General features: G+C 35.3%; 2 protein-coding genes across 2 annotated transcripts; one reads left to right on the forward strand and one right to left on the reverse strand.

The window, feature by feature from the left end:
• The first annotated feature begins 27,900 nt into the window (after positions 1 to 27,900).
• LOC127849149 (uncharacterized) lies at positions 27,901 to 53,914 on the forward strand. The gene is made up of 6 exons (XM_052381869.1): positions 27,901 to 28,004; positions 35,965 to 36,276; positions 37,966 to 38,292; positions 39,077 to 39,403; positions 53,146 to 53,472; positions 53,901 to 53,914. The coding sequence occupies exons 1-6, from the start codon at positions 27,926 to 27,928 to the stop codon at positions 53,912 to 53,914; spliced, it is 1,386 nt and encodes a 461-aa protein (XP_052237829.1). The 5' UTR covers positions 27,901 to 27,925.
• Positions 53,915 to 63,735: 9,821 nt separating this feature from the next.
• LOC127848172 (perlucin-like protein) lies at positions 63,736 to 66,761 on the reverse strand. Its single transcript, XM_052380475.1, has 5 exons — positions 66,617 to 66,761; positions 66,088 to 66,182; positions 65,077 to 65,167; positions 64,208 to 64,418; positions 63,736 to 63,786 (listed from the first exon to the last, which is right to left on the reverse strand). The coding sequence occupies exons 1-5, from the start codon at positions 66,657 to 66,659 to the stop codon at positions 63,759 to 63,761; spliced, it is 468 nt and encodes a 155-aa protein (XP_052236435.1). The 5' UTR covers positions 66,660 to 66,761; the 3' UTR covers positions 63,736 to 63,758.
• Positions 66,762 to 72,089: the final 5,328 nt, after the last annotated feature.

Consider the following 72,089-nt stretch of genomic DNA (forward strand, 5'->3'; position numbering starts at 1 on the left):
TGTTTTCAGCTGTTGGTCGCTTTAGAGTTCCTCTATGCAACAGCATGTCTAACAATCTAATGTTCTTTGCCTTTAAGGCTTTTCAAGACTTAAACAAACTGAATTATGGATTGCAGTAACAATAAAGATGTGGACCATATTGTCAGTAATATTACATGTTTTATGCAAAGATCCCAGTGCATCAACATCATCAGGAGCACTGTGGGCGTTGCAGGTTGCCTGGAGAACACGTTCACTAGATCTTCCTGTTTGTGTGACTGTCAAGGATACGATTTTTGAAAACCGGCAAAGAGTCAACAAAACTGCTTACACAATCACATAACATTTCAAAACAGTGTGTGTTCAGCAATTCACTAACCAAAACCGGAAAATCAAACCTGCGACCATTATGAGCAACAAAAATTGCTCTGGGAAACTTTGCAAGCCACATCATACAATCATGTAGAGAAGTTTTAATTGATACACTATCAACACTTCCACCATTGACACGCATTATACCATGATCATCAACAGAGATGCCAATCACTTTCTGAGCTTCGGAAGAAGTTGGCACTGTTGTCTTCACATAATATGTCGAGAACTTAAAACCCGTCTTCAAATGTACAGCAGCAATCTGAGTAATATCAGACATTACTGTACCTCGAACTAAAATACAAAATTAAATTCACACAATGCTTATTTCATGAATTTTATAATTCCCCTTGAAGTTTCATTCTGACGCCTTATATGATCGTTGGTTGTGAAAAAAAAATCAATTTTCAGCACAACAAGCACATTACATATTAATTGACAAGTCGTTGAACTCAAATTATCGCTTGTGAAAAGAATTTACCATTTATATGAATAGCTCAGAATTTTAATATACCTATGCTCCTTCATAAGAATTATTAATAAAAGTAATGAATTTATTTTAAAAAATTGTAATATTTGGAATAGCTTTTAATATTTATAATAACAATCACAAATATTTTTAATAATGTGCCTGCCCTGGGGTTCTAACCAAAAATCTTAAAAAAAATGTAATTTTACCAAACCATACCCGTAGCCAGGAGGGGTGCGTTGGGTGCGTTGGGTGCGTTTGCATCCAATCTTTTCGGACGAGTAACAAATTGTACTCTAAGTTGCATCCAACTTTATTGGACGCAAAAACGGAGATTTATTTTTTCCAGGAACCCAGTGAGTCTTCGTATTTGAGCGTTAAATAATTTTGTATTCAATATGCAACCGACAGGATTCCATATAATTAATTTTTCGATTAAGTCATTTCCAAGAAAGTGCGTGATTTTTATTTACAAGTGTTAACCGTAGAATTGTTGAACTCATTAGAAGTAGTGAAAGCAAAATTTTAGAAGATCTAAGAAGCCCGGGTCCCCGCAAAATGGAATTGGAATCTTTGTTACAAATAGATATTTGTTTTCTGTATAATGCAAAATTATTAACCTGGCACTCTAATCCGTATACAATCGATACTTATTTATAGATATTTGATACTAAATGATTGTTTTGTAACTTTTGTAATCGTTTTTAATGTCTGTTAAAGCTATAACAGCAAGAGATATCATAACAAAATGTTGAAGCCTACTTATTGTGGGTTGAAATCCCAGTCCAATAACCTTTTTCGAAAATTATCTAAATGGCTGGAAAAACAATTTGATTAATTTGAATAAATAAATAATCTTATAAACAAGAAAATATATTTTAGGTGATTTTTTTTTGAATGACAAGAAAACAAATCATTGTTACAAAGCAATGTAGCTTTTATTCTATTTACCAACACTTAATGGCATCTGTTCTGCTCCACATACAGAACTTTCCACAATGTTTTAGTTATGTCTTACTTCATACTATGAATGTCCTACTCTTAAACAGTTGTTATAATGAATTCAAAACGTTATATGATCAGCTGGACGATAGCGTTTAATTTTCATCAACTGTGACGGATCTTGAGCATATAATGGGCAAATAAGTACATCTTTTTGATTCAACGTCCTGGTATACATTGTTTAGGACTTTGAGACCATAGGGCCAGTAGTTTGTGGTTATAGGGTCTTAATGAAGCCTAAAGTGTTCGTATGTTTCCGAAATTCGTTTTGAAAAAGATAACTTAATTGTTAAAAATAGTTAAAAAAACAAACAAGTAACCATTTATACCATTTTTATTTCTTTTTAGAATTGATGCACATTAGAGAAGACCCAGTTTTGTTAATCAGTGTTTGCTGTACTATACACTATTAGCACGTTTTAGCAATGCTAGGCCTCTGGTACTATCCATAGTAGCAGACAAATAATTGTTATGTAAAAAAGTCAGATATTTCCATTTAATTTGCTCGATTTATGAATGGTAGAATGTTAGAATGGTAAAACTTACCAATTTTATCAAGATTCCAAGATTCCAATAAATAATGATATTTTATACCGTTCTTATTGTTGATTTCACATTCTATAAATTTTGGTTGCATAGGTAAACAAACTGTGTGCGCGCATGCTAGTGTCGGGTAAAACACCGTATAAAATGATGTATTCCCGTGACTGATCGAAAAAGGTGGTTATTGAAAAACGTGGTGGGGAATACATGTATGTTGTATCATATTCATGTAGATCAGTCACTGAGTATGGTCAAAGAAAGTGAATTTTCGTAAAAAATGCTCTTTAACTTCAGTCTCTGAATACATTAAAAAAAGACCAGAATGCAGGAGTTTACGTTTCAACATCCCCTCCCGCACATACTCCCTTCTCCACTTCGTTGCTCAATAACAATCGTCTATGACAAAACTTCGCACCCCCCTTTTCAAAACCCTGGCTACGGGCCTGCAAACTATGAACACAGTGACTTTAATAAAACTATCATTATTAATATGTTTCATGTTCATCTGGAATAGGAAATTAAGAAGACAGTTGATGAGAAAAAATACTAAAATTTGGCACCAGAATAGTCAATAACATAGACGATAATTGTTGGAATCGGTGGATTATCGATTTTAATTCACGAGTGATCATAGAAAATAATATTTTCACGAGTGGCGCAGCCACGAGTGAAAATATATTTTTTCTATGATCACGAGGGAATTGAAATCGATATTCCACTGAATCCAATACATTATCTTTTTATTTTATGCTTTTTTTCACAGTTTATATACATTATTAAAGAGTTTAACTAAAGAATTTCGCTGGGACAATGACGTCATTTCGTTAAAAAAAGGTCGTCATTTCACAGTAAACAGTGAAAATTATCGATAATTTTCACTGATAATTTTCAGTGTTTGAAACAGTGAATTATAAGTTTTAATTCACTGATATTTCTCTATAAACCAGCGGAAAGCATAAAATAAATTGTATTAACAGTTAGTTTTTACACTTACTCCATTTCTTTCTCATAAGCATCAATGGCAGCCTTGTTAGACGACGCAGTTGAGATTTTCTTGATGGCCTCCCCAGCACGAGCCTCCATCTTCTTAAGATTTCTATTTGCAATAAGCGTTATGTTTAAAGTGGTTAGGAAGTTATTTACCTTCACCGGCCTGCCCAAACTGACTTTCATTGCTGAAAAGAGAATTGAAAATGATAAGAACATGAAAACGGAATAAGGCCGTAGTTACTTAATAGGCAGTGGCTAGTCGTACGGCCCCGTACGGGTAGACAAGAGGCTAGCTGTACGGCCCCGTACGGGAAGACAAGAGGCTAGCCGTACGGCTCTGTTTGTATAGCCTTTCCTATGGAGATTGTCTAGCCGTACGGCTTATAAAGTATAGAATTGTCATGCAGTGCTTTTAATCAGTAATGAGTTTGTTTAAGCTCATAAAAGTTAAAAAATTCTTCATCTGTTACGGCTTCCTTTCATGTAATACGGTTGCTTATTTGATTTTTTAATTAGCCGACGTTCCTAAGTAAGGTGTGACCAGCTGGTTTAAAGAGTCGCGGCATCGATATTATGAAATTCAATGACGGCATCCGTCAAAGGTAGTTCTCAGAAATTGAGTTACACAAATAATTTAATTCGGTTTATAATTTGATTCTTTAATTAGCCGACGTTCCTATGTTAGGCGTGAAAACTGTTTTTAATTAGTTGCGGCAGCGATATTATGAAATTCAATGACGGCAGCCATCAAAGGTAGTTATCAGAAATTAAGTTACACAAATAATTTAATTATCGTTTAGACAATTGATAAATAGATGGTTTCATACAAGCAATATATCACTTACCTGAAAATGGCTGTGTCTTTAACTGTTGGGGAAAAATTCTCCACTTATGGTGCATTAATAGGCAAATTTGAACTGTACCAGCGTTCAAATTGTGTACAGTTTAACAAACGTATGATTCTGTAAAATAATGTATAATCTAGAAAAGAGCCCTTAAGAGGTATAGGTTTTCTTAAATGATCAAGATAATAAAAGTTTGAATATGTTAGTACGACTTAAAATGAACACGGTGCTTATTTTCGATGTAGATCGAGAAAGTTGTACATGGATTCAAGCTTTTATATACCACAAACTCTGCGTTTGTTAAAATTTTAGACAATTAGCATTGTTTCCTTCGGTTTGAGCGAAATATTACTGTGGATTTAGTAAAGTTTGTATATGGTGTGATTTCTAGTGCATCGCGCAAGGCAATTCTTTAAAGTGACATGATTTAAGATATGAGCAACTTCATTTGTCATACATGCGAACAACAAAGACACGGATAAGCCTGTGTATTAACACTGTCTAATTAGCGTCTTTTTTGCCGCTACATCATTACTAAAGAAATTAGTACAAATTACACATTAAAAAGCAATCATTGTCGTTCCGATGATTTATTTGTTTGCATAGTCGACATTACTTGTCGTGAAATGCTGCCTCATATTGTGAAATATGGGATATAACTTCGTGTTGTATATGCTTTTGTCAAGTGCTAATATCTTAAAGTTTCCTTTTATTTGTTTTGTTATAAACTTTTCTCATTGTGATATCGCAATTTTCATTGACTTAGTTAAGATTATTTACTATATATTTATTGTATACATTTGATATTTGCATGTACTATGCGTATTAATATACTCCATAACTCTATTGATTGTTGTAATTGTTGTTTTGCGAAATAAATTTACATTTTCATATCTGACTTGTTTACACCCTTTATATACTATGCACGAATCGGATTTCCAACCACGACGAAACATAAAGCAGACTGCAAATTCCGTGACGACGACTACACGAGCAAGTATAAAGGCTAGAAATTTCGGAATCTGCACGTAGATCAATAATTAATCCATATATATTAAGGTGTCATAACAGCCGTACGGCTAGACAATCTCCATAGGAAAGGCTATACGAACAGAGCAGTACGGCTAGCCTCTTGTCTACCCGTACGACTAGCCACTGTCTACTTAATAATGACGTCACAATGTATTTTCATAGAATCCAGTCGTTTTATCATTACATGATTAAATAACATGAATGAGCAATCAATTGGATTTAACAACACAAATGCGAAACTAAATTTGAAAACTGAATATGATTGACACCGGAATGTTTCCTTATATATTACACGATAAACAAATATTCACTGGGAATGACACTTGGATTTTTAAGGGGTGTGAAAATGTGTAAGAAGTCCCAGATCAATGGCAATTGTACAATGATTAAACATTGATAGAAATGGCAGGTTGAAAAATGAAGACATGCATACCTGTTCCAAGCTTGGTATTAACGTCAAAGCAAGGAATTACCCTGATCTTGAGATGGTACTGCTTTCCATAAGCAACACGGTTGACTTTTGTACAGTCAGGGTTTTCACAAAAAACGTACAAATAACCACTGAGGCCATTATGTAGTTCGCCAACAATGTTATATATTGTCAAAGGAATGGGACACAGATTACAAAACTGAACATACTGTAATTTGTTTAGCAAAACCTCCAGCTCAACGAGTCAATCAATCTTCTTCCATCTCCCACCCACTTCTGCTTACTCTTTTCAGGCCATTTAGCAAATGCGAATAGCTTTTACGTGAGTCAGTTTCACACAAATCGCCATCGCAGAGCTCGGTAAATGAATAATTGTTATCGAACACAACGTTGTCGATCGGTGTTTGCTTCTTTTTTGATTTTGAAAATCGCTCGCTTTTATTTCGCACTTTCATTTTGCTAAGAAAATGTCAACAAGCGTGACGTCATGAACACAAATATTTTATAAAATGAATTAATTTAACTTATATTTGTATTGTATAGTTATTAAATCTTAAAGAGATAAGAAAATTTAACTCTTAAATAAAAAAATACAAATTTATTTTGTGTATTTAGTATAATTTCCGGACTTTACCGTACATATCGCTTATAGCCGAAACGCTCTCCGAATACGGCGATAACGATCGACTATTCCCGATCTCACTAGGCACCTACTATTTTAGTAAGTGACTGTAGTGTAACGGTTATCAACAAAGCAATAAACTGTGTAATCGCTGTCGTCTTGTAAAATTGAAGAAAATACGCGTTAACCAAAACTCGAACAGCAAAAGTCTGCGCTATTGTTAGAAAAACAACAAAATAAATATATTTTGATTATGTCTTGTTTTTATACAAAACCAGAAAGTTTCGCGTATTTGCCAAGTCCCTGTGATCTTTCCCCTGTGATTAGTTATTATTTAAAACAATTAGCTTTGCATTATTGGCAATAAATATTGTAATAAATGTAAAAGGCACAAATGCAGTACTTATTTACACTAATTTACACAAAAAATCACCACTATGCAAGATATTCTTAAAACAAAAATATATACATTTATCCGTAAAATAACTTCTCCTCCCATAAGCGAAAAAAATGCATTACATACTTGTCGCCGCACTCCAGTGCGACACCAATTAAGAGTTTCTACCCATGTGCTATGGCTTCCAACTTTAACCATTATAAAATTGGTGATCAAAGTCATAGATTACTGAACCGTATCAGTTTCAGACCGTGTATCAATTTCACGATTATATAACTCTATAGGTATTTATATCTTAATTTTTATAAGATTTAAGACTTGATACTTTGGCAAAATGCAATATTGCTTTAGGCCTTACAATTGAAGCAAAAACAGTGCCAACCAGTGTGGCGTGTGGAACTCCTCAAGATGTATTTACATGGTTCATAGTTGTAGGCGGAAGCACTATGGTTTTAGAGCGAATAGCTGCATGTTCAAATTTTCTGACAGTATAGACAAAAGACTATGGTAAAAACCTCGGGTTTTCATAATAAAAAGATCTTAAAAAGAATCCTGATACACACTTTATTCTAACTGAACGTACCTATAACAACATCCACGGACCTTCTGCAAGCCAGCTTTCATGGCTTCCTTACATGAGAGTCTATGTCCCCCGGAAATTAAATCCAATTTCATTCATTATTCTAAAAAGTTCTTAATGAAAAAATTATCTTGATTCTTTTACTATATTTCGGCAAAAGGTCATTATTACGAATGCATTGTCATATAATAAATACACACGAAGGTCTTAATAGTATGGAGTGCAATAAGGTCGGTAAGTCTGTTTGAGTGATTAAATACATGTACACAGCATCAGTACATTATTGTGCAAAATGCACTCATGACAATATTAAGATTTGTTTCCCAAATAATAATATATAATATTTTACTTACTTTCCCATAACTTTCTTTACGATGTCCATTACGTTTCCCCCGCCAACTTTTAACAGCACATCAACCAGAAACATGTTGAATCAGCCAATTAACTTAAATAATTACATTTAATATTTTACCACAATAAATGTTCTCATTTTAACCCCTTCCTGTGGTTAGGGGGGTGGGTGGTGCAATGAATTGACTGGTGCATATGAATAAGAGACATAGCAATCCGCATCAACAGCCTGTCGATGGGCAATGTTTCATGCTCATTCAAAATCAAGATTAATAAACATCCATCCATTGCTTTTATCATTTCTAATTTTTTATGATCTCTTTTCACATCGTGGCAAATTGATTTTGTTTTTGCCAGAAAATAACAAATAACCAAATTTAATATGGCTACATTAAAGATTTCTACTTCCTGTAAGTGGAACGTGCTTTTAGTGTATACGATCTTTTTAAGTATTTAGCAAACTGTATATAATAGTACGACAAAGGCCGAGCGCTGTTAATTAAGGTGGGTGGGGAACAACAACAATGTTTGGGAATCGATCGACGTGCGGTTAAAGTTTAAACATTTCAAGCTTTTCATGCTAGCACAACTCAATATCTAATTTACGGCTTACCTGTTCTTTATTTGAAATAGTAGAACTTTGCTATAGAATGTTGTATTTGCTTAAATTGTGAAGAGCTGTAATTGAAAATGTCTGGAAACATTGTCGCCGCCTGTTTGAAATCCCGCACGTCTGCGCTTACGCGAGCAAACATATTCTTAAAATAGATTCTAAGAGCTGTAACTTTGTGCACGTGCGATGATAATCAGTAGATGAGTTACCTTCCATAACTTTGAAATAGCACCAATGATATAAGTAATTGTTCGTTTTATACCAGTTGTATTTATAATTGATTATGAATATACAGTATCTGCAAAGACCGACTGAAAAACCGACGTCATTCTGACGACTTTTTCCGACGTCTATCTTACGTCAGGGTAGAACGTGGGATAGACGTCGGGTTTTTCTGTCGCAGACGTCGCGACGAGATCCGACGGTAAACTGACGTCTACTCGACGTCATGTGTTTGCTGGGTACCAACGTATCAACGTACATATTTCCACAATTAGTAGGCTAATGTTAGCTTGATGTGTAAAAAATAGCTGCCGATGGCATGCTGCGTGGCATATCTAAAGCAACAAGTTAGATGTGGGAGCAACGTTAAACTAAGACAAAGCTGAAAGAAACAAGTTTAAGTGAAGATTGTGTGACCGTATACGACCCTTTATGGACTTCTTAACAATCATATGAAGTTGAACACTTGTCGGAGAAATTTTGCATTGATAAAACTGAAGTACACTTGAAAGATATGAGTATCATCATGCGAAAATTGATGCGTGGTCTGGTAAGGAACTTATCTTTCCGCAAAAAAAGCCAATTTAGGTTTCACCGTCTCATCAGCGGACAGCGTAGCTCTTGACCAGCCTGACCTGATGCGAATGAAGCTCTAGGGGTACGCTGGTCGCATATGGCTAAATATACATATTTACGCATGACGCGACTGAAATGTCCCATACAAAGACAACTTTGCATTTGTCAAGAACGTTAATAGTGACACAAAACGAAACATAATCTATGGAATGTGGGTGATACATACGGAGATAACAAGCTGTTGTTCGCACTATGAACTAAAGGGGCCTTTTCACGTTTTGGTAAATTGACAAAATAAAAAAAATGTTTCAGATTCGCATATTTTCGTTGTTGTTATGATATGTGTTATGAAAAAGTAATACTGAAGATTTACCATGCTCTAAAATATCCATTATATGCATTTTGGACGATTTGAAAACATGAAAACTATAAAGCGTTGCAACGCGAAACGATTAAACAATTTGAAAAGTTCTGTTGTTGTCGTTATATTTTGTGAAAGTACGAGGATTACATAAAAATAAAAAAATACATCCCTAACAATATGAGCACGGATGCCCGAGTGGTCTAAGCGGAAGACTTTTACTCCAGGACTCCAGGGTTCAGTGGTTCGAGCCCAGTTAAGGGTTACTTTTTTCTTGTTTTTAATGGTATTCTAGTATTTTTACTGGAGCTTTTAAGATCCAATGTTTATTATATCAATATAAAGCATTTAATTACAAACTTCAATACATGCAACAATCTGTGAAAAGACCCATTAAAAGCCACACACCTTTAAATGAAATACATGTTAATCAATTTAAATAGATGCAAAATTGAAAGTGTGCAAAATTGTCATTAAATCTATAGCCTAGTGAGCAAGTAATTACATTTTTTTTTTAAACCGAAAGAAGGATTTCTATACGTATACGTCCATTTTGACAAACGCGTTCATTTTTAAGTTTTAAAGCGCCAAAAGACGGATTTCTAACTTGTAACCAACCGATATATTCAAATTGGCATAGATAAAATTGAATCTATAGCCTAGTTAGCAAGTAATTCATTTTTTTTTCAAACGGTACCGCTTTTAAAACTGAAAGTATGATTTTTAGACGTTACGTTGTGACATAGTTTGTCGAGACAGAATACAAGATAAACTTGAACAGAGTGCAATTCTGATTTCTTGACTTTTATTTCTGCTTATTAAATCTAACAGCGGAATGTCCTTTCTACATAAAATATTTCGTTTTATACTGAAATACACATACACATAAAATAATACTATTCCTTATAACATATTTGATTGGTCAAAGCGTTTTACTGAAAACTCGTTAATTTCTTATGTAATGGATGTAAGAGATAATTTAATAAGATTAGGATTCCCGCGGTAGTACTTTTGATCATTTTATCAACGTGAATACTTTGTTAAATACACGTCGCTAAGTAACAGATTCATTCGTCTAGAGTATCTTATCTTTGACCTTTCAAATTGTTGATTTAGCCTACTTTAACAATTAATGTAAAGATATGTCTGGTTTTTACTTGCGAGAGATCTTAATTAAAGAATAATAATTTTCAAATCCTATTATCATGGCCAATATATCGCAAAGATTTAATATTAAATTTCCAAACTTCATTTATGTTATTATTGTTTCTAACATTCAAATATTTTCTTTATAGAACCCTTATTAATATGATATAAGATGTATCATTAATTACAAAAGTTATTGTATTTATAAATATTAATGTAAATAAACTTTTAACATTTTCTTACATTATTAATACATCTATTTAATTTCTAAAATCCATGCATGATTTTGCCATATTATTAACACATCTCTTCATAATTTTTGACATACAATTATGAAAATTAAATTTACTTATAAATTCCTATCACATTATTAATAGTATCTGTGCACTAAATTTATATCATATTGTTATATTATATAACATAATATTTATGTTATATGAATAAACAATATGGTGAATTGATAATTAATTTATTTCTCTCTACTTATGTAATTAAATTTGTAATCTTTTATTTAACATTATATGCTGTTACGTTTCAACGTCCATTTCGACAACGCGATTATTGTTAAGTTTTAAAGTGAAAAAGACGGATTGCTACCTTGTAACCACCAGATATATTCAAATTGACATATATAAAAATGTTTCCTATTTATAGTTAAATTTACTATGCCAAATAAGTTGTGTGGCTTAAAGTGTGAATAAATGGCAGTATGCGGAAGTATTTGTTTTAACTTGCGTTGTGATGAAATAGAGTGGCATTGCAAAGTATAGGGTAACATTTGTTTTGCATTTCTATAAGCAGTTTACAGAACTGTTGTCATTCTTTTGAAAATTTTTAAAGGCATCTTGCGCTTAGTTGTGTATTTTGTTTCACAATTATACATCTTTAACAAAATATATCAATAACTGAAGCGGTCAAGTGTTATTAATTTTTGCCAAACACTGAAGGCTGCTAATCTAACAAAGACGTACGTTGTATCCTATCAATAGACAGGTCAAATGAGGCGATGGACGATCTTTTACACAAGGGTGCTATCTGGAGTCTTAAGTGCCGCCAACCCAAATATCGACAGTCTTAATATTGACATTGGCATGACATAGTGAACTACATGCATCTCCCTTTTCACTCTGTCACTATCTGAAGACGCTAGATCATTGCACTATCCAATTTAATAGTATTTAAACAAGTTCAGAGTTGAAAAAAGAAGTGTGTAAAGCAATGAAATTGAAACAATGAGCTTTGTTTCATTAAACAAATATTATATGATGACGTCATTTACATGAGCATGACATTCCATTTCTTCCTTAATAGTTTTATCTCCCGAATCTTACAAAAGGACTAGGGATAATATCGGATACATTTCCATAGTGATAACAAATACAGGGCATAACAATTCGCCGTAGATCCAATAAATATGTTGCAGACAATCATAATGACAAATAATTCCAAATTTTCAAGAATGCACAATAACTTATTTTTTACGACGCTTAACTTCAAGATACGTATCACCCTATACTAGATTATTAAAACAATCGTCAAAACATATGTAAAACAATAGCAATGAACGAAATTAGTAGTATTTTAGGTGTCACTACTATCGCTGCAGTTAGCAAATATGGGTTTGTTTCTGTTTTTCAGATACACATTGTCCGAGCAATTCGGATATATATATGCACATATTTATCAAATGCTATACCCTGTTTCCCATGTTATACAACCATAACATACTTTTTTTTATATAACACATGTGTAATACAACATTTTTAAGCGTTTTCATTGGCTTAGGTTTCGTTAATTGACCAATCGCATTTTGTTATTTTGCTGAAATGACGTTGCAACGTCAAATTACGGATTTATCATTATGTTTGCGTAAATATTTATGTAATTTGCTCACTTAAAAGCATGTGATAAAAAAGATCTGACACTCGTTGTTATTTCGTACCATATTTGATTAAACTCGTCCAGGAAATTCGTAAGTGCTTACTTACAAAATTCCGGAACTCGTTCAATAAAATATGGTATGATATGACAACTTACCAACAAATATGAAACACAGTGAACCATAAGAAATGAGTAAGACAAACTTGTTCGGAAATTAACATTGTGAATAAGCGTTGGTCTGACAGGTTGACTGGAACTGGCCATGTCTGATGACGACAAACTAGTGTCATACCTTGAAAAGAATCGTCCTTGTAATTGGGATAAGACTTAGTATGTACTGTTTATTTGAATGACGTCATCCTGAAATATTGTTTTAAGTGAAACAAAGCTCACGGTTTCAATTTCATTGATTTATACATTTCTTTTTTCAACCATGAACTAGTTTAAGTAATATTTAATTAGATGGTGCAATGAACGCAATGATATAGCGTCTTCAAAGATAGTGATGGACTGAAACGAGGGATAAATGTCGTTCACTATATCATTCCAATGTCAAAATTGAGGCTGTCGATTTTGGTGGCGGCATCAACATTGCAATTAACAGGAACATGGTACCTGTTTGCACCAATGGGGCGATATGCAACTCAGCTTAACATATTTAATGCATGGGTTAAGCTGTTTCCAAGAACGCATTGCATGTTGTACTCAGATTCTTAGTACTTATTTTTATTGAAATGGAATGTATGCTATACTTTGATTGGAAAATGTATGCTAAACAGGATTTAAAAAGAAATCATTGATGAAGTTGAGTGCGTGCGTATATGCATTGTTTTCTTGACAAATATTTAGCATAATGCGAATTGCATGTTTAAATTAAGAACTTGTTGGTCACGCATCATTTTCAAGCTGGTAATGAATACCAATCTAGAACATAATTTTCGTGATTTAACTGTGTTTTGTTTTAATCTCGGAAAAGCCTATTACTAAATAGTTCATGATTTGTAGAAACATGACCTTCATGCATTGAGATATGCAAATGAACAATTCCTTCACTCTGTAAATGTAATAATAGATTTAAGACAAGTAAATATTATGTTTTGTTAAAATTGGTTTAATAATTCGCGTGTGTTTAAACTTAAAGTTTATTCATGCCTTTGAAACCTTTATATTGTTGGTTTGCCTGATGATTAAATAAGAAAAATAAATCGACATTAACACATCCAATGTTGTTACAGAAAATACTGTAAACGGTGAAAAATCAATTGCTGGTAGAGTCTTTCTTTGAATGTGCACTATCCTATCACTTTGTGACGTAATAACCCCGTAGAGATAAATAAATTATTTAGTTATGTTTATATAGTATAACAAATGATAGAAGTTAATATGGAGATATTTTAATAATATGTTTGAGCAATTTATTAATAAAATAACTGTTATAATTACTGATACAAAAGAAAATGTTCAAAGTTTATTAACATCAATATTTATAAATAAAATAAATTAACAAGGGTTCTTTTAAGAAAATATTTGACTGTTAGGATGAAGTTTGGAAATATAATGATAAAATTTTGTGATATATTGGTCATTTACAAATAATCTAAGAGTACACATAAACTAGAACTTGAATTAAGATCTCTCTATTTATGGTGATGTAGACTTGGTCAACAAATTGAAAAGTCATTTAGATAAGAAAATCGAGGGACCATATACTTCACAATGAGTTCAATTAACGAAAGGGTCAGCATATAGACATGAGATTACTTCACATAGTTATTGAAATAGCACAGATGAGCGGGTCACCGAAAAGTCTTATTTGCATAGGTTACACAAAATATTGCACCGACAACCATAATAGTAAAACTTTATACCAATACAAAGTAATTAGATTTCGTAGTATTTGGCAAGCATGTAAATACATGATTTTATTGTTTTTTTCTAGTATATTCCAGCAAGTCAACTAATCAGCAATAAGCACGTTAGCTAAGGACCAATCAAAGTTAGAAAGAAAATTTATGCAAATTAACCGGTAGACAAAATGTAGAGGTGTAGTAAGAAGTGAGGAGTCTGCGGGTAGATCTGAAAAGAACTTGGAGATTTGTCATGTCTTCTTGACGTGGCGGCCATGTAAAATTGTATTTCATGAACATTCGCAAGCGTTGTGTTAGACAATTTTCAACAGAAATAAATCTCGATGAATCTTTAACATTTTATGATTATGTAGACGAATGAAATAAATACGTTTTTATTGTTCTTTACGTTTAGATCTATTGAGAAATTCCTATGATAATCTGCATAAATAAAAACATCAAGATAAATGACGCAAATGTGCTAAATTAATTTTAGCGCGCTTGCTATGTATGATATCTTTCTTGTTTTGATATTCATTCAGTCATAAAGTTACTACAATAAAGATAATACTACAAATAAATAACGCACGGCATTTCGCATATTGAATTAAACTCTCTGCTGCAATGTTGATCAACCCAGTGGTAGTCATGATCATCGAAGAAGGCGGCACAGTTTGCGTACATGCCGTCGTTGGGTTGCGGCAAAACAGGGTGATGACTCCAATCTAAGAAGTAGGCCACTTTTTTCGTGCGGGTAAAGTGTCCAGATGCCTTCAGTCACCTCGTCCGTGAGACCAATCCAGTGTCGTGAAGCTTGACATAATGAGAGCTATGATGTTAATGATTTGTTTTATCACAACTAGTAATACACATTAAATAGCCATGTTTTACAGAAATATTAACATGGATGTTTGATAGTGTTATGGCGATGCAAACGTGTGTAATATCTGTTGCTGAGAATACTATCCAGCAATCATATTTCGCTTGTTCTAAGTTTGGTTTGTGAAATATTAAGTACGTTAGTCGTAAATTCATACACTACGGATAACATAATGACACAATAACTTATTCATAACACCTCAAGAGGAGAGCTACTTATCTTAGTTTCCAACAATTAAAAGGTTGTAATTGTAATCTGATATTTAGTAGACATCGTATATACCCCTATAGCATTACAATGTAAACAACAATACAGGCATGCCTGTTCGTTTCCCTATCAAAACACTTAATGCAAACGATTTATGATTTGAGTATATATTGCAAAGAAACGGATAATTATAAAAGATATTGCACTTTCTACTTTGTACACACACTTCATTATTATCAATATTTAACAATTCTATGGATATTAAAACCACACATGTATTTATCCCATTGAGATAACGTCAGTACCCATAGATAATTATTCATGTCAGGTTTCACTTTTCATTGCCATGAATATTAAGTATCCGACCGTTGAGCGACCAGAACACGTTGAGTGTAACTTTCACAGAAAAAAACTAAGAAAATGTAAAAGACAGTAAAAATAAAATTATAAAGAAATGAACTACTAATTCCGATTTGAGACCATGTTATGTCATACTTGTGATTGTTAACAAGGTTATGACAAGAAATAAAGGAAGCTGTCTCACAAGTCAAGCTTGTACCGTTTTATGAATAAAAAGGCCAAGTGTAAAACGAACGCATTTTATGTTTACTGATAAGTTATTTACTCTGTAATACAAAAATAAGGTCAACAAGTTAACCTTGTAAGCACGGATACAGAAATCAGGACTTATACTGTGATGTTATTCGATGGTTCCATTTATATGAATTGTTCAGTGTATATTGATTTGATATTTTCAGATGTCAATTATTGCGCTCCAAAACCCTGTGAACATGGGACAGGACGAATTATACGTGAGTGTGTGACTTGTTTCACACTTGGCGAAATTGCACTGGTAAATCCTAAACTATTTTTGCCGTCATTTCTATACAACACTATCGGTGATATTGACGTCAATAAGGTGTAAATTATAATTAAGAAAATATATATTATCATAATAACCCCGTGAATGATATGTGATTATTGATTGGCTAATTGTGATACAAGCGACTGCATTGTGTTATCTTTCCGTCTTTTCTATTTGTAGAAGTTAATCTTCTATAGCAACCATTTGTAAAAATAATAATAATACGTATTTTTTATGTTATTAGTAGTATCATTATTCGTATCTGTTAAATAATTATTATTATATTCTCCTAAATAGCATGTTATTTTTTTAACAAAATTTCGCACAACTAATCCCTTCGGGAACCTTTTTTAAACGTATTTTAAACATTTAAGTTTTCCGAATATTAAGATCAGCATTTTTAATGTTGCAAAAACGCTTATCTCAACAAATTACCAATACTCAGTGGTTTAAACTTTAGAATTCAAAATCGATCAACGGTCGTTTATAAAGTTAGTTCAGTCTAGTTTGCCACTGTCCGGGGTCCGGTTTAATGAAAAACTATAAAACCCGACTGTAGTCGGTTGACTGTGTGGTCAACCGACGATCGTAGGCCGCCAACTGACCACTCGTTGCGTTCAAGGAGCGAGTTGCCGCGACTGTGGTCGCACGACGTTGTGGTCAGGCGACTGCGGTCGTAGTAGTCGCTATTTTTATGAACATTAACACTTCCGCCATCATCATCCGACGGCGAAAATACACGTGCACAATGGAATACGAAGAAAGCAGCGATTCGATTCAGTGCCATTCGTGGTCCAAAAAAAGAGATAGATATCCTTTTAGAGTTTGTTATCGAGAACAAGAAACTGCTGGGGGGGGGGGGGGGAAAGCACGGGCCATTAGTTACCGAGGCAAACAAGCGAAAAAAGTGGCAGGAGATTGTGGAAGCCATAAACGCGTGTGGGGTGGCGTTGAGGACAGCAAACATATGTTTAAACAAGATATGTGTTTGTCGGAAACATAATGCCCCCTACTGCGCCACTTTGAAGCCATATATTTGACCTTTGACCTTGAAGGATGACATTTACCTTGATTTTTTACCACTCAAAATGTGCAGGTTCATGAGATACACATGCATGTCAAATATCAAGTTGCTATCTTCAATATTGCAAAAGTTATGGGCAATGTTAAAGTTTTCGGACGGTCGGACAGACTGACGGACAGTTCAACTGCTATATGCCACCCTACCGGGATAATAAAAATATACGGGACATAAAGAGGAATGCACTAGACTGACCACTCGTCGCGTTCAATGTACCAGCAGGAGACTCCCAGACAGTCTGAAACGGTACACAGACCGCCTTGACACCTGCAGGAGACTCCCAGACAGTCTGCGACGATGCAAAACAGTCTCCAAGACCGGCGGAGCACCTGCATGAGACTCCCAGACAGTCTATGACGATGTCATGACCATCTGGGCACCTGCAGGAAACTCCAAGACAGTATGCGACTGTTCCAGACTGTCTCAGAGACCGGCGGGCACCTACAGAAGTAGAACTGTAAGGATTCGGTTCGATGCACCGAAAAACCGGTTCAACGCCGCCGATTCGATTTCGATACCAATAGGGCCAATTTCGATTCGATTCACTGCAATCGCGATCGATCCGCATTTTAAAACTTATTATCCAAATCCGTCGTGTAAACGTTCTTGTCATTTGTAATACATCTTGTTATTGGTCAATAGCCAATATGGCATCCAATTAATGAATGAATAACATGCTGAGCATTACATCAGCCGGTAAAATGGCTTTTTCAACCACGTCGAAATACGCACCGTCAAAATTAAAATCAAAAGTATGGGAACATTCTGGGTTGCGCAAATGTTCTGATGCAAAGGCAACTTGCAAAAACGTGTTTTATTGACGTAAGTTACGATATGGTTAGTTAACTAAACTGTGTGCATTCTGTTAAGAAGTCAACTAGAAGTTGTTTATAAACTTCAATGTTTTTTTCTCTGTTATCCACATGTGATACATTGTGAATTTTATGTTATTTAAGAAAAACTCAACAGGAAATTTTTGTTCAATAAATTTGTTTTCTTATAAAACAATGTTGCGTTTTTAAATTTTATTTCAAACATTAAACACTTTAATATTCAACATAATAAGTAAATAACAAAAACGAAACATTTTAATTCATGCTCTGGACAAACCACGCATGAAATAGTTTGCAAAATAAGCAGAAAATAGTTTAATTTGAATTGAATCGAAAATAATCGAATCGGACCATTTGGTATCGAAATCGAATCGAATCGAATGATAGGTGAATCGTTACAGCTCTATACAGAAGACTCCATGACAGTCTCCGAAGGTGCCAACACCGTCTTGACATCTGAAGAAGACTCCCAGATGGTCTGTGACGTTGCAAGACAGGAGGGGCACCTGCAGGAGACTACCAGACAGTCTGCGACGGTGTCAAGGCCGTACGAACACATGCAGGAGATTCCCAAACTATCTGCAATTGTGCCAGACAGTCTCCCAGACAGGCGGGGCACATTCAAGAGACTCCCATACATTCTGCGACGTGCCAAGACCATCTCAAGACCATCTGGGCAACTTCAGGAGACTCCCTGACAGTCTGTAACAGTGCCAGACAGTATCTCAATCCATCGAAGACTGTTTGGGAATCTCCTGCAGGTGCACAGACGTTTTTGGCACCGTCGGAGACTGTCTGGGAGTCTCTTGTACGTGCCCCGATGGTCTGGCAGACTGTCTTGCAATTTTTGGGAGTCTTTTGTAGGTGCCCAGACGGTCTTGTCACCGTCGTAGACTGTCTGGGATTGTCCTGCAGGTGTGCCGCCGGTCTTGGAGACTGGCACCGTTGCACACTGTCTGGAAGTCTCCTGCAGCTGCCCAGATGGTATTGGAACCTTTGCAGACTGTCTTGGAGTCTCCTGCAGGTGTCCAGCTTGTCTGGGAGACCTTCTGAAACCGTTGCAGACTGTCTATACGTAATGAAACGAAAGAAATGAATCACAAACATATGTATTTGCTACTTTCAGAAAAACACATTCAAGAAAACCATAAAGATTAATGTTCCTTGAACACAATGTCTAATGTAAATGATTTTGTTGACGAACTACCTAAATCCAAGAACATTTTTGTTTTGGAAATGCTTCATAAAACGTCGGCCTTTAATTCGTGTTTGTTTTCAGTTTTGTTGGCGTCCAGCAAATTACGATTATGCCACAGTAACAGTAGAAGTAGTAGTTGTAGAAGTAGTAGTAGTAGTAGTTGTAGTAGTAGTAGTAGTAGTAGTAGTAGTAGTAGTAGTAGTAGTAGTAGTAGTAGTAGTAGTAGTAGTAGTAGTAGTAGTAGTAATACTACTAGTAGTAGTAGTAGTGGTAGTATTAGGAGAAGTAGTAGTAAAAGTAGCAGTAGTAGTAGTAGGACCAGTAGTAGTAGTAGTAGTAGTAGTAGTAGTAGTAGTAGTAGTAGTAGTAGTAGTAGTAGAAGTAGTAGTTGTTGTTGTAGTAGTAGTAGTAGTAGCTGTAGTAATAGTAAAGTGCATGCATTACATTACATGTCACAACAAGGAAAACGCAACATTTTAATTTTTCAGTATTTTATCCATTTTATATCTTCAGAGTTACATGAATCACGCCAACACGTGGATTAACTTTTTGTTCATAATTTGGATTAGTTGTGTTACATCTATTTTTATTTTGCTTGTTAACGTTAGGCCTGATAAGATGATTCATTGGGTTGGCTTAAAATGTATTTCGGCACCTGACTCTTATTTAAACACTTATATTTTCACACTGACTGAAAATAATTTGGCTCAGCTGAATGTGTTAAGCCGTTGCCTGGACTGTGTAAGCTCCACTCGCAATTAGTGCGGAAGATCCTAGTATAATTGATTTACTTAACTGTGTATCTGCAAGTTAGCTTGGGTCATGTTAAAGTCATGAATACATGTTGTTTATGGTGGTTTCATTGAAAACATCTTATTAATGTCCAAAAATGAATATGAAAGTATAATTGTTAACTCTTTAACATATAAGGTTTATTGAAAAAATAGTAATAAAGAATAGTTTGAATAATCAATATATATGTGTAGCTTAAGCTTGATAACTGTGTATACGTCTCATTTTCACAACGCTATTGAATTAGTGAATGGCTTTGAAAAATGTTATATGTTGAACACATTAAAAAGACTCGCACAAACGTATAAAATACAATTAAACAAAAAAGTAAAACAAGTAGCTAAACATTATTTAAAATAGCGAAATAAAACTAGTGATTTAACATGCAAGGTATAAAGATGAGTGTATAGATAATCAACTGAAATCGATACAAAATCATTTTAAATATGCAACTATCACTAGCATAGCCTTAAAAATACGCTTTTAACTTTGAATTCATAATTGATACGGCGTTATATATATATATATATATATATATATATATATATATATATATATATATATATATATATATATAACTAGCCTATTTAATGATAGCTTACACTTCTTATAATTAAATCAATTTTATTTGCGTTAAATGTTAACATTACATAATTAACGAAATAAATATAGGTAATATAAGGTTTAATGGTACCGTCAACCTCGTATGGCGAAAAGAAAAAAGAAAAGTACTAAAATACCGTAATTTTTACACTTATTAGTTTTTATTGATTAAAATATCAAGACTGATATATTACATTACTTGAAAACAGTTGTGAAGTTTCCATATTTTCAGTATATTCGGTAATAAATTTTACTGGGTACCGGTACCAGGTAACCAGTTACCAGTTTTAGAAGGGACTATGGTATCCAAATCGGCATTCGCCTTTTGTAAATAAAAATAGATGAATAAGACTGATAATATACTAAAAATCTCCATGCAGGCTCGTTTGTAAAATATATAAACGATCATTTCATATTCTTTTACGAAAGTATTATTTACAGAATCACATCTAAATAAAGGCATCGATTTTCAATACAGTCTACACGTTTATGACAAGCTCTAAATATGGTAAAAACTTAAGATGATGATGAAGTTCTTGTTCTTGCATTAGATTGGTCGTATAGGTTTCATCCGGATTGAGAACTTGTAGAAACCCCTATCAGATAAGAAGTAACAAAAGCGACCTCAAATAATTCACAAATACGAACTTTATATTAGTTATCAGGGTTTATATTTATGTAATTTTGAAAGGACTTCAAATGTGCAGACTAACGGTACAGTTATATTGTGTGTGTTTTTAAAATATAAAACAATAAAATGTTTTAATAAGAAACGCACTATGTTCAATTAAATTAACAATTTAACTTTGTTAGGAGTGATGTACTTGATTAAGTGTTTAAAAAGTTTAATATATAAAGTGTGTCCTATATTTTATCGCGTTATCTGCTAATATATTTTTATATAACACATGTAAACTTTGTATTTTGTATTAATGCAAAAAACAAAGCACTTTTAATAAAAATCATTTTCAACTCGACGAATTGAGAGTTTGCCCAGTTTTATTACCTGTAAGATGTTATTGGAAACACAATCATCATCTTGATTAATGTAGACACATAAAAGGGTTTGGGAGTACTGACCCAGGATCCTGAGATAAATAAAACGGTACTTGAGTTACGTTGATTAATATCGGACATTGTTGACTTCCTGTTCTCAAAAGGTACTCTTTCTAGTTGTATAAATAACATAAATAACATGTGACATGATATACGCGACATTGAGACAGGGCATAGACAAAACAAATCATCTCACGTGTTGCTTCACTTTGTCGTAAGTTGCATCATGCAAAGTGCGGAAAGGGAAGAGAGCAATGCAGGGCTCTTTTATGGTCTTGCCGGTTGGTTTGCAGAAGTTGTTTCGAACCCGGATGTTTCTGGCTCTTTTGAAGGAAAGGCAGGCGTGGATATTACACGAGGCTCACAGACAAAACAGAACCCCTGTGCCATATGATGGACGTTCACGGGTCTTGACATGTTCTATCTGTTATGCAATTGTCATGCATCTGATTGGCTAATGTTCAATCATGTTTATCATAGCAACGCCCTCTATGTACTTCTGCATGCTCGCCACAGGTCATACGATGTAGTATTAAAATAGCCACCAAACGTACTGCGTTTTTCTCTGTTTATGTTAACCCACATACACAACAAATTGAAGAGGATTACTGATCGAAAACCAGCGTGATTAATATTTCAGGATTGTATCCATTTCTCGGTAAATGTGCGTAAAAGACTAGTATTATCATAGAATGGCTGGACTCATCGGCAACGTTAACGCATACGATAGTAATGTTGAGTCATGGCAGAGTTATCAAGAAAGACTCAAACAATATTTCTTAGTAAATGACATTACTAATGAAAGGAAGGTGACAGTCATTTGTCGACGAATGTGCGTCTACAATCCATGCTCAAGAAATACGCCGTTGTATTCAGTGATGGCATTGGAAAGGTAAAATACATCAAGGCTAGGTTAACGCTAAAGGAAAATGCCAGACCTAGATTTATGAAAGCCAGAACAGAACCATACTCGCTCAAACCAAAAATTGAAAAAGAATTGGATAACCTTAAGCGCCAGGGAATCTTGACGAAGATGAACACTAGCGAATGGGCAACACCCATTGTACCCGTTGTGAAACCTAACGGTGATGTTAAGATTTGTGAAAATTTAACGCATTTTTCAATCAAGAAATCAACGTAGACAAATATCCTCTTCCACGCTTGGAAGACGTTCTTTTCAATTTGTCCACCGGGCAAAAAAACAGCAAGCTCGACATATCATATCGGCAGCTTGAATGCGACGAAGAGAGCAAATAATCATTGGCCATTGAAAATTAACACACACCGAGGTCTGTATCGTTACAACCGTATTAAAAGGGATTACACATATCAATATCACAATAAAACTTAATGGGACGCGCTGCGGAAAACAATACATATAAATTAATAATATAAAGTATAAAAAATAATATAAAATAGCTTACCACAGTGTGTGATAAATTAACAATAATAAATATCCTTTATAGTTAATATAAAGAGTTAATTCAAACCGTCTTAACTTGTCAAAGTTATCGAGGGTTGTGAGGGACGAAAGAATTTGGCGGGGAAGGAAGAAACGGGTGAACGTACAACCCAAAAGGAACCTTTCTCTCAATCTTTCTTTCATTCAAACATAAAACACAAAACATTAAGAACACTTGGACGGAAACGGTAAATAGTGCTCACACGAAAGCACGTGCGGCAGTTGGATAGCCTCGGCTGTCTCCGTAGATATACATTGTTAAATGTATAAATCCGAAGTATTCTGATTCACCCAACAACAGCAGACGACACAATGACAATTCACTTTGACAAAGACAAACGAGGACTAACGGAAAAGTCGGAGCATGCGCGATGACAATTATACGTTCGCGTGCACTTTAACGGCGCATGAACATTCAATATAACTTAAACTGACATATAAAAAATATCATACTGTGACATTCTCTCTGCTAAGAGAAAAATGTCTCCTGACATTTCATACTTTTCCACTAATAAAATACATACAATATCTACAAAAACTACAATTATACAGTGCTCAGTATGACCTTATGATTAAATAATCAACTTGAGATTATGACAAACTGAATTACATGTAAAACTATTTCCCAAAAAGTATTTGCATCTGAAAATAGTTTCTTCTAGTGGTTTCTAATGTCAAGTATACGTATATGCGAAACATTGCGAAAGAACATGTCGAAAAGAAGTGAACAACAACGGTTGATGCTGTTAAGTGCCACATTAATCATCTTAGTACTGGATTATGTTAACAACCAAGGGAAGTTACTGCAATAGACATATCAAAATTGTATACCGGATTCATTTCCCTGCAACATATATTTCAAGGTTATTGACCAACATTTAAGTAGTGTAAGACTGGTACACAAACACATGAACATTAAATGTGGTAACACATAGTACCTAATATTAAAGAACTTTATACACTTATCCTTAAAGGTACATACCCACTTTTCTAAAATAAATGGTACTGTTACAATTAAAAACATATCCCTTTATACATACTGTGCAACTATTATTTTGGAACATCTGCAATGGAACAATACAATAAAATAACTGTAAACGAAGGTTAAACATGTTATGGCGAATAATATAGCATAAAATACAAGTTATACAGTAGTAGCCATAATCACCATGTATGAATGTTAGCCTGCTGTCACTGTGTAAAACACTCCACTTAGATGTCTGAAAATAGTAAGTAGAAATGAGAATTTCAAACTGAAGCAAAAATAATTGTAGATAATCTGAAACTTAATAAAGATCAGACCTACAACAAAATACATCTGAAAAAACAGCTTTTCAATAATACAATGAACTGAAAATACATTTTCAACTTATTGAAATTGTGACATTCTCCTCTGTCACACAAAATTAATTTTACCCTGGGGGAAAGTCTCTACACGAGCTGTAATTGGTTGAACCCAATCATATACATGTATCAATACACTTGGTAATAGTAACAGGTACATGTATCCATACACTTGGTTGCATTGACAGGTACATGTATCCATATGCTTGCTAACAGTCACACGTTAATTTATCCGTGCTCTTGGTAACAGTCACAGGTGCATGTATCCATGCATTTGAAAAAAGTAACATGTACATATATCCATACACTTAAAACAGTCACATGTACTTGTATCCATACACTTGGTGACAGCCCCATGTACATGTATCCATGCATTTGATAACATTCACAGGTACATTTATCCATGCATTTGGTAACAGTTACATGTACATATATCCATACACTTGGTAGCAGTCACATGTACTTGTATCCATACAATCGGTGACAGCATGTCTCCATGCATTTGATAACATTCACAGGTACATTTATCCATACACTTGGTAACAGGCACAGGTACATGTATGCATACACTTTCTTACAATCACAGGTACATGTATGCATACACTCAGCAGCAGTTACAGGTTCATGCATCTATAAGCTTGGTAACAGTCACATATACATGTATCCATGAATTGGTAAGCGGTCACTGGTACACGTATACATACACTTGGTAACAGTCACAGGTACAGGTATCCATGCATTTGGTAACAATTACAAGTGGATGTATCAATACATTTGGTTACAGTCACATGTAGATGTTTCCATACACTTGGTAACAGTCATCGATATATGTATCGATACACTTGGTAAAAGTCACAGGTACATGTATCCATACACTTGGTAACAGTCAGAGGTTAAAGTATCCATAAACTTGGTATCGGTCACTGGTAAATGTATACATACACTTGATAACAGTATCAGGTTCATGTTTACATATACGTGTTAATAGTCAGAGTAACATGTATCCATACACTAGGTAACAGTCACAGGTTCATGTATCCATACACTTGGTTACAGGCACAGGTAAGTGTATCCATACACTTGGTACCAGTCACACGTACTTGTATCCATACAATTGGTAAAAGTCACAGTTATATGTATCCATACACTGTGTAACAAACACAGGTATATGTATTCATACACTTTGTTACAGTCACTGGTTTAGGTATCCATGCATTTGGTAACAGGTACTTGCATCCATTCATTTGGTACCAGTCAGAGGTACATGCATCCATGCGTTTGGAACAGTCACATGTACATGTATATTTACATTTGGTAACAGTCACATGTACATGTAATCATACACTTTTTAACAGTCACTGGTACATGTATACAAACACTTGGTTACAGTCACAGGTACATGTATCCATACATTTGGTAAGAGTCACAGATACATGTATCCATACACTTGGTAACAGTCACAGGTACATGTATCTATACATTTTGTAACAGTCACAGGTGCATATATCCATAAACTTGGGAACAGACACAGGTAAATTAACATATTATTGGTAACAGTAACAGGTTCATGTTTACATACACTTGGTAACAGTCACAGGTACATATATCCAGATTAATCAAAACCACTGCTTGTGACTTTAACAAGCCATTATCGTTATCTCTCGTACGTGAACAAAACTCCGTTTTTATGTGTTACTTCCTTCTGTATGCGAAAACTCAGGGGCGCCAACACGGAAACATGTTGGAAAGAACAAGAAATTTGTGTTTCGCGTTTTCAAGCTGGCTGCTATAAACGTGTCGACGTAGTTGTTCTGGTTTGATTAGGGGAGGGGTGAAGTTCGCCAACAAACGGAAGCGCAAATAAATGGACCCGTGTCGTTCCGGTTGGTAGATTTGTCATTCTTACCTTGTCAAGTATTTGCTTGATAAACCAGTTAAGGCGTCAACACCATAAGTCAAGTTTACCAAAAAATAAAATGTTTGAGCACATTTATAACATAATTGTGTGTTCCTCGTCTCTCAAGCCAGAGACGTGCTTAATGACTAAGCAAATCATGTAATTTAGTAATGAATTTCAATCTCTGACATGCATAGTCGCAGGAAACCTAGGAAACCGCCGAGGGTTTATGTAAACTATTGTTTACAAATAATGTTATGTATACAAGTCACTTTTATTTGTATGCGGTATTTATAACAAGTTTTACATTTTATCTAATTGATTATAAGGATAAACACGCATCAGTACTTGACTAGCCTATGTCCTTTGATTTTATTTTTAAATTATCGTCTTTTCCGAACATTTATACACAAACGCTTATCAGTACATAAAACTTGATCATATGTTGATAAAGTTTATACCTTCACACTTTTGACTTTGAAACTTCAAAAACGTCCTATTTGAACTATACAGTACGTTATCATTATCACATTCTTGTAATCATGACTAGTGAATTAGATAGCTACTACATATCGTTTTACTATCTTCTAACCAGCGAATGAACAAATCATCAAGGAAGGTCCTGGACTTTGTCACAAACTAATTATAATTCTTTATCATTCCGCTACATTGATATCTGCCTGATATAACGCTGATATAGACAATACAAGGTTACTACCTGATCTTTTTGTAATATATCAGGCAAGGCTTAACATAATATAACGGCAGGGCTTGCCGAGCCGTTATTTTATTCGTGATGAGCATGATAATATATTATAAACAAATCAGGCGGTAACCTGTTTTTATATTCATCATACCTCTTCGTCCCCTATTGTAAAGACATAATGAAAAATCGCTCAAAAGCTGCATTTTTTGCGGGAAAGAATATGATTTTTGCCGTTTGACGTGTTAATAATGACGTCATGAGATATTGCTCTTAATATTTGTAAAACATGTTTTTTGCTGTTTGTGTTGCATTTTCTGTTTGAAATATATAACCTCTTGTTTGTTTTGTTGAATCTGATGCGATTTTACTAAAAAAAAGTATTACTTTATAGTTGATTCCGATAATATGACCATCCTCCACACACGACTGATATAAGAACTTCCTGTTGACCATGATATAACAAAATTATGAGACCACCACCTTGATATCTGCCTGATATAACGTTGCCTGATATATATTTTAATATCATGGTTTACAGGAAGTTCTTATATCAGTCAATGTTTGGAGTTAAGTGGGCTTTGATGCACACTCTGCCTCATCCGATTAAGTTTGAATATAACCCTCGCTTCATGACCACTTTATATTGCCATCTAATCAGTTGCCCTAAAACTGATAACGGTTGATGTCATGCTTTTAAGTCGCTCTTTATTTGTTGAACACTACCTGTTTATGATTGAACGAAAATGACAGCGTTAAGGCTCTCAGTGTTAATTACAATTTTGGTGCTAATTCGCTTCGATAGAACGGATGGAATAAGTTATAGTAAGTTTTGTATTTAAACTATTTATATAAAATCCACAAATACAATTATTGCATTTAAAATCACCATATATTTTATAGAATATTTTTTATAAACATCGTTTGTTTAAGAATAAAGTATGGCATAACATTTAATTGTTGGTGTTTATATATTTATAAACATATTTTAATGAGACCGATATAACAGAAAATTATAATTATTGCAAAGTGGGTTGCGATGCCTTATTACATTTCGGGTTGACAGTAATAACCCGTTATGTAATAAAACCCCGAAATGTTATAAATTGTCAGATGTCCGATAAAGTTCGAGATATAGATTTGTAGGAATTTACTATTCACCCGACCTTCGCACTTATACATGTCATCAAACAAACATAAATGTAATAAATTATTACTTGGTGGGTTGCGATGCATTATTACATATCGGGATGACAGTTAAGTTATTCAAAACGATCTGTGAAAATATTTTCATATTTAAATATAGCGACTGACCAAATTATTTACGACGACATTCATGCGTTTTCAATCTGACTTAATTCGTCGCTCATTGTGCATATATTTGTAAAGCGGCCTACTTTCATTTCTATTACGATGCGAAAAATAAAAATGTCTAAGAGAGGTAGAAAGACGTCCGCGATTGTAGCGCCAAAATATTAGTTGACAGTTACAAAGATATCAGTTAACATCAGGGTTTTTTTATATTTAAAGTGTATATCATGGGCAGTTTCAAGGATTAAAGATGTCATGAAACATCAGTTTATTTAAGTTAATTATGATAGTTTACGGTTTTATTGAATCAATACAAGTGCGCAGCTTCAACAGAAGTTAAGCAGCAATGACTTTAATGTAGGCACTTGTATAACTCATTTCATCCTATTTCAAGAATGAAATCCCCCTATTTTTTCAAAATCTATTGGTAAAAACCCTATTTCCCAAATAATTACCTGGGTCACTGTATAAACCATAATATATACACGACAATAGCCTTATATTTCCTATGATAGCCTACGAATCTTCGACATAATTCTACGTCGAATACACAGTGTATACTAACTTCTAAAAGTGTAAACGTAATGTTCAAATCAAAGTAAGTTAATTGTCGTCTGAAATCAGCCAGTGCTCATTTTTTAAATATAAGTAAACACGTAGATGCACTATGGATACTTGTAGAACAAAATAATTAACCCGTGTTTACCTGTATATTTACATCAAACTTAAAAAATCCTTGCCTGCATACGTTCTGCTTAATAAAACGGGGCGTATTTGAGGACTTTGTACCAAAATCGCTAGTTGCAATAATACAACTCCCAGCTATTGACTCTCCGCGTCGCTCGTATGTACTCATTAAAGCTCAGAGCAAAGTACACACCAACATTCCGGCCAACGTACACACTAACACCCAAGCCAACGTACACACCAACATCCCGTCCAACGTACACACCAACAACCCGGCCAATGTACACACCAACACGCCGGCCAACGTACACACCAACACGCCGACCAACGTACACACCAACACCCTGGCCAACGTACACACCAACACTCCGGCCAACACACACACCAACACCCCAACCAACGTACACACCCGATCAGTGGAATAAGTGTCAGGATATATGCAGAATCTGGTGTTTTTTCGAGTTATATTTTAGTGAATACAATTAATTTACTTGAGTCCGATTGTAATGTAGATAAACACTGACTGAAGAAATTGTCACTGGCGTAAGTGTACTCATAGATCTGGTCACACATCGTCTCTGGTTTACATTCTTGAGAAATCTCAATTTTGACTGCAAAGTGTTTGTTGCTCGATTTCTTGCCACGGTTCTTATAATCCCCTTTCCTACTGGACAACCTGGATCTGCCTCGCTTAAGGACAGGCATGAGGATAGTCGGACGGTTAACTTTCAATGTAACTTCAATTGGTCCTTCAAAGTTCTGTTCTGATTCTGCAGCGTGAAATATTGACTTCCGCCAAAAGTGAAAACCTCTATCTATCTCTCGGTTAATGTGCTGGGCCCCTCTGGGACATTGTTGCACAATTGTGAACTATGTACACGTGTGAAGGGAAGAACAATGGTTAAAAGCTGGATAAAAACATTTTGCTCCAGAGTTATATGCACAGCATATAATTATAATTTATTAACAAGTATGTTAGTTTTTGTTTTACAGCCCATTTAAACGCTTTAGGACAGATCGACAAACAAACAAACAGACCGACAGACAGACAATTTCACTCCTATATACCCCCCCTCCCCTAAACTTCGTTTGTTGGGGTATAATAAGGTCGTTTTATTTGTCTATTTTTTCATTCAAAATGATTGAAGTGGACATACTAGTATATAAAAAGTTCGTTATATATTTGAAGACAGATACATTTGCCATCGATGTGGTTTTGTTGCTTAAAGGAGCTTTTCACGTTTTGGTATATTGACACAATTGAAAAAAGATGTTTCAGATTCGCACATTTTCGTTTTAGTTATGATATTTGTGAGGAAACAGTAATACTGAACATTTACCATAGTATAATATAGCCATAATATGCATCTTTTGACGATTGAATAACATTGGCAGGATGGCCGAGCGGTGTTATTGGTGTTTACTCCAGGACTCCGTGGGCACTGGTTCGAGCCCTGATGAGGGCTATTTTTTTTCCTTTTTAAAATTTTATTCTTGATTTTTTACTGGAGCTTTTTCGATCCAATGTTTACATTTATCATTATAAAGCATTTAATGACAAACTTCAAAACATGCCAAAATCTGTTAAAAGGCCTTTTTGGTCAATTCAATGTCCAAAATAACATAGCATAACATAACATTTATTCGGCATTAAATAGCATATTGCAAATGTATAGCCTATACACAGTATGTGTTTGAGATAGCAAAGATATGGTACACGTATTTGAGAAGTACAACACAAAATGATGTATACAAATAGTAAACAGTTGACAGCCTGGCCGCTTGCCAACTTAAAACAATAACCTCCCTCCCTCCCTCCCTCCCTCCCTCCCTCCCTCCCTCCCTCCCTCCCTACCTCCCTCCCTCCCTCCCTCCCTCCCTCCCTCCCTCCCTCCCTCCCTCCCTCCCTCCCTCCCTCCCTCCCTCCCTCCCTCCCTCCCTCCCTCCCTCCCTTTCTCTATCTCTCTCTCTCTCTCTCTCACATCGTCTCATCCCACTTTGTAATATCTTTTAACATTTATGATTGTTTGATGAAAACTTATTAGAACTAAGGTCTGGTGAATTGTCAATACCTACTCTAATACTAGTTAAAAATTGAAAATAACTTTAAAAAAGACTGTATCTCGGAATTTATCGGACATGGTCCAATTTATTACATTTCGGGGTTTTATTACAAAACGGGTTGTTACTGTCGACCCGAAATGTAATAATGCATCGTAACCCACTCTGTAATAAATTATTACATTCATGATTTGTTGATGGAGTCTATAAGAACATAGGTCGGGAACAGTCAATACCTACTCTAAAACTAATTTAAACATGAAAATAACTTCTAAACAAGTCTGTTTCTCTGATTTAATGGACTTTATCAAATTTATTACATTTCGGGTTTTTATAACAAAACGCGTTGTTACTGTCGACCCGAAATGTAATAAAGCATCGCAACCCACTTTGTACTAAACTATTACATTCATGATTTGTTGATGGAGTCTATAAGAACAAAGGTCGGGGGAACAGTCAATACCTACTCTAAAACAAATTTAAACATAAAAATAACTTCTAAAAAAGTCTGTATCTCTGATTTAATGGACATTATAACATTTATTACATTTCGGGTTTTTAGTACAAAACGGGTTGTTACTGTCGACCCGAAATGTAATAATGCAACAGAACCCACTTTGTAATAAATTATTACATTCATGATTTGTTGATGGAGTCTATAAGAATTAAGGTCGGGGGAACAGTCAATACCTACTCTTAAATTAATTTAAACATGAAAATAACTTCTAAAAAAGTCTGTATCTCTGATTTAATGGACATTATAAAATTTATTACATTTCGGGTTTTCATTGCAAAACGGGTTGTTACTTTAGACCCGAAATGTAATAATGCATCGCAGCCCACTTTGTAATAATTATTACAATTCGGGTTTTTATTACAAAACGGGTTGTAACAAAGCAACACCAAGCGAATTAGTTGACCCAACACTAATCAAGCATTCCCCATCCTATTGTGAGTATATTTTTTGTCTCTTTTTGCATTCCAGTGAAAATCTTGTAAACAATAGATATCAGCATTTGTAATTTAATAATTTTTACATAGTTCATTGCATCAAATCTCTGTCTACAATAATTAAACCCCTATAAATATATGAAATAATACGCAGTTTAGTCAATTCAAAGAATTACACAATAAAGTATCAGTGTTCGACCGTAATATAGAACATGGTAAATTGTCATTGTGATTAAAAACAAACACAACTTAAGCGGTACAATTTAATGGCTTATGAAAGAACGAAAATCATGTAAACAACAATTTAAACAAAGGAATAAAATGCAAAGAACACACACAAACATGTCAGCACCATAAACAATTAACACAAAACCATGTCCAGTTGCAAAAACAAATATGACATATTTGACGATCGTATATATACAAACGAATTCACTAACATATTCGATATAATATGAATATTTTAATTTACAATTAAAATTCATATATATATATATATACAAACTTATTCACCTGCATATTGTAAATATATGATGAATATTTTAGTTTACAATTTTAAAAACATAAATATATAAATATACAAACAAATTAACCTACATTTTTTATATAATTTAACTACATTAAATTATTGAGACAGCAGACAATAGCACACTGTTTTGACAACTTTGATTAGTGTTGTTAGGTATATAACAATGGTGTTCAAAAATCCTTTTTTACATAATCAAGACTAGTATCCAATAAATATACTAGGTTGCATTTAGCTTGCAATGTTAAAGATTAACAAAACGTGTAAGGATTATTTTCCTATAACTACATTTATATATGTATAGCAGGTTATACTTTATGAAAATCTAATATGACATGTATTTTCATAAAGAAATACATATAAATATATATTTGAAATCCAATTACGAGCAGATAGCTTTTTACAGAAGCTCGTTTCAAAATAAACACCAACTTTTCTGGATTTGCACGGCGTAGTTTTTTAATTTACAGCAATGCCATTATATCGCGATAGTAAAAAAGGTGTGAGTCTTTTAACTCATTCTTAATTAGGGTCCGATCCCCACTGGAAGAGTGGGTCCCGTGGTTCCCGTAGCTGTGATGCCCGGCCCCAATGTGCTCATTTGAATCGTCGTGCGTCGCAGGTCGACGAAACTCTACTATCGGTTTAACGGTTAGACACTTTTTTATGTTAAATAAAAGGCAAATATTTTTTATCATTAAGTCGTAAACTAGCCATAACCCAAGTCGTAAACTAATCTAAAATATGATGTTAATAATAATAATAATAATAATAATAATAGTAATAATAATAATAATAATAATAATAGTAATAATAATAATAATAATAATAATAATAATAACATACACAAGAAATACTGTACTTTCCCATTAAAAGTAATATTAAAGGAACCCTAACCATAACCCTTAAGTATCGCGACAACATATTATTAACTTGTTTAGGTATTGATCTTAAAATCCTTTCCACGTTCGGTCCCTTACCTCTGATTCAAGTAGGGCAAATGGCAGTTTCTGGAATAATAATGCGTACTTAACACTGTTGAACCACCTAACCAGGAACATAGTGCGTTAACCAATCGCCTTGATATGACATAAATATGTTTGAACACGGCAAACAATCCCATCAAAGAAACAATAACCCTTGTGTAAACTCCAGCGGTTATCTCCCCAAATGGAATCACTGTAGAGAGCTGTGCTCGGAACCAGTCAAATCTCTGCGCGGAGGCTTGTCCATTTGATTTCACTTTATGTTTCGATGGACCTTGTTTACTTTATCTGTACGATAATATAATAATTTATTTAACACTCATTCTCAAAATTTCGGCCAATTTTATTTGGTCAAACATGTGAGAAAAAAAATTCTGATTTTACCAGAAATTAATTCTAAAATCGAAAGATGGACATATCTACGAAGCTTTAATACACATAGTTATCATCTACATGTGTTTTTTTCGTCTAAATACCTGCTTGAAACTTTTGTACATTTACAAGTTGTATTTTACATGACGGTTTGGTGTGCTAGCCAATAACTTGCATTACAGGCGAATCACAAACACATACAGTTTTCTTGTTAATCAAAAGTTACTTTCAATAACTACTGTTTTTTTAGTCAAAACACTTCGATTGAAGCTTTATTATGTTTTATTTCCTTAAAATAAAAGTTTCATCGGCCCTAGAATTATTAAACTGATATATTTCACTTCTTTTAAAGGTCACACAAGTCTGCAATTACCTTGTGACATGCTTTTGGTCGTTAATTTGAGAATGAGTGTTAACCTAATATTTATATCTCTATTTATTCATTTGATTGATAGTAGCGGTCGGCTTCAGTGCACTATGTATTTAAGATTGCTTCTTTCGTTCTCACTGTTGGTCAATGTGGGTATGTATATGTATATTTTGATATTAATATTTTATATATAGTTAAATATCGGAAATAATAATAATATAATATTAAGTAAGTGATTTGATATGTTCTATACTATCGTTTTGTTTGCGATATGCTCATTTTTAATTATAATGCAAGCAAAGGTTAAACAAATGAGTGTAATGAACATATATGTTTGCTATCGTCATGCGACTTATAACTGAAAAAATATTTTGTGATTAGTAATTTGAGCAAATTTATCCAAAACAAGTATTATGAAGGCCTTTCTTTGCTCATCGGTATTTTCATCGACTGCTTCACTTTGTATAAGTACATAATCCATTCAAATGTCAAAATTTAACTCATGAGGTATTTGCTGTAACTGTTTTATGTTTTGGAGTGCTTAATTTCTCAATGTATGGTATCGTCAAGTACGCGCATACAAATCGTGTATAAAACGCATTCAATTCAAACTGTAGAGAGCACATAGAATCCCCTAAAGCCCCATTAACATTCACAATCAACGAATATTTTATCAACTATTTCGTAAAATGATTTTTTACCAAAAACATCAGTGTTCATTAGAGCAATAGTCAAACTTTAGACGCTAGATGTGGTCTGGTAAGATATATTTAAAGTAACATTACTATTCAAAATCAACGAATATTTCGTACAATTGTTCGTAAAATAAACTTGACCAATTAAAAATCAGTGTTCCTTATGGCAATTGCCGAAATTTCAACGTAAGATGTGGTCTGGTAAAATAGATGTTTGTAGATACAAAATGCTCGTTTCTATTATTGTTTTGCATATCTGTTCATACGACACATGAACACTAAAATGGTGTTCGTGTGTCGTATGAATAGATATATTCGCGGGAATTAATTGTGGCCACAAATAAATAAAAACGAGCATTTTGTATCTACAAAAATCTATGTAATCATACCACATCTAGCGTTGAAATTTTGGCTATTGCTATATGGAAAACTGATTGTTAAGGTGTTAACTTTATTTTACAAAATACTTAACGAACTTTTCGTTGATTTTGAGCGTTATAGAGACTTTAACATGATATAAAAGGCTCTGTTTTTATATTTTGTGTGGTACAATATTTTCCATTTTAATTTTCAGAAGTATATATATTTACACTAACATGGTACATGGACATGTATTGACTATACTATGCCACAAAAAATAAAAAGAGAATGTGGCATCTTGTTAAATCTAGCGTTTTACTTTTCGTCTATTGCTACAAGGAACACTGATTTTTCAAGGGTGATCTTTATTTTTCGATTTGTTTTTACGAAATATTCGTTGATGTTGAGTGTAAATGGGGCTTTAAAAAATAAATACAATTTTATTGCAATTTTTACCATCATTTAGCTGCGCAAGCAGTGACCCTTTATGCAGACACGACAGACTTGTCAGCTGGTTACTCACCACATCTGACATGTAACCATAACTACAACCGACTCGTCTCGTGGTGGCTAAATGGCGAAATAGTTCTGAGATCGCAAGTAAACGGAGAAGAATGCCATAATGAACCAACGCATCCGGACTATCTGGCCGACTGTACGTGTGCAAACTCAGCGCACACATGTACACTTAAGGATTTGTCCTGGTCTAACTTTGGTGACCGATGGGCGTGCTCTATTGGAATAGTACAAAGTAACATTCTGACATTAACATTGCCAGGTATTTATGACACCATATTTAGCAATACATTTATATGTTGCACTATAAACATTTGTCCGTTTACATCTAGCAAGCACAACATATATGCCAATGCTTTTTCTGCACATGATTGACACTGAAGTAAAGTTATGTCATACATTCGCAACCCTAACCCAAACCGGACATCCCTTATATCATAATGAAAGTCAGGTTTAGAGGGGATTCTCATTTAGACGCGAAGTATTGCAACCAAGTATATGTTAAGTCTCTGAATGGTTAACGATTGAAACACACATGTATACGAGTTAAAGTTTCTATGATTGTATCTCATTAAAGCGCCATTAACACTATAGTTCGTAAAATATTTCAAACAAGAAATATCTTTAAAACGATATACGGCGTTGATGTTGAAATGTTTGCGGCCAGTGAAAGAAGATGGAATGAAGCGACTAAGTATTTTAATGAAGGTAATAAGATAATATATTTAACTGTATTAACAAATAAGAAATGAAGAACAAGAAGATGTGAAATTGTATGTTTTCATGTCAATAAGTATTGTAATGACTAGGTTTTCATAATTGAACGAGTAATACATTTGTTTCAATAGGAAACGAAAACATATTTGCCACTGAAATACTATGAACATAACTTTGGAATGAAATAAAAGATAATGTGGTATAATTTGTAAAGATGTTACTATAATGTAGACATAAAATACTCAATATTGCAAGCATCATAGAGGTATGAATGTTTTGCCGAAAGACAGAACTTTATATAAAAAATAAACAAAACGAAGTACAAATAAACATATTTACACTAATAAACGCAAACATTGATTAGAATAAATCAAAGACAGATATATTTTCTAACACCTATATATTTCCTTAGTATCGGTGGCTACCGCCCTCAAACCCCCACTTTGTCGATAGTTATAAACAACTGCGTACCGGTACAGTGCAATCTAGCCTGTTTGTGTAGTGTTTAGTGTGACCGCTGCGGCATGTAAACAATAGCTTCTTTTAATTGTAGAGACATGTGATTTATGCTATACTGCTTCGTAAACTAAGGAGAAACGTTTCGATGTAATGTTTAGAGGATGTTTTGTATCATGACAGTTTTTAATGTATTGTAATGTACATGTAATTTACTATATATTCATATTTCAGTTCAAATGATATGCATCCAATGTTAACGTGATTTTTGTATTATTAGCCTATGCACAATTCGGATTTATTCATTTGGGACATATCATGAAGAAAGATCATCGAAGTCAAAAATGACGTTAAACAGCTATGCCGAAAAATATATGTTCACATAAAAGCTCAGTATTCCTTATAGCAATAGGCAAAATATCATTGGTAGATGTGGTCTTGTAAATACACTTAACAAGATACAAAATGCTCCTTTTTATTAGGTTGTAGTAAAATGCATTCAACACATTTTATTGTAACAATTTTGTGTTCGTTTGTCCTATAAATAAATATTGATCCGAGAAATAAGAATGAATTTTACTATAAAAAAATAAAATAAAGCACTTTGTATCTGGTTAATTCTATGCTACGATAACATATCTAACGTTGAAATTTGTAAGGAACACTGATGTTTAAGGGTTAACTGCATTTTACGATTTTTTTTAAGACATATTCGTTGATTCTGAGTGTTAACGTAGCTTAAAAAAACAATTTTATTTCAATATTTACCATCATTCAGCTCCAAAATCGGTGACCCTATATGCAGACACGACAGCCGTGTCAGCTGTTCACTCACCACTTTTGACTTGTCACCATGACAACTACCCAATCGTCTCGTGGTGGCATAATGGAAAAATAGCTCTGAGCGCAAAAGTAAACGGAGGAGACTGCCTGAATACCCCAACGAATCCTGATTATCTGACCAACTGTACATGTTCATACACAGTGCACATATGTACACTTAGGAACTTGGACAGGTCTAACGTTGGTGACCAATGGGCGTGCTGTATAAACGAGTCGGATGGTACTGTTATAAAAAGTAACATTCTGACATTAGAATTGCCAGGTATTTATGACACCATATTTAGTTTTTCTTTATACGTGAGGCACTAAAACATTTGTTCGTTTACATCAGCAAGCATAGCATATATGTCAATGCTTTTTCTGCATATGATTGACACTGACGCAAAGTTATGCCATACATTCGAAACCTCTTAAACCGGACATTCACTGTATTATTATGAAAGTCCGGTTAAGAGGGGATTCCGGTTTAGACGTGAAGTATTGTAACCAAGTATATGTCTCTGAATGGTTCACTATTACAAAACACATATAAACGAGTTAAATGTATTTAATATTATTTCATTCAAGACCCATTTACACTTAAAATCAACGAATCTTTCGTAACATATTTCATAAAATTAAGTTTACACATGTAAACTCAGTATTCCTTATAGCAATAGACAACTTTCATCGCTAGATGTAGTCTGGTAACATAGATTTAACCAGATAAAAAATGCTCCTTTATATTTGTTTGTGGTACAATATTTTCAACACATATTCACGAACCAATTAAGTGTTCGTGTGTCGTATGAATAGATATTATTGCAGGCAATTAAAATGGAATATATTGTACTACACAAAATAAAAAAAGCATTGTGTATCTTGTTAAATATTTTTAACCAGAACACATCTAGCGTTGACATTTTGGCTATTGCTATAATGAACATTGATGTGTTTGGGTAAACTGTATTTTACGAAATATTTTACGATATATTCGTTGATTTCGAGTGTTAATGGGGCTTTAACAAAATAAATACAATTGTATTGCAATTTTTACCATCATTCAGCTCCCAAATCAGTGAACCTATCTGCAGACACGACAGACGTGTCAGCTGGTCATTCACCGCATCTGACTTGTCACCATGACAACTACCCAATCGTCTCGTGGTGGCTAAATGGAGTAAAAGCTCTGAGCGCGCAAGTAAACGCAACAGACTGCCTCAATACCCCAACGAATCCAGCTTATTTGACCGACTGTACGTGTACACAAACAGTGCACACATGTACACTTGAAAACTTCAACACGTCTAACGTTGGTGACCAATGGGCGTGCTCTATTAGCGATTGGGATGGTACTGTTATAAAAAGTAACATTCTGACATTAACTTTGCCAGGTATTTATTACACCATTTTTAGTTATTTATTTTGCACATGTGGCACTAACAACATTTGTGCGTTTACATCTATCAAGCACAACATATATGTCAATGCGTATACTGTATATGATTGACACTGACGCAAAGTTATGTCATTTATTCGAAACCTCTAAAACCGGACATCCACTGTATTATAATGAAAGTCCGATTTAGAGGGGATTCCGGTTTAGACGTGAAGTATTGTAGCCATGTATATGTCTCTGAATGGTTCACTATTACAAAACACATATAAACGAGTTAAATGTATTTAATATTATTTCATTCAAGACCCATTTACACTTAAAATCAACGAATCTTTCGTAACATATTTCATAAAATTAAGTTTGCACATGTAAACTCAGTATTCCTTATAGCAATAGCCAACTTTCATCGCTAGATGTAGTCTGGTAACATAGATTTAACCAGATAAAAAATGCTCCTTTTTATTTGTTTGTGATACAACACACAGGTGGTTAGCGTGTGGCTATGATATTAATTAGTGAAAACATCATTTTGAATGATAAATAATCATATTATAACAAAAAAATAACTTTTCTGAAATAAAAATAACTATCAAATATATATATAACCAGGTATGCAACTCAAAATCACCCCAAAACAGGGTGCATCGCTTTGAACAGCCATATCTTCATCAATTGTGCAGCGATTTTCACGATCTCGGTCTTATTCAACGCAGAAATGAATTTCTGTCTGAATATGTATATGTCTTGCAATATTTTTACAAATACTGGGTCAACTTTTAAGAAAAAACACGATACACAACTCGCATGACCAAGTTGACAATGATCATGCAGTCTATATGAATGAAATCTGTAAGCGCCAAAATTACCTGGTGCGCCTGTAATAGGTACGAAGGTACAAGTGGCGATTGCATCCCGCGAATATTTCTTGGAATCTGATTGGAAGCGGCACGAGTAGAAATTTGGTTCCCGGTTTACAAATAGAGTACCAATAACAATGGAAAGAATCGACATTTTTTCTAGAAATGTAATCAATGTTTTTTACCGTCCTGTGCTGTCTTAAAAGAGCTAATCAAATTATGTAAGTATCCTTAGAGTGCATTACGTACCCGTAAGTCGATTCGCTAACATTATAAAGGCTGTCAGCATCTGATTCGCATGGTAAAATAGTATATTGTGTGATTGTTTTGCTAAGGCATGGCCACACGTGTACGAACAATGATCGTTTAGTTCATTTCATTTAATAGACGCTTCATTGCGTACAGATGGTATAATACAAATTTGATAAACATATACATAGAATTCTGTACAAATTTAAGTAGCTAAATTACTGTTTTTACGTTTAATAGTAGAAATTCAATAATGAAAGATATTGGCTTATCTCCCTTTGTTCAGTGGCAAATTGTTCTTAGGGGAAACATGCGAATTTAGGTTTAAATAAGTGCTAATAAACAATAGTTGGTATTGTTGATTTAACACGCATTTTAAGCCGTTTTATATGCAAATATGTATAATTTTACATTGGTAAGAAAATGTGCAAAGCCATGTTTTATCATTTGCTACATATAATGATTTCTTAACTTTGTATATTTAATGCTTTCTTTAATACAAGAGTCACATGTTGTGTCACTTACTTGAATCGTCTCTTTGAGCCTATGAATAGTCACCACATTGGATTATTGAGGAAAATATATTCAAGCATGGAATTGATAATTTTAAGGTCAGTAACTGGTAGACTCATGGCAAAGGGCTACAATCAAGATAGATAATCGATGTTTGGAAATGTGACAATGCTAGCGGTATTTGCCTCCCTTATACAAAAGGCAACTTATTCAAGGAACTTTGTGATTATTTAGCAAGCAGCAACAGATTACAACTAAAACCAAGACACAATATTGCCTATCATTTATTGATTACATTGTCACATGTCCAGTCCTCTTGAACATGTACTTGGTACATGTATTGCAATATTGAGAATTTCTAGGACTGAAAGATTGTTTTGTTTATTTCAGTCAATCGTTTTCAACGTTTTCAACGTTTTCACGTAGCCATTTCACCGGACGCTGCGTCGTCACTGTTTTCACTGGAAAAATAAAGATACAACAAAACGCATTGAGAAGTTACTCTTTTAACCGATTAAGACAGTACAGTAATTGAAGAATTTGAATTTCATTGAAAAATTCACATCTACGCCATGTCTCGAGCTGATGACGATCCAGAACCTCGTCAAAGAACGTTGACCGAAAAGGGCCTAACATACGAACTAGATGTCAGAGGCAAAGAAAGAAGGCATTTAATTAATAATTTGAAAAATCTTTCAACCAGCCTAAGTGACACTCTAAAATATGAACCAAACCCTGAAGCGGTGTAATCAAGATACACAATTTGGCTAAGTGCTTATGAACAATTATTGTCAGTTTTCGAAAAAGTACAAGGACTACTTGACTTAGAAACAGCCAAACATGATCACGAATTATTTGAAAGGCAATCTGTGGACTTCTTGACTATGAAGCTTGCTGTAGAGCAGTGGTTCATGGAACAATCACAGGGCCGCACAGGCACCAAAAGCGATGGAAAATCTGTGCGAATCAGTGTCAAGACAGATGTTTCAAGCCACTTATCAATTGAAAGGGTCAAAGAAGACCAGAGAATGGCAGAGGTACTCGCCAGGCAAGAAGCCTTTAAACAGAAAAGGACCATAGCAGAAGAAACACTGCGCCTGAAACTGAAAGAAGAAGAACTTGAAATACAAACTGAGATTAATGTTAGTGACGCTAAATCACGAATTTTGGCTGACTTGGAAAAAAGTATTCTAGAGGATAGTGCCTTTGAAACAAAACCACAAATTCCCGATGTAAGCACAATAAAAATTGACAAAACTCAAGAATCATTTGGAATAAGTGTGGCGCGTGAACTTAGTAAGCCACGTGCGGAAATAAATAAATTCTCTGGCTCAGCATCTGAGTACATAAGATTTAAAAGACAATTTTAATCAAGAGTCAGCAACAACACAGATTCCTACGACGAGAGGCTCAATTATCTGCTTCAGCAGGGGTGGCGAAATCTCAAAAAACTATACTTGTCCACGGACAATCATTTAGGAAATTCAACTTGTCCGTTGCTGAACTACACTTGACCGTTAATGTTTATATACATTATAAACGCATTTATTGATGAATGTAAAACAATGTGGAATATACCAAAATGAGTATGATTTGCTAGTTTTGTTTATAGTTGTATTTCAATAGTACATTCATTATAGCAGTATATTATAAACAATATAAAGAATTTCTAAAACTTTTAATCTTGCAAAGCTAGTGTTATTAAAACATGTGTTGAACATAAGTACATCGTAATCTTAACAAATTGAACTAGTTCAATATGTCAACCTCATCAGACTAAGGCTCTGCGCCGCTACTGATAGCAATTTGATTATCATCAACTGGTAACCATTGAAAATCTGTGAGCCAAGTTTCTTGAAAAGTTCTAGTGCGTTTAATAGATTATATTTTTTATCATAATCTTTCTTAGTTTTTTTGGGAGGTGGACTGCTCAAAGCTTCGAGTTTCTGTTCCGTTGTTGAAGATTTAAGAAAACTAAATGTTCCATTTTTACCATTAAAGTCGTCTTAAATAACAAGGCAGACCGTGCTTTGATTATCTTACTTTGATACTTTTTATTTCCGTCTGATTGTAAAAATAAAGAAACCAGTCTGTACACTGTCTAACAGTCGGGCCAAATGTTTAAATTGCAGCATGCTACTGGTCTCTTATAGAATAAGGGAGATCACTGCTTAGGAGAGTGCCCGTATTTAAGCTTGATTGCTCCGCAAATAGCGCTGACAATGTAATCGCATGTCAACATCCGGTTTTGTAAAACTTAATTACGGCTTTAATACAATGTATTTTTTTGTATACCTGGACCAGACTTTTAAAAAACTTGTTGTCCACGGACAAGTTAATTGAAAAAAATCAGTTGCCCAGACAAGCAAATGTACGACTCGGGCAACTCGGACATTGGATTTCGCCACCCCTGGAAAGTTTAATTTACATCAGGAGATGCACACAAAATTGTAACAGGATATTCTAATTTGAAAGCGGAAACTGGTTACAAGGCAGCCTTCCAAGAGTTCGAAGAGAGATATGGCGACGCTGACGTCATTGCCCAGACGTACATCAAAAAGGCGCTAGATTGCCCCATCATCAAGGCAGACAATCCAAAGGCACTTGATGAATTTGCCATATTTCTTCGAGAATGCCAGTTCGCGGTTGAGAATGTTGACGCAGGGAGAGTACTAGAATACTTCGAAAATTTAAGAGCAATTGTACAAAAATTGCCTTTCTATCAACACGACAGATGGCGAAACGTGTGTATGAACAAAAAGGAAAGGGTCAAACCATAAACTTCGAAATGTTAGTAACCTTTGTAAGAAAAGAGGTCAAAAAGGCAAATTACCCCGTGTATGGGAAAAAAATGCTCATGAGCATTTCAACTAAATCCGCAAACGTTAAAGACGAACAAGTGCCCGAGTCGCGGCGAACCCTGGCAACAATAGTTAGTGACAATAAGGGAAATAGCTCTGCTACTAATCCATGCTTATTTTGTGCAGGACATCACAACCTGTGTGACTGTAAAAATATCACTTTGAATCTTCTTAAAGACAGATACACTTTTTTTAAAACAAAGGGTTTGTGCTTCAGCTGCCTTAAAACGGGCCATAGGAAACATATATGTAAAGGGAAACCAACCAGTAACATTTGCAAAAGGCTACATCCCACCATCCTTCACGTACAGCCACGTATGGAAGTAGTAAACTCAAATGAAGCCAATGCAACAATGGCTGCAAAAACAGGTCAAATATATGCAGCGCGTACGGGGGCTGGCACCGCATTGCCAATCGTGCCAGTAAGAGTAAAGGCTAAAAGCAGTGACAATTTTGTAGAGACATACGCCTTCTTGGATTCGGGTAGCACTGCCACGTTTTGTTCAGACCGAGTGCTGCATGTACTTGGAATCGACGGAAAGAAGACCATTCTGAACCTAACTACTCTCGAAAACAAGCAGAAACAAACCAATAGAGAGGTAAGGGGCTTGGAGATCAGCTCCCTGGATGGAGAGCACACAATAGAGCTCCCACCGGTATTTACTCAGCCGTCTCTGCCATTATCAAGAGCAGATGTCCCAAGTGAGGAAGATGTCACCAGATGGCCTCACCTGAGAGACCTAGAGCTCGAAAGGAAAGACAGTGAAGTGGACCTATTAATAGGGGTAAACGTACCCAAGGCAATGGAACCATGGGACATTATTGCTAGTAAAGACGGTGGTCCTTTAGCAAAGACCATCTTCGGTTGGGTTGTTAACGGACCACTAGAAGTCTCTGGAGAAGACACAGAAAGTTTCGCACAGGCACACTACATCAAAGGATCTGCGTCATTAGAAGAGCAGGTTAGAGACCACTTCAATACAGACTTTCCCGAAAGAAGTATTGACGACAAACTCGAAAATTCAAAAGAAGATTGTCAGTTTATGGAATCCATGAAACAGTCGCACAAGCAGAATGACCACTTCTTTGTAAATTTGCCATTTAAACACCAATGCGAAGCTATGCCAAACAACAAAAAACAAGCAGAGCAAAGGCTGACCATGCTGTTAAGGCGCTTTGATAAAGATGCACGATTTCGAGAAGCGTTCAACGATTTCATGAACAAGGTCATTGAAAAGGGGGACGCTCACAGGGTTTCACCGGACGACAAGCCTGAAGATGGTAAGGTCTGGTACCTGCCTCACCATGGTGTATTCCACCCAAAGAAAAACAAAATCCGAGTAGTGTTTGACTGCGCTGCACGTTACGGAGGGACATCCCTAAATGACCAGCTCTTGCAAGGACCAAACTTGACGAATACACTAGTCGGCACCTTAACCATATTTAGACAGGATGAAGTCGCAGTTATGGGGGACATAGAAAGTATGTTCTACCAAGTCCATGTGTCCCCTAGCGACAGAAATTTCCAGAGGTTCCTTTGGTGGCCAGAGGGCGACACACGTGCAAAACCAGTGGAGTTTCAAATGGTCGTGCATTTGATTTGATCGACATCATCTCCAGGCTGTGCCAATTATGCTCTGCGGCAAACCGCGGAAGAAGCGAGAGGAAAGTTGAATGATGAGGTTGTTAACACGGTGCTGAGGACGATTGCCTGAAATCCGTAAAAACAGAAGATCAGGCGATATCACTGGTTAAAGATTTGCAAGCGGTCCTCAAAGGAGGAGGGTTCCACATATCGAAATGGCTTAGCAACAGCAGAAGGGTTATGCAGTCCATTCCAGTACAAGAAAGGGCAGCCGAGGTAAAGAACCTCGACCTTGACTCTGACCAGTTACCCTTAGAGAGAACTCTAGGCGTGAGCTGGAACCCAGACTCAGATGTTTTCAGCTTTACTGTCGACGTTAAGGATCATCCACATACACGTAGAGGAATTGTGTTCACAGTCAGCAGCATCTACGATCCCCTAGGGTTCCTAGCACCTATGATCCTCAACGCAAAATCTTGTTGCAACAACTTTGTCAGCTTCAAATTTCTTGGGATGCACCCATTCCAGAAAAATACGACGAAAAATGGTGTCGTTGGCTTCAAGAAATAAACGAGCTGCATAACTTCGAGGTAGACAGATGCTTCATACCTTCAGGATTTGGAATAGTGTCCTCATGAGAGCTGCATCATCTCGCTGACGCTAGTGAAAAAGAGTATTGAATAGTTTCATACTTGCGTATGGTCAATTTAAGCGGAGATGTACATTGCGCATTTGTATTGGGCGAATCACGCGTTGCGCCTCTGAAAAAGCTTACAATTCCTAGGTTAGAGTTAACTGCAGCAACAGTGGCAGTGCGAACAGACAAAATGTTGAAACGCGAGCTGGATTTTGATATCGACAAAACAACATTCTGGACAGACAGTATGTCAGTGCTGAGATATTAGAAACTTCACATCAAGGTTCCATACGTTTGTGGCAAATCGTTTAAGCGTTATCCATGAGGGGTCCAAACCGCTACGTCAACACCAAACTGAACCCGGCAGACGCGTCGCCTCCAGAAGTTTGCCTGTTGACCAAAGACAGTGGAAAAATGGATGGATTGAAGCGCCATCATTTCTGCTTCAGAATAAAGACAAATGGCCTTCTACACCGGAGGAGGTTGGTAGGATCGATGCAGATGGTCCAGAAGCTAAGACCATAGTAGCGATTTGTACCGAAACAAAGCAAGAAAGTAGTGACGTGGGCTCTGTCGCTGATAGATCACGTTCAGACCTTATCGAGCAACTGATAAATCATCACTCTTCCTGGTACAAATTGAAAAGGAGCATCGCCTGGATTCTGAAGATAAGAGACGAGTTGCGTGGACGTGCTGGTAGGAAAATTGCCCCTACACTGAAGGACGAAAACCTCAACAAAATCACACCGAGTGATTTAAAGAAAGCTGAGATCGCTGTTGTCTCCTATGTGCAAAGACAGACTTTCAGTAAGGAGATAGAAGACCTTTTAAGGGATCATTCTCATGTGAAAAGAGACAGCTACATCAGAAAGCTGGACCAAACTTTAGAAAACAATGTTTTACGGGTTGGTGGACGCCTCAACAAATCAAGCATGCCCGCAGAACAGAAGCATCCGGCCATCCTTCCAAAGGGACATCATTTAACGACATTAGTTTTGCGTCCAGTTCACGAAGATCTCATGCATGCCGATAGAAACCACATGTTAGCCACACTACCACATCAATATTGGGTAGTTAACGCGCCATCGGCAATTAGAAAACTGCTCAGAAAATGTGTAACATGTCGCAAGTGCAAATCGCGTGTAGGTGAACAGAAAATGGCCGATTTACCAGAAGATCGGGTAACTCTGAATGAACCACCGTTTACTAGAGTAGGCATAGACTATTTTGGACCTTTTGAGGTCAAATTGAAACGCAGTCGTGTTAAACGTTATGGTGCCATATTTACATGTCTCGCGAGCCGTGCCGTACACATCGAAGTCGCTTACTCACTAGATACAGACTCTTTTATAAACGCTTTGCGTCGCTTTATTGCCCGTCGCGGTCAAGTGAAAATAATGCGATCTGATAATGGTACAAACTTTGTGGGTGCAGAGCGTGAACTGCGTCAGGCAGTACAGGAGTGGAACTATAACCAGATAAGTGACGCTTTGCTGACCAGAAACATGGACTGGAAATTCAATCCACCTGCAGGCTCGCATCATGGAGGCGCGTGGGAACGTTTGATACGATCTGTAAGGTCTGCTATGAACAGTACAATCAGGGAGCAGGTCTTAGACGACGAAGGGCTACAAACATTATTGTGTGAGATAGAAGCAATTCGAAATGATAGACCTATTTCAAGAGTTTCTGACAGGTTTGACGACCTGGAAGCTCTGACACCTAATCACCTATTGCTGTTGAAACGTAACCCGAAATTACCACTTGGACTCTTCTGCAAAAATGACAATTACTGCAGAAGACGCTGGCGGCAGGTTCAGTATATGGCGAACCTGTTCTGGCAGCGCTGGATTCGCGAGTATCTACCCCTGTTGCAGGAACGTCAGAAATGGCATGAGAGAAGAAGAAACTTGCAAGTTGGAGACGTTGTGCTAATCGTTGACAGCACGGCACCCAGAAACTCATGGCCAATGGGGATAATAGAAGAAACTTTGCCCGACCGCTCGGGTGCTGTTCGTCAGGTCAAAGTAAAAAAGGCAACGAATAAGTTAACACGGCCAATAGACAAGCTATGTGTTATCTTAGAAGCAGAATAAAGAATACAATCTTAGCGAAATGACGCGAAAAGTGATAATAGTGGAAGCTCAGAGTAGATTCGTGTAAATGTTTTTAATTACATTAAAATTAGAGTTTAAGAATTTCAAAGTAATTATAAACCAAAATGTTTTCTTTGAATAATTTATTGTTATTGGCAACTTGGCTAAAGACTAATTGTTGCACCAATCTAGTTTGAGTTGTGAATAGTGTTATACAAGTTCGATTCGCTTCAATCAGAGCCTTCATCTCGCCATGGAGACAAAAAGAGAGAAGACAGCCATAGTACTGCACATTTTATCAAATTGTGGTTGTAAATGACTAGTTTGATGTTGGTTTATGTACATAGTGTTTATTTTTATGTGTTTATTTGTATTTGAGATGCAAATCAGTGTTGACAAGTTTAAGGAATATGGGGTTAAATCTAGTTGTTAAGTAAACACTTTGTAATTTTGTCTCATTAAGTAAATTTTGATATAACTTGCTTTATCTCAAAATTAGGGGCTGGTATGTAAGCGCCAAAATTACCTGGTGCGCCTGTAATAGGTACGAAGGTACAAGTGGCGATTGCATCCCGCGAATATTTCTTAGAATCTGATTGGAAGCGGCACGAGTAGAAATTTGGTTCCCAGTTAACAAATAGAGTACCAATAACAATGGAAAGAATCGACATTTTTTCTAGAAATGTAATCAATGTTTTTTACCGTCCTGTGCTGTCTTAAAAGAGCTAATCAAATTCTGTAAGTATCTTAGAGTGCATTACGTACCCGTAAATCGATTCGCTAACATTATAAAGGCTGTCAGCATTTGATTCGCATGGTAAAATAGTATATTGTGTGATTGTTTTGCTAAGGCATGGCCACACGTGTACGAAAAATGATCGTTTAGTTCATTTCATTTAATAGACGCTTGTCATTGCGTACAGATGGTATAATACAAATTTGATAAACATATACATAGAATTCTGCACAAATTTAAGTAGCTAAATTACTGTTTTTGCGTTGAATAGTAGAACTTCAATAATGAAAGATATTGGCTTATCTCCCTTTGTTCAGTGGCAAATTGTTCTTAGGGTAAACATGCGAATTTATGTTTAAATAAGTGCTAATAAACGGTAGTTGGTATTGTTGATTTAAAACGCATTTTAAGCTGTTTTATATGCAAATATGTATAATTTTACATTGGTAAGAAAATGTGCAAAGCCCTGTTCTATCATTTGCTACATATAATGATTTCTTAACTTTGTATATTTAATACTTTCTTTAATACAAGAGTCACATGTTGTGTCACTTACTTGAATCGTCTCTTTGAGCCTATGAATAGTCACCACATTGGATTATTGAGGAAAATATATATTCAAGCATGGAATTGATAATTTTAAGGTCAGTAACTGGTAGACTCATGGCAAAGGGCTACAATCAAGATAGATAACCGATGTTTGGAAATGTGACAATGCTTGCGGTATTTGCCGCCCTTATACAAAAGGCAACTTATTCAATGAACTTTGTGATTATTTAGCAAGCAGCAACAGATTACAACTAAAACCAAGACAAAATATTGCCTATCATTTATTGCTTACATTGTCACATGTCCAGTCTTCTTGAACATGTACTTGGTACATGTATTGCAATATTGAGAATTTCTAGGACTGAAAGATTGTTTTGTTTATTTCAGTCAATCGTTTTCAACGTTTTCAACGTTTTCACGTAGCCATTTCACCGGACGCTGCGTCGTCACTGTTTTCACTGGAAAAATAAAGATACAAGAAAACGCATTGAGAAGTTACTCTTTTAACCGATTAAGACAGTACAAAATCTCCAGTTGTAAAGACACACCTCCGCATTGGACCAATGAAATCACTCGTGTGTTTGAAATGTCAGTTAGTTGAAATGTATGTAAACAAAGGTTTCAAACGGCGCTGGACAGTTAGTCTTGATGCATAATGTAACGACAAGAACGGTAATAATGTTTTTTCATACGTTTTATAGAATTATGGTATCGAGGTACATGAACTTTGTAGGGAAGATGCCCTTTACTCCGTGAAGATTTCAGTCTTAAAGACTGCATGATCATTGTCAACTGGGTCATGCGAGTTTTGAATCGTGTTGTTTCTTAAAAGTTGACCCAGCATTCGTAAAAATATTGCAAGACATATACATTTCCAGAAAGGAAATCATTTCTGCGTTGAATAAGACCGAGATCGTGAAAATCGCTGCACAATTGATGGAGATATGGCTGTTCAAAGCGATGCACCCTGTTTTGGGGTGATTTTGAGTTGCATACCTTTATATATATATATTTGATAGTGATTTTTTTCCATAAAAGTTAATTTTTCGTTATAATATGATTATGTATCATTCAAAATGATGTTTTCACTAATTAATATCATAACCACACTCTAACCACCTGTGGTACAACATTTTCAACACATGTTCACGTACCAATTAAGTGTTCGTGTGTCGTATAAATAGATATTATTGCAGGCAATTAAAATGGAATATATTGTACTACACAAAATAAAAAAAGCATTGTGTATATTGTAAAATATTTTTAACCAGAACACATCTAGCGTTGACATTTTGGCTATTGCTATAATGAACACTGATGTGTTTGGGTAATCTGTATTTTACGAAATATTTTACGAAATATTCGTTGATTTCGAGTGTTAATGGGGCTTTAACAAAATAAATACAATTGTATTGCAATTTTTACCATAATTCAGCTCCCAAATCGGTGAACCTATCTGCAGACACGACAGACGTGTCAGCTGGTCATTCACCGCATCTGACTTGTCACCATGACAACTACCCAATCGTCTCGTGGTGGCTAAATGGAGTAAAAGCTCTGAGCGCGCAAGTAAACGGAACAGACTGCCTAAATACCCCAAAGAATCCAGCTTATTTGACCGACTGTACGTGTACACAAACAGTGCACACATGTACACTTAAAAACTTCAACACGTCTAACGTTGGTGACCAATGGGCTTGCTCTATTAGCGATTGGGATGGTACTGTTATAAAAAGTAACATTCTGACATTAACTTTGCCAGGTATTTATTACACCATTTTTAGTTATTTATTTATACATGTGGCTCTAACAACATTTGTGCGTTTACATCTATCAAGCACAACATATATGTCAATGCGTATACTGTATATGATTGACACTGACGCAAAGTTGTGTCATTTTTTGGAAACCTCTAAAACCGGACATCCACTGTATCATAATGAAAGTCCGGTTTAGAGGGGATTCCGGTTTAGACGTGAAGTATTGTAACCAAGTATATGTTGAGTCTCTGAATGGTTGACGATTGAAACACACATATATACGAGTAAAATGATATTATTTCATTAAAGCCCCATTTACACTCACAATCAATTAATATTTCGTAAAATATTTAATAAAATAAAGTTTACACATAAAATCTCGGTATTCTTTATAGCAATAGATAAAAATTTCATTGCTTGATGTGGTCTGGTAACAAAGGTTAAACCAAAAATAAAATATTTTTTTATAAAATTGTTTGGTACAATATATTCCACACATGCTGATGTACCAATTTAGTGCTCGTGTGTCTTATGAATAGATGTCGTTGGAAGAAATTAAAATGAAATATATTGTTCCACTTAAAGTTAAAAAAAGCATTGTGTATCTTGTCAAATCAATGTTACCAGTACACATCTATTATTGAAAGTTGAGCTATTTCTATACGGAACACTGATGTGTATGGGTGAACTTTATTTTTCGGTATATGATACAATATTCGTTGATTTTGTGTGTCAACAATAAATACAGTGTTAATACATTCTTTTTACACCATTCAGCTCCCCAATTGGTGACCTTGTATGCAGACAAAACAGTGGTGTCAGCTGGTCACTCAATACATATGACCTGTCACCATTACAACGACCCACTCGTCTCGTGGTGGTTAAATGGAGAAATAGCTCTGAGCGCGCAGGTAAACAGAGGAGACTGCATGAATACCCCAACGAATCCAGATTATCTCGCCAATTGTACTTGTGCAAACACAGTGCACACATGTACACTTGAGCACTTGTCCTTGCCTAACGTTGGTGACCAATGGGCATGCTCTATTAGCGAGTGGAATGGCACTGTTATAAAAAGTAACATTCTGACATTAACATTGCCAGGTATTTATTACACCATATTTTGTTCTTCTTTTATACATGTGGCACTAAAACATTTGTTCGTTTGAACAGCAAGCACAGCATATATGTCAATGCTTTTTCAGCATATGATTAACATTGACGCAACATTATGTGATACATTCGAAACCTCTTAAACCGGACATCCCCTGTATCATAATGAAAGTCCGGTTAAGAGGGGATTCCGGTTAAGACGTGAAATATTGTTACCATGAATGTGTTGAGTCTCTGAATGGTTAACTTTTGAAACAAAAATATAAACGAGTTAAGATGTCTTTCATATTATTTCATTTAAGTCCCATTACCCCTAAAAATCAAAGAAAAATTCGTAAAATATTCCATGAAGAAAGTTAACACATACAAACTCAGTAGCCCTTATAGCAATAGACAAACATTGCTAGATGTGATCTGGTAACATATTTAAGATGCTCTTTTGGCATGTGTTTGTGGTTAAATATTGTCAACACATGTTCGTGTACCAATTTAGTGTTCGTGCGTCGTAAGAATATATATTGTTCCGGGGAAATTAGAATGTAATATATTGTACTACAAACAGGAATAAAAAAGCATTGTGAATCTTATTGAACCTATGTAACCAGAACACATCTAGCGTTGACATTTTGGCTATTGCTATCAGGAACACTGATTTGTATGGGTTAACTGTATTTTACGAAATATTTTACAAAATATTTTACGAAATATTCGTTGAATTCGAGTGTTAATAGGGCTTTAACACAAACAATATATTTGTATTGCAATTTTTACCATCATTCAGCTCCCAAATCGGTGAACCTATCTGCAGACACGACAGACGTGTCAGCTGGTCACTCACCTTATCTGACTTGTCTTCATGAAAACTACCCAATCGTCTCGTGGTGGCTAAATGGAGAAATAGCTCTGATCGCGCAAGTAAACGGAACAGAGTGCCTGAATACCCCAAAGAATCCAGCTTATCTGACCGACTGTACGTGTACATACACAGTGCACACATGTACACTTAAGAGCTTCAACAGGTCTAACGTTGGTGACCAATGGGCGTGCTCTATTAGTGATTGGGATGGTATTGTAATAAAAAGTAACATTCTGAAATTAACTTTGCCAGGTATTTATAACACCATTTTTATTCATTCATTTATAAATGTGGCACTAAAAACATTTGTTCGTTTACATCTTGAAAGCACAGCATGTATGTCAATGCTTTTACTGTATATGATTGAAACTGACGCAACGTTATGTCATACATTCGAAACCTCTTAACCCGGACATCCACTGTATCATAATGAAAGTTCTGTTTAAAGGGGATTCCAGTTTTGACGTGAGTTATTGTCACCAAGTATATGTTGAGTCTCTGAATGGTTAACTATTGAAACGCACATAATTATTAATGAGTTAATATGTCTTTGATGTTATTTCATATAAGTCCAATTAACACTCATAATCAACGAATATTTCGTAAGTTATTTTATAAAATAAAGTTAACACATACCAACTCAGTATTCCTTATAGCAACAGATGCGAATTGATTGCCAGATGTTGTCTGGTAACAAAGATTTAACAAGATACAAAATGCTCTTTTTTACAGTTTTTGTGGTACAATATATTCAACACATGTTCACGGCCGTTAATCACGCGCGCCACCTCTTTTTTGTGATGAATTAATACATGAGCCAATGCAACTTCCGAGGTGGCGCTCAAGCCCGGATGTTTTGAATTTCCATGGACAATTTTACAGGGTGATTAGGTTTTATATGTTTTTTCAACATAATTAACATTATTGATAAAAATCGGGCAATGTAGTGCGATTCAGTGAAGATTGATTCGTCCAAAAATGTACAGACACGTACATTCTCAACCCATTTAAAAACGTGAGAACCTTTATAAGTTGTGGCATGGTGGAGTTTTAAAAAGCATTTTGATGAGTTTTTTCCAGTGTGACGAGAAAATGTCCACCTAATTAAATCGCACATGGCATCAAACGATTACGTACAACATACATTAGATGCTGCATGCACAAAAATATTGGCTTCTTGCCGACGTACTAGATAATCTTTCATTTTCCCAAATGAGATGGAGCCAATGCTTAAGAGGTGGCGCTAATGATAAGAGGTGTCGCCAATGCAGGATGTATCAATTAACAGTCGTATAATAACATTATCACATGACGAAGATTTGATAGATAATGTTTTTGTTATATTAAATTATTTTTTTCAACATACAAATGGCTCATTTATCAATGCATCTCAAAAAAGAGGTGGCGCGCGTGATTACCGACCGTGATGTTCATGTATCAATTTAGCGTTCGTGTATCGTATGGATAGATATCATTGCTAGAAATTAAAATGGAATATACTGTTTTACTAAAAAAATTTAAAAAAATTAAAAAATTATCTTGTCAATTCAATGTTACCAGAAAATCTCTAGCATTGAAAATTAAGCTATTGCTATAAGGAACACTGATTTGTATGGGTTAACTGTATCTCACGAAATATTTTACGAAATATTCGTTGATAATGAGTGTTAATGGGGCTTTAAAAAATAAATACAATTGTATCGTAATTTTTACCATTATTCAGCTCACAAATCGGTGAACCTATCTGCAGACACGACAGACGTGTCAGCTGGTCACTCACCGCATCTGGCCTGTCACCATGACTACTACCAAATCGTCTCGTGGTGGCTTAATGGAGATTTAGCTCTGATCGCGCAAGTAAACGGAGGAGACTGTCTTAATACCCCAACGAATCAAGATTATCTTACCGACTGTACGTGTACAAGCACAGTGCACACATGTACACTTAAGAACTTCAACAGGTCTAACGTTGGTGACCAATGGGCGTGTTCTATTAGAGCTTCGGATGGTACTTTTATAAAAAGCAACATTCTGACATTAGAATTGCAAGGTATTTATGACACCATATTTAGTAATTCATTTATACATGTTGCACATAAAATATTTGTTTGTTTACATTTAGCTAGCACAACATATATGTCAATGCTTTTACTGCATATGATTCACACTGACTCAGAGGTATGCAATACATCGGAAACCCCTTAAACCGGACATCCCCTGTATCATAATGATAGTCAGCTTTAGAGGGGATTCCGGTTTAGACGTAAAGTGTTGGAACCAAGTATAGGTTAAGTATCGGATTGGTTAACGATTGAAACACACATATCTGCGAATTATAGTTTCTAAGATATTATTTTCATTCAAAAAAAGGTGTTGTAAATCATGCAACTGAGTCTTATGTACTGTATATTCCAGAATGTTTTACATTTTAATAAAAATAATTACTCTACAGATTCTGCTCTGTATTACTCATCAAATAAAGCAAACAATGAAACACATGAAACTATATCATGAGGGAATCTTTGTTTTGGTTTTTTTAACGCAACTTCTACATAGAGATAATGTGTATAACGAATACTCATGGTTTATTTGTAATTTTGTGTATTTGTGTCATCTTAAGTAAAAGTTTGATGTTAAACAATGTACCAATTTGTGAAAAAGTTAACATGTAACGACTTGTTACAAACATTTTAGTTAAAATATCATTTTGTTATTCAATTCGTGTAAAGAATATAACCGCGTCTGAAAATAAACGGGTGAGCCTTTGTCCGGGGAAGTCATTTACGGGAGTGCTATAGTCTACCAACAACATCGTCGGGTGATCGAATGACAATGTTTATCCAGATGCTGTTATTGTTACGATTCTAATAGTCCTAGTTTCTACTTAACCTATTTGAAACTTGAACATAATGCTTGCCTGTGACTTATTTTCATATAGTGTCATCTCTGCATAAATGTATATTGACGTTGATCCAAGATAAACTTGGATGAATTTCAGTCATTTTTAAAATACAATATAAAAATAAATCAATAAGTATGTTATGAATCGATGAATGTACAACATAATATTGCGTGAGTGTCGCATATTTCTCGTTTTCCATACAAAAGCACAACTATAAAACTTGCATTGGCATTAGTATATATTAAAAGTAATTAAAACGATTTCGTTTAACTAACGTAGACTTGGCACAAATAAAAGTACAAAAAGATGAAATATTTGTTCTTCTACTACTTAATTGCCAAAGCAACATCATAATCACAACAAATATACATTTTCTCCGGACCGAAGTGTATGTCTTGTTTTTGAACCATGCTTACATTGTCGTGAAAATCGTCGAAAAATTGAAATATTTCTTAAAAAATAGAAATGATAACTTCAAAACATTCGCTGCAAAGTGTTTTATGTATGAAGTTTTCCCTTCTTTAAATGAAAAAAATATTTATTGTTTTTATATAAATTATACAGTAAATTAAAATAATATTTTATTTCAAGAATTACCAAGAGGAAATAGTGCCCCAAAAGCAGTGATTGCTGGTTCAGTTGGTGGCGCTGTTGGTGGACTTATAATCATCATTGTTATGGTCATCATATTAAAACGTAGAAAAAAAGGTATATATCTTTCACATTCTCAGTTTATTGTACATTATGAATGTAACATGATATATAATCAACAGTACGTTGATTATTTTCGTTGCTATTTATTTTTCAAAGCCTCATTAATACTCAGAGTCAACGAATATTTCGTGAAATATTTTGTTAAATAACGTTAACCCTTACAAATCAGTGTCCCCTATAGCAATAGCAAAATAAAATTTCAAATTTGGATGAGGTCCGGCAACATAGATTTAACGAGATACAATATCTTTTCATACGACACACGCACGCTAACATGGTTCATAAAAATGTGTTGAATATATCGTACCACAACAAATAACAAAGAGTATTTTGTATCTTAATAATTATTGGTGTTTTACATTGCTTTGTTATCAATTGATTTTATTTTTAAGATATTCGAAGCGGCAGTGATGACATTCCTCTTTCCAGTGATTTCTGTGGTTCCATAAAAAAAATAGACGAACTATGGAGTATTAGTTGATAGCAAATATTTTACGTTAAAGCCCAATTAATACACAAAAATCAACGGAAATTTTGCAAAGTATTTCGTTAAATAAAATTACACAATCAAATATTTATGTTCCTTATAGCAAAATCCAAATTTTTTATACCAGATGTGTTCTGGTAACATAGATGTTTGTAGCTACAAAATACTTGTTCTTAATTTTTCGTGTCACAATAACGCCCGCGTTAATTTCCCGCAAATAAATCTATTCATACGACACATGAACACTAAAATGGTACCATTTAAGTGTTCTTGTGTCGTATGAATAGATTTATTTTCGGGAAATAAAAATGAAATTAATTGTGTCACTAAACAAATAAAAACTTGCATTTTATATCTATAAACATCTATATTACCAGACCTCTTCTGGCGTTAAACTTTCGGCTATTGCTTTATGGAATACTAATTTTTAATTTAACTTATTTACGAAATATTGTACGCTATTTTCATTTATTTGGAGTTGTAATGGGGCTTTAAGCTTGTTATACAAAGGAAGCAAATATGTGTACAGCAAAGCACTTGTGAAAATAGATGAATTTAAGTTGAATCCATTAAATAAATTTCCGTCGCCATAACCTCCCATGTCAGTGTGTCGCTACTGTGGTTTATGCAAAATCAAAACATGTGTTAGGAGATATACGTTTTTGTGTAGTTAGTATGTGTGTAATGTACCTCATGCATTGATGTTCTTAATTTATGTGATGCTTCATTTACTTTAGGCTAACACAACAAACAAAAACAATACATCCAACAAATAAAGAATAACATTAAAATGCGGACTCAAAACGTGTAATTTGTGTGAGTTTGTTCAATCAAATATTGAAACAACTGACAATCTTTTCGGAATGCAGTAACATTCAAGAATTATGGTCAAAACTGCAACATTTTCTGAACATTCTGAACGTGAACATTGAAATTAAATTAAGCAAAGAAATGGCCTTTCTTGGCATTACCGACTAAAAGTATACAATAATGTTCTGAATTGTATACTAAGTTTATTAAAAACATTTATATTTAACATGCAAATTAAAAAGTGCATCCCAAATTGTAATATTTTTATTAATTATCTTAAAATACAAATACAGAAAAAAGTATAAATTGCCCTTAATAAAACCAAATATGAAACAAATAAAAGGCATCCACTTCGTATTATATTCTTTTAAGTTACATATTAAATTGTATATAGGTACCCATGCTCTCAACAATTGGAACTTGTTTATGTTTAAAACGTCAACCACAACATACTAACAATGTGTTTGAAATGCTTTATATCTTTTTTAACCGTTTAAACACAATCTGTATTGTGTGTATGTGTGCCAGTGCGTGCGTGCGTACCTGTGCTCATGTCTACACGTCCGAATGAGGACATCCATCAGCCTACACAGCAACAAATAAGGAATCGATGTCCATATGAGGACGTCATCACTCGTCAACATAGTAAATATGCTTCAAAATCCTTATTTTTCCCCATAAAACATAAACAATTTGTACAGATCGAAGAGTCCCACTTGTCGTCCGATTCCTACCATTGTTTTCGTGTGTATCATCTTTGTACACCTCGACCATTTTCCGAATCTTCAGTTATGTACACACAATATGCTTGCGAATGCGCAATCATGTTGTGACGTCATCGTTCAGTGAAATGATGTAGCCGGTCGCCATTTTGAGAATAGGATTTCGAAAAAAGAACGATTTTATTAATAAAATGGTAAGATTTGAAAGTTTTGAAATTATATTTATGGTAATATGATGGTAAACATCTGCATTACCATTAGGGACATTATTTCGAGACTGCGTTGATCCTTTTTGTGAAATAGTGGGCACTTATACTTATCTGAACTAGTTTTATGGATTGTACATAGCACAATTATGACAGAGATTTATTTATATTGTAAAGTATAAAAGGGTTACTTATGAGAGGTATTTTTCTTTTTCCGAGCTTTTTTGATTCAACAGTATCAGCAAAAATCTTCACAAAATAATTTTGTGAAAGTTTTTTCGTTTTGGATTTCTCATCAACCCGGACAATACTTAAATCTGGAAACCTGACAATTACGGTGGTGGCATGGTCGATCCATTTATAAAATCTGATAATATTGATTAAATAATTAAAGAAGCTATATAATTTTATGGGGAAAAAACGTATATGTTTGATGAGTATATTAATACATGTACGGAACACGACCGGATTTAGAAAAAATAAACATGTCGAAGTGATAGCATAAGTTACTCCCGGCCAATAAATTTTTATTTCATCCACGACCTGTTATATTTTTTAAGTTTTAGCACAGTTTGTCGATTTCTCTAGGATTATTAAAAATGGTGTGTATGTCTTAATCCAATTTCTTCCAACAGATCTTAAAATAGATACAGGTACGTGTAAACATTCAACATGGCGGACAAAATGAAAATGACATTACAAGGGTTAGAAAAGAAGGTTAGCAGTTATGCGAAATTTTTAATTTCTTAACGGAAATGTCCAAAAACTATGCGAAAATGTCAATGCCCCGAAACACGCAGACACGACCAGCGAGACCGTCGCCAGGGAGTTTACCATAGACCGTAGACGAACAACCAAACGAAGCGGGCCACACTGCTGCAGTAGGACTATCGACGCGAGACAGAGACCCCCTACTCCCGCAGCTTCCGACTGCCTGGCAGGGGCTCTCTGCTGAAAACGTTTAAGTCCTAATTTCGAGCGAAGTACAAAATGTCACCAGCCCGATTAGCGGGACCGTAAATGTTCAGTTCGAGTTGCTCCCCTTTGACGGAGTCATTTCCAGTGGTTTCCCTTTTACCGTAGAAAACAATAGTCTGCGAAATTGTTCAAGTATCAAAAGCAACCAGCCCGATCAGCGGGACCGTCGCAACGGCGTCGTTCAGTGGGACCGTAGGCAAACAACCGAATGGAACGGGCAACACTGCTGCAGTGGGAGTATCGACGCGAGACAGAGACCCCTACTCCCGCAGCGTCCGACTGCCTGGCAGTCAACAGCCCGACTAGCGGGACCGTCAAGGTTCAGTTCGAGTTGCTCCCCTATGACGGAGTCAGTTCCAGTGGTTTTCTTTTGACCGTAGAAAACAATAGTCTGCCAACTTGTTTAAGTATCAAAACCCACCAGCCCGACCTGCGAGACCGTCGCAGCGTAGTTGATCAGCGGGACCGTATGCAAACAACTATTGCCCTATTCCCGCAGGCAGCGTCAAAAGAGGATTGCAGTTGTTTCCCCTAGACCGTAGTCAAACAACCAAAAAAGCGGGCCACACTGCTGCTGCAGCGGTACTGAGACCCCCTACTCCGACACGACGGTAAGTAGGCGAGAAATGTCAATCCGAATGCGAGCATATCTTCCTGTCCGTCAGCGTCGAAGGGTGGGCCAGCCCATGCTGCCCAGCAAGGTCTATGCGAAATGTTCAAAGTCCCCAAACACGCAGACACAACCAGCGGATCCGTGACCCAAAAAACGTGAAAGCAAACCCCTCCCTGGGTCGACTGGTGGACTAAACTTTTTCATAAAACCTTTCGTCCGCCTACCAGTAAGTTCACCGCGACTGCACCGAGAGACTCCGTCTTCGCGTGACTTGGGGAGAAATGCCCGTCTGAATGCAGACAAATCTAGTCGAAGGGCTACGCCAGGCCAGTTGAATGACTTTGGTTTAGTCATGCGACTATGTCTACTAGTTATTCTATCACCGCGACTGCACCGAGACCAACACTCCCGCGTCGACCTGGGGAGAAATGCCCGTCTGAATGCGGACAAAACTCCTTGTCGATGTGCTAAGTCTCAAAGGATCGAAGTGTGGTAGCTGCTCTGCCTACGTACGACACCCCGAACGAGAGCTAGATCGTCTGCGGATGATTTCACATCGCTGCTTTCGCATGGGATATATCTCGCTTAGTCCCGCGGCGCTCGTATTCGAGCGGCCGCATGGTGTGGCTGAACCGACACGCAGTAATACGAGCGTATCTTTGCCTCCCGGAGGCGGCAGTGAACAAGGTATCGTCGTGCCTATCGGGCAGGCACCTAAACCAAATGTCTGAACCTGCGGTTTTTCTCGTACTGAGCAGGATAACAATTGCGACGACTCTGTGTCAACAGTAGGGTAAAACTAACCTGTCTCACTACGGCCTAAACCCAGCTCACGTTCCCTGTTAGTGGGTGAACAACGCTTTGCGAATTCTTTTTCGCAATGATAGAAAGAGCCGACATCGAAGCATCAAAAAGCAACGTCGCTATGAACGCTTGGCTGTCACAAGCCAGTTATCCCTGTAGTCACTTTTCTGACACCTCTTGCTTGAAACTCTCAACTGGCCAAAATGAGCGATAGACCGCGCATTAACAGTCCGTATTCGTACTGAAAATAAAGATCAAGTGGGTGTTTGCTCTACGCGAGGTTTCCGTCCTCGCTGAGCCCACATTAGGACAGATGTACCGCCCCAGTTAAACTCTCCGCCTAACAGTGGCGTCGGATCGGGACGCCCGCCGCCACCACGACGGCGAGCTTCGCTCCAGAACCTAGGCACCTTCGCGCCGGTCCCCGTCTCACCGAATAAATAAAGGAACGATAAGAATAGTGGTATTTGACGTTCGCTTCGCGGCTCCCACCAATACTACTCCTCCCGTGTCTCTTCACAAAGCCAAACTAGAGTCAAGCTCAACAGGGTCTTATTTCCCGCACGAGTTCCAAAGATCTTCGCTCATAATGAGGCATCGGACATCAAGCTCGCACTATGATGTATCGGAACTGAGTCTAGATGCCTCCATTTCTCACAAACGAAGGGCACCAGCCCCGAGGACGCTCAACAGGCGTCGCAGACGTCCAGCTTTTATTGATTAAAGTATGTTTTGTGTGTTTTTGATTATTTTATCACTATTATATTGCTTATATATATAAACGTTTTTTAGAGCAGACATATGATACTCTGTAGATAGCGAAAGGTCTAAAAAAATCCTTAGCCACAAACAAACAACTGTGTCTCAATGACACACGTACAGAACAATACCGCTTATTTGATGCAATTTGTATTGCAGATAACGATAAGAATCTGCACATAGTCACAACTAACACACGACACTGTGTCCTTAATAGTTCTGAATAGTCAAGCATTTCCATTGGTACAACGCACAACCAACACCACAACAGAAAAACACCTAGAAATATAAATATTTGTTTATTTATTTATTTATTTATGTATACATTTATTTATATACGAGAGTTGCCCAATTTCACGAACAAAATAAACAAAACACATGAATAATTTATTTTCTAAACACATTTTATTGCAACAAATGCTCAATATGATTTTCATGGCAATTGTAAATCGCCTTGATATGCTTTTATCACGATTTCAAATTCTTGTTGATGGTAATTTGTTCCAATTTGCGCCATTCGTCCTTCAGAGCTCTTTTGAGACCAGAAAGTGAGTTGACTTGTTGTTTCTTTAAGCGTCGTTTTAGTATCCCCCATATACCAAAATCAATTGGGGCCGCATCTGAAGACTCTGGCATCCATTCTTTGAGTGTTATGAACTTAATGTTTGATCTTTGAGAAAGTTAACTGTGTGTTTGGAAGTGTGGCTAAATGCACTATCTTGATGGAACGTCATGACGTATTTACCCTCCGGAAAGAGTCTCGGGACATCATATCGTATAAATTGTTTAAGAACTTTAATGATATAGTATTCTGAGTGACCTTAGTCACTTACGGGAATTATTCTTATCTCTAATTTACCTCTGGACGATACAGCAGCCCATGCCATGACGCCACGGGCGAACGCATCACGTTTTACAAACTTCAGTTTATCGCCAGCGTTTTCTGCCAATCTGACATAACATACTCTTCTTCTTCCATAACTTCCACAAAGATAAATCATCGCCTCGTCAGATGTAACAAAATCTCTCCACTTGTCACATTTAAGTTTTAGATATAGCTTCCAAAACCTGGCCCCGCGCTTCTGAATATGTGTCATTTTGAGCTGATGAACCTTGAACTTCTTACGTAGATTTACTTTCAAAACATTCCTGATAATGTACAATACTGCTCCTGTGGACATTCCTATGTCCAATGCCACTTTTCTCTGGGTCCGCGAATTGATTTTAGAGATCCAGGGACGAATTTTGCATACGACGTCAGGTTTGACCTTATATGGTCTCCTACTTTAATTTGAATATGTAGCACCACCAGGCGTTCTATTACGCTGTAAAGTAGCCGCATGTAGCGAAAGTAGCGAAAATAGGCAACTCTCGTATATTAATAAATATATATATTTATTTATTTATTTAGGAAGAACGGACGGACAGACAGACAGACATTCGTATAATGTAAAAAAGTGGACTCTGACCGCCGTTGATTCCTTTTAATGTTTGATTAATGATTTCAATAACAAAACACGTAAACAATTTCTTTTATTGAAGGTTATCCAACGATAATCGATTGATCGTCGCTGAAATATAAAAAATAAATCCACTCAGTATATTCATTTATGTTATTACTCTAAATTAAAACACATAATTGCAGTTAAATAAACTAAGAAAGTTAAATGTAAATAAAATGCGATTATATGCGGTTGATTAATTACACAAACATTATAAGGTTGAAAAGCTCAAACGAAGCAAGAATAAAATAATTTGTATGTACCTGCTATTTATTTGATAGTGACCTCAACAAATAAGATTTCGAATCTTTACTTTTTTTTATATATCCACTTAATAATAAGTAGGTACCTAATATTTTTAGAAGGTATCTTCTTAATCCGAGTTCGAGTTTTTAACTTGACTTTAACTGTAGGCAATAGATAATAGTGCTAAATGAAATTACATTATTCGCGCATTCAATTTTTCTAAAGCTTCATCATACATACATACACGAGTTCACAGACTGGCTTGAACTGGCGACTACATGGAACATCAACCCAATGGTAGTTGTGCGAGGCAACAATAGCACCGCAGTTGGCTCCAGTACCGTCGTTTGATTGACCATGATCCCAGTCTGTATATTCCGCACGCTTTTCCGAAGGATACCAGGTCCAGATACCTTCGTTTGTCCCGTCGGATAGTCCAATCCAGTGCTGTTGGTCTGAGAGCACATAATTATGTCAATAGTTATTTTCCTTACGCAGTATGTCTTATGTTAAATAAAATACAAAATGCTGCAACAGTTCTTCTGTGTCTGAATAAAAAAAAAACACTCGGATTTTTGAATTCTGAAATAACGCTTTTATTATGCTGGTGCAGGCTATGCTCCGTATTGTTTATATTGAAAGTGTGATTGATTACATTATTCACGTTTAATGATATGTTTCTACACATATTGTATACAAACGTTGTTTTTAATCTACATTTAATGTCTATTTTTGCGCAATTGTTATTGGCTTAAGCCAATAGACTTAATAACCACAAATCGAAAAGACGTCTCGTCGGTTGAGTGTAAAACTGCGATAAAAATGCCAGAATGTAGTAGGATTTTAGCAGAAAAAATAGATAAGATAATTAATATTGATTTTTCTAATTCTTACAATTTTTCACTTACAGACCTTTTTTCGTATATTTTCGGGGAGTTAAGTGGAGATATAAAGCGTATTTTAATACGAAATAAACGCTTATAACATTTTACCGATATGGCTGACAATTGAGCGTCATTAAGTAAATAAACAAATGTAATAAAGGTTATAATTTAAGCCTAGTATAACGATTGTTTACCTTCAACATCGTTTATAAAAGTATTTCGTTCTTACCACTCAAAAGCATCAAAAATCCTCTGAGAAAATCGCTCTCATCTTTGGACTCAAGGTTTACCAGCGAAGCACCGTAATGTTCACAATGCCTCTAAAATGTAATAACAATTAATTAAACATACAAATAAATTGCGTACACATTAAACCAGGGTTATATGTACCTATCATATCGGGTTGCCCGCATAAAAGGCAGAACAACGTGTAAAGTAATGAGCAAACGTCGTGTGAACGAAGTCAATACGAAATGCAATCAATGAAGGAGCAAGTTAAAGCGAGATGACACGATTTTGTAAATTATTTATGAATTTATATAAAAGTTGTAAAATAACTTAGTATGTATATACGTCAATATATATTTTACTAAAAGTAAAGAAAAAACATGTGTCGAAAAATTAGAAATAAGCCAGATATTTTATTCTGAAATCGAAAATGTCTGTACAGTCGAATTCGCCAGCATGTATATCATGCATGTACGATGTGAATCTAAATTTTGTTTTACGGATCATTTTAAATTCCTGCAATAATTTATGTTTATGCGACACAAAAACTAACTCCTCATAAAAAGACGAATGCTTCTTTTATTGTAGGAACATATGTACAAAATATCTTCGTCACAATCGGCTCGGGGCGCTAATTTGTCCTTGCTGCATTTTATGAAATTTGTCTTCAATGTATAATTTTTCTTGCCCATTTTGTCTTATTGTAACATAGTTTATCAATATGTTACAAGTTAACACGTGTAAAATATCGTATAATCTCGCTTTAAGATTCTTCATATCCGCGTTCCAAAAATACGGGTTATCCTACATGCCTTATATAATGAAGGACAACATAATCACCGCTCACATTTGGCAAAAAAGGTATTAAAGTCCGTTTAAAATGCCATGTCTTACACAAACGACCGTACCTTCTGTCGTTTGGATCTTCACGATGTATGACAGAATTGTATATTTAACGAATACCATCAACGTCGAACAGTGACTTGAAATATATTGTTCGTCATGCTGTTACCTGCGAATCCAAAAAGTTGTAAGCTGTGTGTCCAAAATGGTAGCACGAGTGCTCGTATCTCACCCAGCCGTTGGGACATACTGATTCACAAAATGCTGCAATTAAACAATTAAGAGTTTACAACAATCTATTGTTCGTGTGAAATGCACGTGACGCACGTGTTGAAACACGCTCGTACTCTTGACGACTGAACGAGTTTTCATGGCCATATAATAAATATTGTTAGCAGAGCATATTACAACGAACATATATGCATATGTAACGGTTGTATAGAATGTTTGTGTAAGATTTGATCTTTTATAATCTTATATTTTATTAAAAATAAACTATCGCTTACATAAACTTAATGTAAATCATTACCGTGTACAATTAATCAATTAATGAAGGTATACTCCTACAACATATGTTGTGTATTTTAGTGTTATACAAATACGTCTAAAATGAAACTAGAATTATTTCAAATATTGAAATTACAATAACGAGTAACGGGATTATCATGATAAATATTTACATACCAATAGTTACATACCAAATAAAGAAAATATAACCGCGCAAAATAGTTTCGTATTCATACTTGACGCGCAAAACACGGTAGTTTAATAGCTCTAATTTGTATCGCTATAACATAGAAATCCACTGTGGGACACTCTTATCTCTTATCTTTCACACGCTATGTACACAATTAATTAGTGTTGGAAACGATATCTTTGTGTCTGTTACACAACTTAATTAAAGGACGGAAACGGCAATTGACGGTGTTTGATAGTAGGAGGCGAAAAAGTACACCATTTCACATTAACAAGAGAACGTGATGGCCATAAAGCGTCTGGCCAAGTTTCATCAATATTGAGGCATACATGTGGTTTTTATGGTTGCATTACAGTGAATTGTAAGGGTGAAAATTCGGAAAGAGTGTATGACCAGGTAACCTAGAGTTTAGGACAGATTCCAATTTTACTTACATATTGTCATAAACATCATGACCAGTCATATCAAAACAAAGTAATAAACGTAGTTTCTTGCAGGATTCATGTGTTTTTGTTATAACTTTTCACCTAGTAAAATCTGGCAAAACAGATATGAGAAGGAATTCCCTATTTTTTGTCATTGTCTTTACTTTCGATTGTGTCATTTTTAAGTATAATTTCATGTTACGAACAATACGTTTTGTTGTTATACTTGTAAACTGCGTCTTACTAGGACAGGAACAACAATCAACCTGTGTCGTCAAAGCAATATAACAGCACTTCAGTAACGTCCAAATACTGATGAACACCCCGTGTTTGCAATGGAAACGATTTTGAACTAGCATTTGATATCATTTAAATTTCTTATTGGAAAATGCGTTTCGATATTAGTTACAATTTAAATATTGTATGCGCACAAAGCATACTTCACGCAATTAAATCACCCTTATCACACGTACCCTAGCGCGAACAGTAACATTCGAGTAAGTTATCTTCAAATGCTTAGAGCTTTGCTACATTAAAGAAGAGTGACTGACAATAAGCAATTCCTTGCTTAGTACATGCATATAATTGGAAAATGCATTGGTCAAAGCGCTCTCCCTAAGGGTTAACCCTTTCCACACAGAAGCAAAGTGGAAATGGCTATGTGCAAACATCATTAAAACAGAACAGCCTGCGAGTAACTCGCAGTCTTTTCAGGTTTTATGTTGTTTGCTGCGCGTCAGTATCTAACAGTCCGAACTGAAACCTTTTTAAAATTGGATATAGTAAGAAAGGTATTTAATAAATGTATCTTTCTGAGGGACAACAAATGCGTTCAAATGCGTTTCTAATTGGTGAAGGGTTTAAAATATGTGTGTGTCGAACGTAACACGTCTCATTAGATGTGATATAAGTTACACATTGATACTCTGTAAGTGGCTCTTTTCCAACAGATTACATGCGGGAGATATAAGCACATTTAATGGAACTTAAAATATGGCTTACGTAGTTGTAATAAAGCTTACAACAAATACAATTGTAGAATGAGCGAAACTTTAAGTTGAGAGATTCCTCTTAACATAATGTCAAGTTTAAAGTAAAACAAAACTTTCTGATACCTTAGCGAACACTACTATAGTAGTATTGATCAGTCCTAAGCCGCAGTATATGAATTTGAGGTCCAAATAAAAATCCTGTATCATCTAGTTGCTTTGCCGATATAACTATTTCTATTTAAAGGGTCCTTTTCACAGATTTTGGCATGTATTGAAGTTTGGCATTAATTGTTTTATATTGATAATTGTGAACATTGGATCTGAAAAGCTCCAATAAAAAATCAATAATTTAAAAAAAGAGTAACCCTAAACAGGGCTCGAACAACTGATCCCTGTAGTCCTGGAGTAAATGTCTACAACTTAGACCACTCGGTCGTCCGTGCTCATACGATGAAGGATGTATTTTATACTTAATATAAGCAATCCTCGAAGTTTCACAAGATATAACTACAAAAACAAAACTGCAAATTGTTAAATCGTTTCGAATTGTAACGTTTTATAATTCTCAGTTTTTTAATCGTCAAAAGATGCATATAATTGCTATTTTAGAGCATGGTAAATGTTTAGTATTACTGTTTTCACAAAAATATCATAACTAAATGGAAATTTGCGAATCTGAAGCATTTTTTTTTATCAATTTACTAAAACGTGAAAAGGCCCCTTTATGCACCTTTCACTGCCAACTATATAGCATTAAGAACGTTTATTTAGTATCTACTGTCATTATTGGTCACATATCTTGACGATCATTGATATACATGTATTTATGTTGTTGCTATGATGAATCATCTTTTACCATTATTTATGTTGCACTTATGTTAGAGTGTTAGACGTTGTGTGTTTGCGAATGCGACATTTCTTGTAATACATAATATTTTCATGTTTAGGGTTGTATTTGTTGTTTATCTTGTTTCCATAACTTTGTTCTATTAATGTGTTGAATACAAAGAAATGTATCCGCAGATGCCCTCATTTCATTTTTGTCTAAAAACTCCGCATACGTAAAACAGCTCAAACTTGATCTGAAAGTCATGCAGAAAGACTCTCACACAACAAATTAGGTAAACGGCTGAACATATCGGAAAAGTTTTACCAAAGTCCAAGGTGATTAACTTCGTCAAAAATAAATGAACCGGAACAAACCCGAATTAATATGTAGGTCATGTATGTGGACATACACACCAAAATACGGCCAGCATCTTAGATCGTTTCGGAAAAAATCCGGAAAAGTTTTATTTTAAAGAAATTTCCAAAGTCCAGGACAGTTACTTCTTTAAAAATCAAATAGTCGATACAAAGCTCAAACTTTATCTGTAAGGCATGTTGATAGACTAACACACCAAAACCATCAGTTCAAATTATGCAAGCGTTTAGAAGAAAGTCCGGAAAACTGTTAATGTCGAAATAAGGTATCAGACCCATAACTTCGTTAAAACTCAATGGAGCAGAACTAAATTCGAGCTTAATCTGTAACTCATACAGAACAAATAACATACCTAAATCAAGTACATATATCAAATCGTTTGGAAAACGTTCCGGAAACTGAAATGCCGGACTGACGGACCGACAGATAAATGGACAGATGGACGGACTACAATATATCACATTACCAGGGGCATAAAAACCGTCGGTCTTATTAAGGATCAGTACTTAATGATATTTTTATATGATCGTGTTCAATCCTTTACAATTGGTTTAGCCTATGCGTGGTTTGAAGGCTAAATAGAAACAGGTACTAAGGGCCTATACCACAAGATGACCACTGTTTTGAAAGTATGCTACATGTATTTCTCTGTTTATTTTTTTCAGAAATCTGAATGTAAAATAGTTTTATGCTTCTATTTTGTCGCAAAGTTCATTATTTTTATCTTAACGGAAGGTCTATAAATTGTGCAACAAGATAAAAGAACTACTTATGCATGTTCACTGTCCATTCTGTATTACCAACAGTGTTATGTTCAACATATTGCAAATATAGTCAGTTGTTAATGTAAAGGAGTTTATAGTTTACTTCCGGTGTTATCAAAATGTCGGTTTGTTGTTACGATTTAGTGGCCTTCTGTCAATAACTTCTTGCTTTGAATAAATTTGTGTTTTGGTGGCGTCGCATTGATATGGGGAATAACTTTGTTGTTGTATTGTCGTATGTTCAGGCCGTAAGCATGCAGAATGTGGATGTACTAGAAAATCAACTCCCATTCTAACTTGAAACGTTAAATGCACTAAATCGGTCAAATTTTTTAAGTTAATAATGTCACCGGAATGTTTGCGACAGTTTGCTGCGTTTTAAGTTTTCACGAGTTAATATTTGTGAAATTTTTACCAAATGTATATTTTATTTAAAACTATAACACTACTCGACAATGCTGTTGTTTTTACATTTTCATCAATGTTAAACACGCTGATAATATGAGACGCGTTCAATAAAAACTGGGCTACATGTACGTGCATTAAGTGAAATCCCAGGATCTCATGAGACGTCCGTATATGCTAATCAGGGAAAACCTTTTCCGTCTTGAGGTTAATTTCGTTTAGAAGAGACTTCCCTTAAACGAGGAATTACATAAATCGGAAAGTGTCTTCCCTGTTTAGTAATGCCGACTGCAAGGGCCAATCTGGGACGACTCTTTACGCACATGCATTTATTCCAGTTTTTCTAGAACGCGTCTCCTTCGCACACGGGAAGAACAGAGAGCAGGCTGCTTGATAAAATCGATATTGTTCTTGTTCATTTTCGTTCAACATACACGTCGGACCACCAACACTTCTTATTAGCCCATTTATGCCTTGCGTCTAGAAAACAGGCTTTGGTAAACTACGCTGTTTGCTTGAAAGAATTTCTGTAAGAAATATTCTAAGTATAGAAATAAGTATACTAGAAATCTCTAATTTTGGAAATGAATTGATCCAATTTAGAAGGATGGGGAGTCCACCAGTCATCAATGGGTTGAAGTTATCAAAGCAATCGCTAGACACCAGACAGCTCTACGGAGGTGATCCATAAATAATTTGTCTCATAAGCTTAGGGTGACATTATATCAAACCAACAGGCTCAACGCAATATTTAGTTTTCGCATTCATATGGCAATGTTTTGTGGGAATTATATGTGATCGGAATTCGTCAGAAATCAGTAGCGATCAGAATTTATATGAACCGTGATATGTGAAAAGGGGGTTTAATGCATGTGCGTTAAAGCGGGTATATACGATTTTTATATGTGCTGAATTGTAAAATATTGATACAAATATGTTATAATAACACACACTATGCAAGAAAAATGATACATTTAAGACGAATTTCATAAAATACAGCAAATACAAATTAGCGCCCCGAGCCGATTGTGACGAAGATAATTCGTAATTATTTTCCTACAATAACCGACGCATTCGTCTTTTTTGTAAGTGTTCATGTGTCGTATGAATCGATACGCTGCAGAAATTTCAAATGAACCGTTAAACTAAATTTAGATTCACATCGTACATGCATGATATATATGCTGGCGAATTCGGCTGTACAGCCTTTTTCGATTTCAGAATTAAATATCTGGCTTATTTAGCATTTTTCGACACATGTTCTTCTTAACTTTTATTTTAGTTTATATTGAAATATATGTATAATAAGTTTTTTACACATTTTATAATTATTACTAAATATTTGACAAGATCGTATATACCCGCTTTAAGTGTCGTCTTATATTAGCCTGTGCAGTCATCACAGGCTTATCAGTGACGAAACTTTCAGTTTTATGTCATGTTTCGTTTACATAAAGTATTTTTTAAGCAAAAATCAAGTTTAGGCGGAAAGTGTCGTCCCTCATTAGCCTATGCGACAATTTACGCAAATGCAGTAAACCCCCCTTTAACAGAGCACGGCTTATATGAATTTTTGTAGAGGCATATAACTTCCAAAGAACATATATATTATTAACAAAAGTATTGCAATTATGACGCTTTATTTTAAGGAAATAGAATACAAAACATGGAAATCATCGATGCA

Source organism: Dreissena polymorpha, chromosome 10 (genome assembly GCF_020536995.1).
Source record: "Dreissena polymorpha isolate Duluth1 chromosome 10, UMN_Dpol_1.0, whole genome shotgun sequence".
Lineage (NCBI taxonomy): Eukaryota > Metazoa > Mollusca > Bivalvia > Myida > Dreissenidae > Dreissena > Dreissena polymorpha.

What these genes read in the sequence shown, in the direction of transcription:
- LOC127849149 (XM_052381869.1), top strand. Translation starts at nt 27,926, where the DNA reads ATGACAGCGTTAAGGCTCTCAGTGTTAATTACAATTTTGGTGCTAATT. An exon ending in TCTGACATTAACATTGCCAG is followed by an intron (nt 36,277 to 37,965) that starts GTATTTATGACA and finishes ACCATCATTCAG; the next exon opens with CTCCAAAATCGGTGACCCTA. An exon ending in TCTGACATTAGAATTGCCAG is followed by an intron (nt 38,293 to 39,076) that starts GTATTTATGACA and finishes ACCATCATTCAG; the next exon opens with CTCCCAAATCAGTGAACCTA.
- LOC127848172 (XM_052380475.1), bottom strand. Translation starts at nt 66,659, where the DNA reads ATGAATACGAAACTATTTTGCGCGGTTATATTTTCTTTATTTG. An exon ending in ACAACTTTTTGGATTCGCAG is followed by an intron (nt 65,168 to 66,087) that starts GTAACAGCATGA and finishes ATTACATTTTAG; the next exon opens with AGGCATTGTGAACATTACGG. An exon ending in ATTTTTGATGCTTTTGAGTG is followed by an intron (nt 64,419 to 65,076) that starts GTAAGAACGAAA and finishes ATGTGCTCTCAG; the next exon opens with ACCAACAGCACTGGATTGGA.